Consider the following 60,948-nt stretch of genomic DNA (forward strand, 5'->3'; position numbering starts at 1 on the left):
AGAGCGCTTAGGACCTCAGACTGGGGCGAAGGTTCACCTTCCAACAGGACAACAACACTAAGCAGACAGCACAGACAATGGAGGAGTGGCTTCGGGACAAAACTCTGAATTTCCTTGAGTGGCCCAGCCAGAGCCCGGACTTGAACCCGATCAAACAACTCTGGAGAGACCTGAAAATAGCTGTGCATCAAACCTGACAGCGCTTGAGAGGATCTGCAGAGAAGACTGGGAGAAACTCCCCAAATACAGGTGTGCCACGCTTGTAGCGTCATACCCAAGACTCGGGGCTGTAATCACTGCCAAAGGTGCTTCAACAAAGTACTGAGTAAAGGGTCTGAATACTTATGTAAATGTGATATTTCAGTCTTTTAGCTTTGTCATTATGTGGTATTGTGTGTAGATTGATGAGGGGAAAAGACAATTTAATGAATTTTAGAATAAGGCTGTAAAGTAACAAAATGTGGAAAAAGTCAAGGGGTCTGAAAACTTTCCGAATGCACTGTTTGCTGATGCTTCAACCATATACACATCAGCAATCATAGCTAATGAAGTCACTGCAGTCGGTTTTGGAATGGGTGGCCTGTAATAAACTGGTCCTGAACATCTCTGAATTTGGTAATGAATGGTGTGGCTGTTTAACAAGTTGAGGTGACTAAATTACTTGGTGTTACCTTAGATTGTAAACTGTGTGGCGGATGAATCAGAATTAGTTGGGTAACATAGATCATTAAGATGTTTTATTTGCATAATATGCTTATGTGAGATACTTGTCATTAGAATGTATCCTTTTGGACTATAGTGTTGGCAGTTGCACTTTTCCCTCAGCTAGGGCTCAGTCACTTGGGGCCCAGAGAGGGGAGAGGTCAGGCTTGTCTTTCACATGTCCCTGGTGCTATGCAGAATATCAGAAAGGGAAGAGGACAGAATGGAACATTGTCTTCATATGTGAATGTGTCTTTACCTATTCTTAAACCATTTGAAGGGATGGCGTGATTAATGGGAAACCAATTACTTGTCTCCACAATGTCTGTGCGCCAGTCACTCCCTCCTTTTCCCATTGGGGGGAGGTGTATGGCAGTGTCTGGAAACATTGTATGTCCTCTCTGATCTTACACTTATCCTGGGATAGTGTATGACCTAGAGGCTCACTCCCCTCAGTGAGCTTGTCCAGGAGTGGGGTCAAGAGGGGGTTTTACTTGAGATGGGTGTATCTAGAGTTGACAATTGATATATGCCATTGGATGAGTTGGTGTTTTTGTACTATGAAGTACCAGGAACGAGATTAGAACCTCGTCTGAGGGACCAAACTCAACGATAATTAATAGTGAATGTTATCTGGCTAAGGGATACTCCTTTCTTAAGAAAAAGTATTTCTTTGTGAACAGTTCCTAAGATCTTTGATTCGTCATGTAAGTTGAGAGGGGTGTATCTTGGCTATAAAAGATCTTTGTATTTTTCTGTAGCCAACGGTCCATTAGAAATAGTGAATTGTTGAAAGTCAAATGCTAAAGCTTATTATTATTATTAAAGATGTAGTTTAAGTGTAACTCTGAATGGTGTGTAGTTTGTACCTCTCCTCATTTGGTAAAGCAGAAATATGCCACCACAACTGTCATGGTAAAAACATATAGATTCAGTGGTTGTAAAGATGGGCAGAGGTCTGTCTGTAATAAAGATATGCTTTTTTTGACACCACACTCCACAAGTCCTGCCGGCTCTAGTTTTATCTTATCTTGATTATTGTCCACTCATATGGTCAAGTGCTGCAAAGAAAGACCTAGTTAAGCTGCAGCTGGCCCAGAACAGAGCGACACGTCTTGCTCTTCATTGTAATCAGGGGGCTAATATTAATACTATGCATGCCAGTCTCTCTTAGCTGAGAGTTGAGGAAAAACTGACTGCGTCAAATTGTTTGCATTGTAAACTTACACACACTTACCCCACCAGACCTGCCACCAGGGGTCTTTTCACAGTCCCTAGGTCACGGACAAATTCAAGGAAACATACACTATTATACAGAGCCATGAGGGCACAGAACTCCCTTCCATCTTATATAGTGCTAGTGAACAGAAAACCTGGTTTCAAAAAACAAATAAAGCAACACCTCATGGCACAATGTCTCTCCCCATGTGACCTAGTTGTTGTGTATATGTACTGACATGTATGTGGAACTGATTGGACACACCTACTAATTCCAGGGTTTTTCTTTATTTGTACTATTTTCTACATTGTAAAATAATAGTGAAGACATCAAAACTATGAAATAACACATATGGAATCATGTAGTAAACAGAAAAGGGTTAAACAAATCAAAATATATTTTATATTTGAGATTTTAGAGAAATACGTTTTTTGTGTGAATGTAACATTTCTGGGATCTTTTATTTCAGCTCATGAACACGGGACCAACACTTTACATGTTACTTTTCTATTTTTGTTCAGTGTATTTTCGCTGTTATTAAGATAACTAATGGTAAACCCATGCAGCCCTGTGACTTCAGAGCGCACACATTCACTACATGACAGGTACAAGCACTAAATGTCAGGTAGATTGTTTATTATGCATGTATGAGCCATACATTGACACGTCAAGTCCAAAACGGGAGGTTAAAAAAAAAAATGAGATCGTTTTCAAGCCTCTGGAATATCTCATTAAACAGTTTGCACTTACGACTCCACTGTATATAATTACTTCCCAAAAGGTTCAATTTCAAACAATATCATGAATGAGTACCATAGGGTCAAAATGGATGAAAAATACTCTTAGACAGAAGGATAGATTTTCTGGAAAGTATAAATGTTTTACCTTTTCACACCGGAGTTCCAAATGTCTGTTTTTATGCTTGTGATGTCAGAATGCGCTCTCTGTACCAAAATGTGATTGTTACACAACAGGACAGTTAACCCCTGCTGCCTTCAAAGCACAGCACACTGCGTGCTAATGATCTATAGGCTGTTTCAATTTGTCAATTTCAAATTATCTTCAAATGTCACTCTGAAATTAGGTGCATTCCGCCTCATTATTACACAGAAGTTGCTAGCCCATTTCACTGTCGCGGGAAATTTACATTTGAGACATGCTATGCTAAAGTTTAAATGAGCCAGACAACTTCTCTCTTGGATGAGAGCCCAAGCAGTCCCCCAGGGTTTGCCAAGGTCAAGAATGCAGACATTTGTGCATCTCCAGTCAGAACAAAACCTGCCCAAACGTTTTCCCCCTGGCAGGTTTTGCCGCTGGCACCCGCATTGCCTTCGATGTTGTTTTCTTTAATAATAATTACTTTGTACACGTGTGCGTTATTTACCTTAGCATAATAGTTTCTGTATTATCGTTTTAACTAATTTCAACTGTAGCACAAGATATGCATGTATGGAGCAATATGTATTCTGTCTATTCCTTTATAACTGCAGACATGCGAGGTACTAATTGCATAACCTTTATGGTGTTATACTGAATTGTGCTTATGTACATTCTTCCATTAGTTCTGTAAAAAACTGCTAATCATGTCAGAGAAGTATAAGCTTGTGTTGTATCCTTTTGAAGCTGCCCTCATGATCAAGCCTGTGTATTTATTTAGCCTGTTAAACATAGCTCTGCCCTGCCCCCTTGTGGAGCTATTCAGTTACTGGTGCATTTATACATGTCATGTTGTAAATGCAACTTAATATTCTTATAGCAGTGTAATGTTACTTCATTGTAATGTTGTTTTATTGCTAATTCCTGATATTCTATTGTAATTACTAATCACTCATCTATATTCTTTACTTTCAGAAACAAACAATATTGAACGTAATTTGCCAACATCATAACTGGAACTGGAGTTGCTGACATCTGTTTCCGAAGATTGAGGCCAGCTTTTGTATTCTAACAACATACTCTTTGAACGTACACTTCTTTACAGTTTTACTGGAGGAGTTTTTTTAAAGAAAAGACAATGACAACTGTCATTTCATTACAAACATGCCTAGCCCATATTTCAATATTCACGTAGCGGTTGAACAAAAACTGCATCCCCACCCCTAAAGTCATTGTATCATGGCAGGTCACCTTTCAATTCAGTCAGTCAGTAATTTCTGCAGATGTGCTCAATAGTGCTTGAGCGTATGGTACTCCCCAAAGCACGGCGCAACACACAGGGGTATGTCGCAAGGTACACACATGTACTTTGTCAACTTCCTCTGCTTCCTTCTCCTGGTGCTGGAAAGGCAGACTTTGCAGTGCCTCCGTGTGCGACTACCTTGTGCAGCAGTTTGAGGGACTTTTGAGGGAAAATGCCGTGCATTGAGGCGTAAGGGATTGTCCGCAGCAGGACGGCCCCCAGTGGGTGGACGCCGAGGGGTGTGGTGCTCCTCCAGCAGCTCTCTCATGAGGTTCTCTCTGTACTTTTGGTAGGTAATCACCTCACCTATGGGGGCGATAAAGAGGGAGAATGAAGGAGTGGGTAGGTGAGAGATATTGTCAATATAATTGCATAATGGAACAATGTGATTTGTATGTGAACTGTATGTAAAATTTCAAAAAACCTTGTTCATTAATTGTCTCACCTGATAGCTGGCGGTGAACTATGTGGCCATTGAGGACAGCAGTGTCGATCAGATGGAAAAATATCTTCTTATACCACTTGGTGGTTTTCCAGGCGCATGCCACAAAGCGGTTTATCATGTCTGCCTTATTCACTGCCCCCATTTTGCGGTTATAGTCAAGCACACAGTCTGGTTTGATCTTCCGCTCACCTGTCAGGTGGTCAACCTTCCCTGTGGGTGACATGGTTGCTGTATGGACAGTGGAAAGAACATGTACGTCTCGTTTGTCATGCCACTTTACTGCCAGCTGTTGACCGTTCTCCTTGAACTCCACCTCTCCCCTCTGCATCTTCCTGCTTCCAAATGACGGCATCCCCTTCCTGTTTGATTGGACTGTGCCACAGGCCCCTGTGCTGTTGGAGAACAGATGCTGGAAGAGTGTGGGACTGCTGTACCAATTGTCCACATACAAAGTGTGACCCCTCCCGAGATGAGGAGCCAGCATGGTCATCACCACGGACCCGGACACCCCAAGCCCTTCATAATGTTGGACGTCAGTGGTGGACCCTGTGTAAACTATAATGTCCTGGACAAATCCTGTCTTCACGTCGCACAAAAAAAAGAACTTCACCCCAAACCTGTGCCTTTTGGAGGGAATGTATTGACGGAATGCCAGCCTACCCTTCCATAACATCAAGTACTCGTCAATGCATAAGTCCTTGTATGGCATAAAGACCTGACCGAATGCTGATGTCAGGCTGGTAAGAACATTTCTTATTTTGTGTAAGGGGTCATTTAGGTTGGCAGTAGCATTGTTGACGAAATGCAGGCATCGCAGCAGGACTAGGAAGCGATCTTGGGAAAAGAGAGTGGCAAAGAATGGAGTTGCAAACATAGGGTCCGTGCTCCAGTATTCCCTTAGAGAGTTCTTCTTCACTATTCCCATGAGAAGGACTGTCACTAGGAAGGTATACATTTCACTGATTGTGGTTGTCACCCATTTAGCAAGCTTCCCCCTCACTCCTGGCTCTCTCCTCTCCAGCAGCTCCAAGGCATAGCGATTAGTCTCCTCCACTATGTCTCCCATCAGCTTCTCTGTCAGAAACAGCTTGAAGCACTCTGCTGCAGAGGGAGATGAAAAGGGGCTTTTTACTCCAGACTGGGACTCATCAAAGCCAACAGCAAGGCCAGGAGGGGTGAAATGGCTGGTGGCCTTCCAGCTACCGCAGACCTCCAGTACTTCACCCACTGTTGGTGTGCCTCCATCACCACCAGCATCTTCAGAGGGACCTGGGACTTTGTCGGTGGTCAAGGGGTCCTCAGATTCAGGGTTCTCAATGCCCATGAGGTTTGGCGGCAGCTCCTTACAGTCACTGTCAGAATCTGATTCCTCCGTTTCATACTCAGACTCATTGTCAGAATTGACAAAAATCTCCAGAATTTCCACATTTGTGAGTTGCTTGAGAGTGATGCTTTTACCGCAGTCAACACAGCTAAATGGTTTCTCTCCAGTGTGAATCCTCATGTGCCTGGACAGAAATTTTGTTTCTTTGAAGGTCTTGCCACAAACAGGGCAGGTGCAGGGTTTGCCACCTTGACAGAGTCGGACATGGGTCTTCAGTTCACAAGTGGAGTTGAAGCGTTTTTTGCAAAACTGACATTCGCTGAGTCTCTTCTTGGCGAGAGTCAAATGATTCTGCAAGTCAGGTTTCAGAGCAAACTTTTTACCACAGTCACGGCAGCGGTGAGTTTTTCTAGACATGTTGCTAAGTTTGGAATAATGTTCCCCCATTGACAGGTTTGGATCCAATAGTGGGCAAGGATGCAATTGTGGGCTGCTGTCAAGTCCTACTGGGTCGCTGTTTCCGGCTGAGCTGTGGCTGGAGGCATTGTTTTGATCATCTGGAGGGTCACAGGGAATTTTGAAATCCTTTATGTGAGTCACAGTTACAAAAGGTGTGAGATCCACTGATTTAGTGTCACTCTCTCTGTTTTCCACAGTCTGGGTTTGGGGAAGAGTCAAGCACTGAAGTGGATCCTCCTGATCACATTCACTTTTCACACAGGAAAGAGGGAATATGGAGTCTTCGGCATCAAAGAGCTGCTCTTTCTCCTGATTGGTCCCCAATTCCTCCTGTTCCTTTTTAATCTGTGTGGGCTCTGGGTCCTCCTGCTGCAGACTGGGGATCCACTGCTGCTCACAGCGCTGCTGCTCAGGGGGAACCTCATCTTCAGAGACAGCAAGAGAGAGCTTCAGGGAGTCTGGAGGAAAGGAGAGGAAGAGCAGAAGTTATCTATACCAAACAAAAATATAAAACGCAATATGCAACAACTTTTAATTTCTAAGAAATCAGTCAATTGAAATAAATAAATTAGGCCCTAATCTATGGATTTCACATGACTGGGAATAGAGATATGCATCTGTTGGTCACAGATACGCTATTTTTCAAAAGTAGGGGCGTGGATCAGAAAATCAGTAAGTATTTGGTGTGACCACCATTAGCCTCATGCAGCGTGAAACATTTCCTTTGCATACAGCTGGCCAGGCTGTTTATTGTGGTCTGTGGAATGTTGTCCCCCTCTTCAATAGCTTGGCGAAGTTGCTGTATATTGGCAATGCGCTGTTGTACACACAATCAATTGTTTCTAGATAGAGCGTTTCACACTTGACCAAATCACCATCCTCAGCTAGTCAAAAGGGACCTTTTTGGCTCCAATGTAGCATTTGAGTCTGGACGGCATCATAAGGACCAACTATCCGGAGAATCGCCAGAGGAAGTTCTAATAGAATATTATGCAACATTCGTCAAAAGAAAAAATGTGTGACACTGATGTCCAAACAAGAGAAAGTACTGGCACGTTCGTGCTACTTTTATCTATTCACGGTGAAAGTTAAAAAATAACTTCTTAAAAAGACCTGCCCAGAGGAAGTTGTAGGCACTATTTCAACGTAATTTCCTGTCCTAGAGAGAAGGATGGGTAGTTATACATATTCACAAATTGTGGTTGGGAATTTCCACGCAGAGTTGATAAACATCAACAAAAGGGCCAGCATCCCGGAGTCGCCTCTTCACTGTTGACGTTGAGACTGGTGTTATGCGGGTACTATTTAATGAAGCTGCCAGTTGAGGACTTGTGAGGCTTCTGTTTCTCAAACTAGACACTCAAATGTACTTGTCCTCTTGCTCAGTTGTGCACCGGGGCCTCCCACTCCTCTTTCTATTCTGGTTAGAGCCAGTTTGCGCTGTTCTGTGAAGGGAGTAGTACACAGCGTTGTACCAGATCTTCAGTTTCTTGGCAATTTATCGCATGGAATAGCCTTCATTTCTCAGAACAAGAATAGACTGACAAGTTTCAGAAGAAAGTTATTTGTTTCTGGCGATTTTGAGCCTGTAATCGAACCCACAAATGCTGATTCTCCAGATACTCAACTAGTCTAAAGAAGGCCAGTTTTATTGCTTCTTTAAATCAGAACAACAGTTTTCACATGTGCTAACATAATTGCAAATGGGTTTTCTAATGATCAATTAGCCTTTTAAAAATTATCAACTTGGATTAGCTAACGCAACGTGCCATTGGAACACAGGAGTGATGGTTGCTGATAATGGGCCTATGTACGACTATGTAGATATTCCATAAAAAATCTGCCATTTCCAGCTACAATAGTCATTTACAACATTAACAATGTCTACACTGTATTTCTGATCAATTTGATGTTATTTTAAATGGACCAATTTTTATTTTTTTGCTTATCTTTCAAAAACAAGGACATTTCTAAGTGACCCCAAACTTTTGAACGGTAGTGTATATATAGAACCAGTTAAAAGTTTGGACACCTACTCATTCAAGGGTTTTTCTTTATTTTTTTTTACTATTTTCTACATTGTAGAATAATAGTGAAGACAACAAAACTATGAAATAACATATGAAATCATGTAGTCACCAAAAAAGTGTTAAACAATCAAAATATATTTTATGTTGGAGATTCTTCAAAAGTAGCCACACTTTGCCTTGATGACAGCTTTGTACACTCTTGGCATTCTCAACCAGCTTCACCTGGAATACTTTTCCAACAGTCTTGAAGAAGTTCCCACATATGCTGAGCACTCGTTGGCTGCTTTTCCTTCACTCTACAGTCCAACTCATCCCAAACCATCTCAATTTGGATGAGGTTAGTTGATTGTGGAGGCCAGGTCATCTGATGTAGCACTCCATCACTCTCCTTCTTGGTCAAATAGCCCTTACACAGCCTGGAGGTGTGTTTTGGGTCATTGTCATGTTGAAAAACAAATGATAGTCCCACTAAGCGCAAACCAGATGGGATGGCGTAACGCTGCAGAATGCTGTGGTAGCCATGCTGGTTAAGTGCCTTGAATTCTAAATAAATCACAGACAGTGTCACCAGCAAAGCTCAATCATACCTCCTCCTCCATGCTTCACGGTGGGAACCACACATGCGGAGATCATCCGTTCACCTACTCTCCGTCTTACAAAGACTCGGCGGTTGGAGTCAAAAATCTCAAAAGGACAGATTTCCATCGGTCTAATGTTCATTGCTGGTGTTACTTGGCTCAAGCAAGTCTATTTGTATTATTGGTGTCCTTTAATAGTGGTTTCTTTGGAGCAATTCAACCGTGAAGGCCTGATTCAAGTACTCTCCTCTGAACAGTTGATGTTGAGATGTGTGTTACTTGAACGCCGAAGCATTTATTTGGGCTGCAATTTCTGGGGCTGGTAACTCTAATGAACTTATCCTCTGCAGCAGAGGTAACTCTGGGTCTTCCTTTGATGTGGCAGTCCTCATGAGAGCCAGTTTCATCATAGCACTTGATGGTTTTTGTGACTGCAGTTTTGACTGACCTTCATGTCTTAAAAGATAATGATGGACTGTCATTTCTCTTTGCTTATTTGACCTGTTCTTGCCATAATATGGACTTGGTCTTTTACCAAATGGGGCTACCCTCTGTATACCCCCCTACCTTGTTACAACACAACTGATTGGCTCAAACGCATTAAGAAGGAAAGAAATTCCACAAAGTAACTTTTAACAAGGCACAGCTGTTAATTGAAATGCATTCCAGGTGACTACCTCATGAAGCTGGTTGAGATAATGCCAAGTGTGTGCAAAGCTGTCATCAAGGCAAAGAGTGGCTACTTTGAAGAATCTAAAATATTAAATATATTTTGATTTGTTTAACACTTTTGGTGACTACATGATTCCATGTGTGTTATTTCATAGTTTTGATGTCTTCACTTATTCTACAATGTAAAAAAATAGTAAAATAAAGAAAAACTCTTGAATGAGTAAGTGTATCCAAACTTTTGACTGGTACTGTATATATAAAAATATCGATAACTATTGAAAGAAGCCGTTTTTCTACATTGTAATGGACACGGTGCAACCTTTGGTAGGTAGGCTACTGGCAGGCTTCGGCACAGCAAATCCAAGTCAACCTGTGCTCATGGTTCTCACAGGGGAAATGATGATATGATCATGAGCAAAGTCATTGTAGCCTGCATGCTGCAAATGACATGTAACTAAGTTCCTTGAAAGCTGTAGAACGTGTAGTGAAGCAAAACTTGAGTGGTCAAAAACATTCATCTTGGGGAGCATATAACACAATTATACCATTCATAAAATGAATCACATATTTATTTTTAATACAGACCAGCTAAAAAAATAATTGAAAATTTATCCAATCGATGATGATTTTTTTGGAGGTGCAAAAACATATCCTGCTGAAAAGAAGGTTGACGACATCCGCTCGTCATTCACTCAGCCTATTGAGTCCACTGGTCCCACTCACACAGAACTACACTATGCATTGACCTCTTTCTCACCTCCCTCTCCAAATAAAATCCTGCAAGTAGTGCGGTCTGACAGCCCGACAACCTGCCCACTCGACCCTGATGCCCCATCTCTGGAGACCTACTCCCATTCCTCAATTCCCTCATTCCTGACCACTGACCACCCCTCTGACTTCAAATCGCCTGAGTCCCTCCCCTCAAGAAACCAAAACTTGACTCATCTGACGTCAAAAACTAGAGACCTGTATCCCTCCTTTCTTTTCCAAAACACTTGAGCGTGATGTCTCTGATCAACTCTAGTTCTCTTTCATAACAATCTTCTTGACCATAACAAGTCAGGCTTCAAGACAGGTCACTCAACCGAGACCGCTCTTCTCTGTGTCAGAGGCTCTCCGCACTGCCAAAGCTGACTTTCTCTCCTCTGTTCTCAACCTCCTAGATCTATCCACTGCCTTCGACACCGTGAACCATCAGATCCTCCTCTCCACGCTGGGCGTCTCAGGCTCTTCACCCTCTCCTCTTCTCTCTATACACCAAGCCACTCAGCTCCGTCATATCCTCACATGGTCTCTCCTATCATTGCTATGCAAAGGACACTCAACTACTTTTCTCCTTCCCCCTTCTGACACCCAGGTGGTGAAACGCATCTCTGCATGCCTGGCAGATATCTCAGCTTGGATGTGGACTCCCCCCTTACTTACTATACCTGTGATATGTGGTTGTCCCACCTAGTCATCTTAAGACGCATGCTGTAACTGTAAGTCACTCTGGATAAGAGCGTCTGCTAAATGACTAAAATCGAAAAACCCAGTCCTGAAACGAAAAGTAGGCTGAAATGTTTTACATCATATCATAGGAAAAGACACTGCATTCACATGGATTTGCACAAAGAGGGTAGTTCGGATGTGACTTTAAACCCTAGTACAGTGCCTTCAGAAAGTATTCCTACCCGTTGACTTATTCCACATTTTGTTGTGTTACAGCCGGAATTGAAAATTGATTCAATGTATTTATTTTCTTCACCTCTAAACACACACAATACCCCATAATGACAAAGTGAAAACAAGTTGACATTTTTGCAAATGAGATACAGAAATCTCATTTAATAAGTATTCACGACAACCAGAGTCAATATATGTTAGAATCACCTTTGGCAACGATTACAGTGGTGAGTCTTTCTGAGTAAGTCTCAAAGTTTTGCACACCTGGATAGCCCATTATTCTTTGAAAAATTCTTCAAGCTCTGTCAAATTGATTGGTGATCACTGACATACAACCATTTTCAGGTCTTGCCATAGGTTTTCAAGCCGATTTAAGTCAAAACTAGGCCACTCAGGAACATTCAATGTCATCTTGGTAAGCAACCAGTGTATATTTGACATTGTGTTTTAGGTTATTGTCCTGCTGAAAGGTGAATTTGTCCCCAAGTGTCTGTTGGAAAGCAGACAACCAGGTTTTCCTCTAGGATTTTGCCAGGCTTAGCTCCCTAGTCCTTGCCGATGACAAGCATACCCATAACATGATGCAGCCACCATCATGCTTGAAAATATGAAGAGTGGTACTCAGTGATGTGTTGTGTTTTCCCTAAACATAATGCTTTTTATTTAGGACAAAGGTCATTTCTTTGCTCCATTTTTTGCAGTTTTACTTTAGTGCCTTATTGCAAACAGGATCCACGTTTTGGAATATTTTTTATTCTGTACAGGTTTCCTTCTTTTCGCTCTCATTTAGGCTAGTATTGTATAGTACCTACAATGTTGTTGATACATCCTCAGTTCTCCTATCACAGCCATTCAACTCTAACTGTTTAAAGTCACCATTGGCCTCATGGCGAAATACCTGAGCGGTTTCCTTCCTCTATGGCAACTGAGTTATGAAGGACACCTGTATCTTTGCAGTGACTGGGTGTATTAATACAACATCCAAAATGTAATTAATAACTTCACCATGCTCAAAGGGATATTCAATGTGTGTTTTTTTTACCCATCTACCAATAGGTGCTCTTCTTTGCGAGGCATTGGAAAACTTCCTTGGTCATTGTAGTGGAATCAGTGTCTGAAATTCACTGCTCGACTGAGGGACCTTACAGTTAATTGTATGTGTGGGGTACAGAGATGAGGTAGTGGATCGAAAATCATGTTAAAAAATATTATTGCACAAAGAGAGTCCATGCAACTTATGTGACTTGTTCAGTGTGGGATTTGTTTTATTTAGGCTTGCCATAAGGGGTTGAATACTTATTGACTCAAGACATTTCAGCTATTCATTTTTTATTAATTTGTAAAAATGTCTATACATAAATCCACTTTGACATTATGGGGTATTGTGTCAAGGCCAGTGACAATCTCAATTTAATCCATTTATAATTCAGGCTGTAACACAACAGCGTGGAAAAAGTAAAGGGGTGCGAATACTTTCTGAAGGCACTGTATATCATACCTTGACTCAAACGATGACTTATTGACTTAAATCGTTGCATAACATCATGGGTAAGCTTTGGCGATCGTCTTTCAGATTGAAAAAGTGGATTTCTACTGGTGTGGGTATTTAACATTTTTGAAATGGTGATCACTGAAAGCCTAAACAGTTTATCAATTAAGTAGAACTGTAGTTAGATATTAGTAGGTATATATACTTACCTATTCTACATAGTTTTATCTCCGGTGTGATTCGCAGCAGTCTCCGTAGACGATCATTCTCCTCCAGGTACTCCGCAATCATTTTCTCAAATGCTCTGAAAATCTCCACAGCAGCAGATGCCTTTAAACGCTCATTTAAAAACACACGAAACGACTCTAGTTTAGAAATTTTCAGTCGACTGAGAGTTGGGTATTCAGCTAGTATGGCTTTGTGAAGTGGTTCCTCCTGATCAAGTTCACTTTTCACATAAGGAGGAGTGAATATGGAATCTTTCGTATCAAAGAGCCCTTTAAGCTGCTCTTCCTCCTGACTGGTCCGGAGTTCCTCCTGTTCCTCTTTAATCTGTGTGTGCTCTGGATCCTGCTGCCCCTGACTGGGGCTCCACTCCTGCTCACAGTGCTGCTGCTCAGAGGGAACCTCCTCTTCAGAGACAGCAAGAGAGAGCTGCAGGTCTGGAGGGAAGGAGAGGGTGAGAAGAGGTTTAAGCTATATACCACAGAATTAAATAGAACAATTATACATGTGAATTATAGCGCTCTATGACCTATACAGCAAAGTGGCCTCGAACAAATCACAAATTGGACAAATCACTCGCTCAACCTCATTTAGATCTACTATTGAATAATATGGCGATTGAGCAACTTGAGGAGACTAAACTCCTGGGTGTAACCCTAGATAGCAAGCTACTCAAAACATAGACTCAATGGTTGCGAAAATGGGAAGAGGTCTGTCCATGATAGTGCGCTGCTCTGCCTTCTTGACATCTCAGTCAACCAGACAGGTCCTAAAGGCCCTAGATATCTCAGTCAACCAGACAGGTCCTAAAGGCCCTAGATTTGTCGCACCTGGACTACGTTTGTACTGAGCAACACGTTTCCCCAAAACGGTGAGCACCATTCTTTAACAACCTTTGAGGTATGTTTGCTTCCATGGGGCGGCAAGGTGTGGACTGATCAATATGGGTGTGACCATTTGAAATCTCAAAACTCGTGCAACACACCATACACAATCGCCCTCAGGGCCACTATAATCACAGTTCAACTCGGGTGTCATTACGCCAATTCTGTTGCAGAACGTTTCATAAACATGCCTGAATGCAACTGTACGTTATTTAAAATCAGCTTTTCGTGACAAAACAATGTAATAATGTATGGTAAAAGTTACAGTAGATAACTTCTTTAAAAATTGATGAAGTGGTGATCACCGTTTGCCTAAACAGTTTTATCAATTGAGTAGAACTATAGCTAGCCAGTAGCTCTACCGTATACTAACCTATTCTATATAGTTTTATCTCCGGTGTAATCCGCAGCAGTCTCCGTAGACGATCATTCTCCTCCTGGTACTCCACTACCGTTTTCTCAGCTGCCCCGAAAATCTCCACAGCAGCCACCGTTAAACGCTCATTTAAAAATACACGAAACGACTTTAGTTTATACATGTTTCAGTAGACTGAGAGTTAGGTCTTTTTCAACGAGTGTGGCTTAATCCACGAGGAAAGTGGCCATAAAAATCCGCGTCTCGTCGCCAACACTAAAGAAGTACTTCCGGGTCTAAATAAAAGTCCCTACGTAATAGTTGAAACTTGTTGAATAACCTATATTTATTTATTATATATGAAAAATATTTGTCTAAACAGTAACAATGATTCATTTAAGTAACATTTGCATTACATTTGAGGTTTAAAACATGTTTTAATGTCAAATAAATGCCCCAAATGTAAAACACTGAAATACATATTGGTTTATAGAGCATAAATTATTCTAGGTGGCGCAGTACACGTATTGTAGGCAATACTCAGTAGGCTTTGTAGAATGTATATATGGTGTCATTTCATGGGGCACTGAATAATACGGAGTCTTACTGGATTAATAAAGAGTGTTGCTGGCCTTTGAGTCCACCCATTCCATTGGCCACAATGTGAATCACTGTATGCGGAATACATTTTGGCTTACTTATGAAGCAAAAACTATTCTCAGACACCCAAGATATTGGGAATGAATACTACCACTTAGAGACAGAAAGTTGTGGTAGAGGTTAATCAGCTGAGGAAATAGTAAGCTCTATGAAAACTGAATCAAATGAGCAGCATGTAACTGGAGACGTCGAAATAAGCGAGGATACACAGAAATGTGTTTTGTCAGATGAGGCAAATTTTGGAGGGTTCAGGCATACCACTCCAAATAATGGTGTGGTTACATTGACTTGTGATGAATGGGAGAAGGACCATTCGGAGAGAAGTGGTAGGTATTTCAAAAAGTTCTTATGGTTAGGCCTAATTGCAGGAAACATTAAAGTGTCCAATTTACTGGAGGTTTTCAGCATTACACAAGTCAAACCCCCATGTACACATTTCTGTTGCCAAGAAAATAGGGAAGGTGTTGGCACGAGTACAGAAGGGGTTATGCAAGAACATGTATATCAGATTCATTGAGAATAATGGTGAACGCCATGAAAGAATGCTATAATTGTCAAAAGAAGATCAATCTGCAATGATGCAATGATGTGATGAAGTGGTGTAACTTGCATATGTACTATGGTTCTCAGATTATTTGGTGTATTTCAGGAGCTGATATCCTGAACCCTGATCTTGCATATAAGGCCATCCAGGACATACAGTACATACCAGGCTGTGTCTGAGGAAGGCCCGAAAAATGTCCAAAGATTCCAGCCACCCCAGCCGTGAACTGTTCTCCTGCAAGTGGTACCGGAGCATTGGGTCTCGGACCAACAGGCTTCTATCCCCTAGCTCTGAGACCTTTGAACAACCAAAGACTCCAGGCACTGAGACATTTAAACAGCTAGGCAATGGATGCCCACCCTAACCCATGGTCCATCTGCAATTACTAAATGAATATAGATTACTTTCTCGTGTTATTCTTATTTCCTGTGCATTTAAAAATAACAAATCTACTTTATACATTTTGATATTGAATACTGCATTGTTGGGAAAGAGCTAGCAAGTAAGCATTTCACTGTACTTGTGCATATGACAATAAAACTTGAAACAAATGTAAAACTTCTGTGTAACTGTTGATGATCAATATGAATAATTAACTTCATTGTGATATTTGTTATGAATAAAGTATGCTTTTTTGGACTAAATGTACTTACATCTTTCTTGACTTTTTGAATAAACATATTGTTGTTGTATTTTTTACAAAGTATCCACCAGAAGGAATTTTGTTATGACAATACAGTGCCTTCGGAAAGTATTCAGACGCCTTGACTTTTTACACATTTTGTTATGTTACAGCCTTATTCTAAAATGTATTAAATAAAACACTAAGCAATTTACACACAATACCCCACAATAACAAAAATAAAATCGTTTTTTATACATTTTTAGCAAATTTATAAAAAAACAAAAAACAGAAATACCTTATTTACATAAGTATTCAGACCCTTTGCTATGAAACTCAAAATTGAGCTCAGATGCATCCTGTTTCCATTGGCCATCCTTCAGATGTTTCTACAAAACTTGATTGGAGTCCATCTGTGGTAAATTCAATTGATTGGACATGATTTGGAAAGGCACACATCTGTCTATATAAGGTCCCACAGTTGACAGTGCATGTCAGAGCAAAAACCAAGCCTTGAGGTCAAATGAATTGTCCGTAGAGCTCTGAGATAGGATTATGTCGAGACACAGATCTGGGAAAGGCTACCAAATAAATTCTGCAGCATTGAAGGTCCCCAAGAACACAGATGCCTCAGTCATTCTTAAATGGAAGAAGTTTGGAACCACCAAGACTCTTCCTAGAGCTGGCCGCCTGGCCAAATCTGAACAATCAGGGAAGAAGGGCCTTGGTCATGGAGGTGACCAAGAACCCAATGGTCACTTTGACAGAGCTCTAGAGTTCCTCTGTGGAGATGGGAGAAACTTCCAGAAGGACAACCATCTCTGCAGCACTCCACCAATCAGGCCTTTCTGGTAGGATGGCCAGACAGAAGCAACTCCTCAGTAAAAGGCACATGACAGCCCGCTTGGAGTTTGCCAAAAGACACCTAAATACTCAGACCATGAGAAACAAGATTCTCTGGTCTGATGAAACCAAGATTGAACTCTTTGGCCTGAATGCCAAGCGTCACATCTGGAGGAAACCTGGCACCACCCCTACAGTGAAAGATGGTGGTGGCAGCATCATGCTTTGGAGATGTTTTTCAGTGGCAGGGAGACTAGTCAGGATCGAGGCAAAGATGAACGGAGCAAAGTACAGAGAGATCCTTTATGAAACCCTGCTCCAGAGTGCTCAGGACCTCAGACTAGGGCGAAGGTTCACCTTCCAACAGGACAACGACACTAAGCACACGGCCAAGACAATGCGGGAGTGGCTTTGGGACAAGTCTCTGAATATCCTTGAGTGGCCTAGCCAGAGCCTGGACTTGAACCTGATCGAACATCTCTGGAGAGACCTGAAAATACCTGTGCAGCAACACTCCCCATCCAACCTGACAGAACTTGAGAGGATCTGCAGAGAAGAATGCGAGAAACTCCCCAAATACAGTTGTGCCAAGCTTGTAGCGTCATACCCAAGAAGAATCGATGCTGTAATCACGTCCAAAGGTGCTTCAACAAAGTACTGAGTAAAGGGTCTGAATACTTATGTAAATTTTTTATTTCAGTTCTACATTTTTGTAGAAATTAGCAAACATTTCTAAAAACCTGTTTTTGCTTCGTCATTATGGGTAAAAAAATATTTAATACATTTTAGAATAAGGCTGTAATGTAACAAAATGTGGAAAAAGTCAAGCGGTCTGAATACTGTAATGACCTGACTAGATCATAAAAGAACAACTGTCCAGACAGAGGATTGAGTTTACGAATGGACGGTTTATTAAACCAACTTTACACAGGCTACTGTTTGGCCGTAGCCCACGCCAAATAAATGAAAGATAACCCACAAGCCAATCGTTACCTTCTCTTGTGAAGCCCAGACGTAAAAAAGAGAGAACAAAGGCTAAACCTGGTCTTAACTTCCAATGCTCCATCCCCCTGGACAACCCCCCTCCACGCCACTCCGCCAACCGCCAGGATGCCCGGCATCAGAACATTCCAGGCATTCCCGTGATTGGCAGATAGCAGGTTGATTGACATGTCGGACCCCGCGAACACTGGGTACTGGTAGGTACAACACAACCATCTACTAGCCTAACACATAACACACAGCTGTCTGTGCGGGTCGCTACAATACTTTCCGAAGGCACTGTATATGCGTCCTATGACACAGTGCTATATTTGAACCGTATAGTGTCCAGGCACCCAATTTTAAGCTTTTTGACCACAGTAAAAGTTCAGCAACACTTCCTGTGATTTAGCTTTTTGTTCAAACTCACCCTACTTTGTCTTTTCAACCCTAGTTTAGCTAAAACAGGTAGTAGACAGTCCAAAACAGTGTATTGTATTGGGGGCTATGGAGGGAGTGGAGTAAAAATCCAGCAACAGTCCGTATGACACAGTCCCCCTCCAAAACGAAACATATTTGGTTACTAGAGACCCTACTAAGTCTTTTCCACCTCACTTCAGTTGAGACAGGTAGCAACATTTTCCTCTACAGTCCAATATGTATTCCATATGCAGTTAACTGCATTGGCGGCTATTATCCAGGAATACATCTCAAGCAAAGTGGAAATACATTTAAACCGTCATAGCATCTGTAAGAACCAAGAAACACTTCTAAACATAGCACCAGTCATTTACATAACATACAATGGCATATTCAAAACATAGCCATTTCTTAATGGGCTCCACCTTATTATATTACTTATCTAATTGTGTAATACAATTTTAACATTATGCACTATGACTATGCAAAGCTGCTAAACATTTGATTATATAATATTGATTTCGTATCATACACATAGCATTTTACCCCAGACCTTTATTGTGAAGGCAAAATCGGAAAACCGGAAGTCTTAATGCTGCTGCCGGGACGCTAATAAAACAAACCCGCTCGCAAATTCACTTCCGCATTGTCTTCTTCTTGTATTTTATTAGCGGGTGGGGAGCCCATAAACACAACACAGCGGCCCAATGTGTATGGGTTTTTACTACAAGGTACGGACCAGAGATACTGTAACTAAACTGGGGCTGCGTTCAGTACATAAAAACATAACGTTCAATTGAACAAACTGCTGTACTGAATGACCAGTTGAAAACACTGAGGGGTTGGGTTGTGGGTTAAAAATACACCCATCGCTTCAAGCCACACCCTGGCACACCCACCAAACATAGGTACCATTAAAGTCTGTTCAAGAACGTTTTGGGAAAATGTGTCGTTCAGTACAAACCATTTGGCAATGTAGCAAATGTTCAAGTGAACTGAACTCACTGCAGAGAACGCAGTAATCTTGCCTAAACATCAGTGTTACCATGGTTACCCCATGGACATTCAGTTTTAAAGAAGTTCCTAAAAAAGATGCAAGAGTCTCTACAAGCCAGAATATTGAATAAAATTAAATGTACACTTACTTTGCTGGTTGTTCGGGCTGTTGGTCCTTTTGACAGTAGGAAATGGAGATAAAATATCTACAGGAAAGTATTGTTTACCTGACTTTTTACGGTGCAGGCAGGTTCTGTCGCTTGTATTTTCAATCTCCTGATGCATTGCAGATGATGCACAATATATAAACAATAGCCGAATGTAACCAAACACGTTCCCTTGCAATCAACTAAAAGGATGTGAAATTTGCCAGCTGATTGCATGGAACAACATTCGGTCTGTGGTTCCGGATCGGTTAAGTTTGGCCATTGTTTACATATTGTGCAAGTGTTTGTGTTGTGCGAATTGTGTCAGTATTGAAAATACAAAACCGGAAATACAAATTGGTATACAGACCAGCATACTGAAAGTCGGGTTAATAACACTTTCCTGTGGTACCAGGCGGTAAATAATTGGAAATGAATTATTTAATTCAATGCAATTCCCACCTCCAATTCCCTCCTCAACTTTTTGGTCTCTGAATATACCAATATTCTCAACTCCAGAGCATTTAAAAAACTCACATATGTTTATTTCCCGTGGGATCATAGCAGTTGCTTTCTCTTTAAAATGTAATGTTTTGATTGACTTCCCATGAATCCATGGGTGTTGTCATGACGCTGGCCTGGGGGTAGGTTTATGACAGTCATAAATACCTCTCCCCCTTTTTTCCTCTCTTACCCTACTGATGTGACTATTGAAAATCCCTTGGTTAACAAAGAGATTCTAGGAACATCAGAAGGTGGGGGGAAATTAACCATATTTTGGTAATCCAACCAGTTGAACATATGCGTTCGTACTTAATGAATATGATGTCAGTTCGGTTGTCATCTGAGACATTCTCATCAATGATAGGATGACATAAACGGTACAGTGGAAAGTCTACACATTATAGTTATCAGATTCACATGGAATTGTTGTGCAATTCAAATGTTTAAATATAAAATTATTGGTGAAAAGATTAAATGTAATTTTAGCTTCCAAATGAGAGATTTGGGTTTTCATAAGTTTAGGGCTCTGCTCAATCAGTGGCCCGCCCCTGTAAAGAGACATGGGTTATAAAACTATGAAAACACACCCTTCTCCCTCCACTATATAAGCCCTTGACGAAAATGTAACCTTCTCTTCCGGGTACATTAGGATGACGATCCGATGTCAGAAGGGTTCAGATAATAACTACAGAACGAAGCCAACCTCAGGGTGAGCTTTGGTTGCAAATGGTATGAACTTTGAACTCTTATTCGCTACAGAAGTGATACCTCCTAGCCGTTGATGTAACGGTCGTCTTGTGGTGAATGATCGGACCAAGGCGCAGCGGGTGATGAAGACATAATGAATATTTATTAACAGAACGACGAAACACGAAAACTCTTAAACAAACTACAAAACAAATAAACGACGTAGACTGACCTAAAACATGAGAACTTACAAATACACGAAGAACGCACGAACAGGTACAGACTACAAACAAACGCTACAGTCCCGTGTGGTACGAACATACATACAGACACGGAAGACAATCACCCACAAACAAACAGTGAGAACAGCCTACCTTAATATGGTTCTCAATCAGAGGAAACGTCAAACACCTGCCTCTAATTGAGAACCATATCAGGCAACACATTAAACCCAACATAGAAACACAATACATAGAATGCCCACCCCAACTCACGCCCTGACCAACTAAACACATACAAAAACAAGAGAAAACAGGTCAGGAACGTGACATAACCCCCCCCCCCCCCCCTCAACGTGCGAACTCCGGGCGCACCACCAAAAGTCTAGGGGAGGGTCTGGGTGGGCATCTGTCCACGGTGGCGGCTCAGGCTCTGGGCGTGGTCCCCATCCCACCATAGTCAATCCCCGCTTTTGTAGCCTCCTCCCAATGACCACCCTCCAAATTAACCCCACTGGACTAAGGGGCAGCACCGGACTAAGGGGCAGCACCGGAATGAGGGGAAGCTCCGGACTAAGGGGCGGCAGCTCCGGACTGAGGGACGGCAGCTCCGGACTGAGGGACGGCAGCTCCGGACTGAGGGACGGCAGCTCCGGACTGAGGGACGGCAGCTCCGGACTGAGGGACGGCAGCTCCGGACTGAGGGACGGCAGCTCCGGACTGAGGGACGGCAGCTCCGGACTGAGGGACGGCTCTGGCTGGTCATGGCTGGCTGACGGCTCTGGCTGGTCATGGCTGGCTGGCGGCTCTGGCTGGTCATGGCTGGCTGACGGCTCTGGCTGGTCATGGCTGGCTGACGGCTCTGGCTGGTCATGGCTGGCTGACGGCTCTGGCTGGTCATGGCTGGCTGACGGCTCTGGCTGGTCATGGCTGGCTGACGGCTCTGGCTGGTCATGGCTGGCTGACGGCTCTGGCTGGTCATGGCTGGCTGGCGGCTCTGGCTGCTCCTGTCTGGCGGACGGCTCTGGCTGCTCCTGTATGGCGGACGGCTCTGGCTGCTCCTGTCTGGCGGACGGCTCTAGCGGCTCCTGTCTGGCGGACGGCTCTAGCGGCTCCTGTCTGGCGGACGGCTCTAGCGGCTCCTGTCTGGCGGACGGCTCTAGCGGCTCCTGTCTGGCGGACGGCTCTAGCGGCTCCTGTCTGGCGGACGGCTCTGAAGGCTCATGGCAGACGGGCGGCTTTGCAGGCTCAGTACAGACGGGCGGCTTTGAAGGCTCAGTACAGACGGGCGGCTTTGAAGGCTCAGTACAGACGGGCGGCTTTGAAGGCTCAGTACAGACGGGCGGCTTTGAAGGCTCAGTACAGACGGGCAGTTCATGCGGCGCTTGGCAGACGGAAAGTTCAGACGGCGTTGGGCAGACGGGCAGTTCAGGCGCCGTTGGGCAGACAGCAGACTCTGGCCGGCTGAGGCGCACTGTAGGCCTGGTGCATGGTACCGGAACTGGAGGTACCGGCCTAAGGACACGCACCTTAAGGCTAGTGCGGGGAGCAGCAACAGGACGCACAGGACTCTGGAGGCGCACAGGAGGCTTGGTGCGTGGTACCGGAACTGGAGGTACTGGGCTGGAGACACGCATCACAGGGCTAGTGCGTGGAGGAGGAACAGGGCTCTGGAGACGCACAGGAGGCTTGGTGCGTGGTGCCGGAACTGGTGGTACCGGGCTGAAGACACGCACCATAGGGCTAGTGCGTGGAGGAGGAACAGGGCTCTGGAGACGCACAGGAAGCCTGGTGCGTGGTGTAGGCACTGGTGGTACTGGGCTGGGGCGGGGAGGTGGCGCCGGAAATACCGGAAATACCGGACCGTGCAGGCGTACTGGCTCCCTTGAGCACTGAGCCTGCCCAACCTTACCTGGTTGTATGCTCCCCGTAGCCCGACCAGTGCGGGGAGGTGGAATAACCCGCACTGGGCTATGTAGGCGAACCGGGGACACCATGTGTAAGGCTGGTGCCATGTATGCCGGCCCGAGGAGACGCACTGGTGGCCAGATGCATTGGGCCGGCTTCATGACATCCGGCTCAATACTCAATCTAGCCCTGCCAGTGCGGGGAGGTGGAATAACCCGCACCGGGCTAAGCACACGTACAGGAGACACCGTGCGCTTTACCGCATAACACGGTGTCTGCCCGTACTCTCGCTCTCCACGGTAAGCTCGGGGAGTTGGCGCAGGTCTCCTACCTGACTTCGCCACACTCCCTTGTAGCCCCCCCCCAATAAATTTTTGGCCTTGACTCACAGGCTTCCGTGCTAGTCGCGTACCCTCATAACGCCGGTTCCTCTCTCCGGTTGCCTCTGCTCTCCTAATCGCCTCCAGCTGTTCCCATGGGAGGCAATCCCTTCCAGCCAGGATCTCCTCCCATGTGTAGCAACCCTTGCCGTCCAAAACATCCTCCCATGTCCATTCCTCCTTCGTGCGCTGTTGCTTTCTCCCGTTACACCGCTGCTTGATCCTTTGTTGGTGGGTGATTCTGTAACGGTCGTCTTGTGGTGAATGATCGGACCAAGGCGCAGCGGGTGATGAAGACATAATGAATATTTATTAACAGAACGACGAAACACGAAAACTCTTAAACAAACTACAAAACAAATAAACGACGTAGACTGACCTAAAACATGAGAACTTACAAATACACGAAGAACGCACGAACAGGTACAGACTACAAACAAACGCTACAGTCCCGTGTGGTACGAACATACATACAGACACGGAAGACAATCACCCACAAACAAACAGTGAGAACAGCCTACCTTAATATGGTTCTCAATCAGAGGAAACGTCAAACACCTGCCTCTAATTGAGAACCATATCAGGCAACACATTAAACCCAACATAGAAACACAATACATAGAATGCCCACCCCAACTCACGCCCTGACCATACTAAAACAAAGAAAAAACAAAAGAACTATGGTCAGAACGTGACAGGATTTTATAGAATAGCATGTCATATCACTTAATCCGGCATAGCCAAAGACACGACAGTGTAATCATTACTCCAAACGTTTTGCAACAAAACTAGCGAATGCTGTCTAGGGATAGATTTGGATAAGTCCTCAAGTTTGAAGTGGAAGGAGTACAGGGCTTAGCACGAGGACGTTAAAAAGAGATTTTGACTTGGAAAATAATATTTTCAGGATTCGGGTAATTGGTTAATAAGGGAGGAGGATTTGAGGGAAAGAGAGAGGTTGAAAAGACTGAGGGAGGCAGAGTATGGGCTTGAATCTGTTGAGGTTAGCAATAACAAGGGAAAGGGTATGTTGAGGAAGATTGGTGCCAAATTCAAACAGAATGAGCCGGATGCTAGTTCGAGTTCTGAAGGTGAAATGAAAGGAGTGGAACCAGGCCTTTTGGCTGATCCATGGGTGGTTTCAGGTTGGGTGGAAAAGATGGTGGGTGCTGTTGAGTCGTGAAGGTAAACCGAAGTCGACTTCTGATGTTTCTTTGTGTTTCTTTAGATCGGACGGAGCAGGCGATGTAACTTGGGGAAAGGCCTGTATCTTACTTTGAGCTTAGGTACAAGTCATCATTGAAAGGAGTGATTTCTGGGGTAGCAAAAAGTGTGGAGGTGGAGCAATTTAAGTTGAAGATTCCTTGTGTTTGCGATGCCTGCCGTTTGGTGCGACGCAGACCTGGTGGGTAGCGTGGTGAAACAGAGGTGACACAGTCTGTTCTTTGAGCTCTGATTCAGTCTTTACCTGACAAAGTAATGTTAGGATATATGAGTTATGTTGTTAGAGCTTTTGTGCCAAATACACTGCAGTGTTCTAGGTGTCACGTTTATGTTCATGTTGCAGCAGTGTGTAGGAGGGAGAATCCAAGATGTGGGGACTGTGCAGAAAAACATGGGGCATAGGAATGTGTAGTTTCGGTGGGAAAAGTTGTGTGTGTCAACTGTAGGGGTGCCCATGTTGCTGGGGATCGGAGGTGTCCGGTGCGAGAGAGGCAGGTTGAGGTGGCCAGGGTCAGAGTAGAGCAGAAGATGTCATATGCTGAGGCAGTAAAGAAAGTAGAGGCGGGTGGATCAAGGGTGAGAGATTCTGAGAGGATCCCTGTGAATAGTAGATCTCTGCCAGAACAGAGGGATAGGCCAATGAGTGATATACTGTATGTTTCAGTAAGGTTGGCTTCTTAGCGTTCACAGCAATGGTTATCAATTGTACTGCAGATATGGAACATAAGTCACAGAAAATAGATGTTGTGGCGGCAACTGCAGAGAAGTACTTCAGGGGACGAGATTTGACTTCAGAAGAGTTACAGGGTGTGTAGTAGTGACCCGTCCTCTCAGGTCATTGGCTTGGGGTAGGATCAGATGGGTTTAAAGTAGTGGAATAAGGTGGTGGGTTTTTAATGAGTGTAGGTTTAGTTGGTAGGCTTATTAAAATATATTAGTTTTTTTATTTTCCCATTTCCTATCACAAAGTGCAATGGATTTATACTATAGTTCAGTTGGGGGCAGTAATGCAACATATTGGATGCCAACCGCCATTAAACCTCACCGAAGAAGAATTTGTATATATTTTTTTTAATTGAACCTTTATTTAACTAGGCAAGTCAGTTAAGAACAAATTCTTATTTGCAATGAAGGCCTACACCGGCCAAACCCGGACGACTCTGGGCCAATTGTGCGCCACCCTATGGGACTCCCAGTCACGGCCGGTTGTGATACAGCCTGGATGTTGTGGCTCTGTGCGATATAACTGTGCGATGCCTGCCGTTTGGTGCGACGCAGACCTGGTGGGGAGCGTGGTGAAACATAAACTGGTGTTTCTATTGGACAGGTTCAGCAAACAGGGAGGAATCTACCTGAATCTGTCCAATAGAAACACTTGTTTTCAATGCAAAACAGAACATTTTGGAGTAATGTTTACACACCATGTAATCCATATAAAAACAGTAGCCTATAGGAGGGAACCAGGCAATAGAAAACATGAGGATAATGTTATTGTCAGAGCTATTGAGATGGTATATTTCAAGAAATAAGCCGTTTCATTTTACAAGTGCAAGCAGGAATGCACGATAAAGATATTTTGATGTGCAACACAAATCAGTGATTGGAACGAATGTTGGGTTGACAATTAGGCTATTGTTCCTATAAATAGGGCTCAGAATTTAAAATATCATTCAAAACCCAATAGCTAGATCTCTATGTACTGCCAGTTTGCTGTGTAATTAATCTAACAGTAAATAAAAAATAATACAAAACTTTGCAGCATACTACTCAATGATGTTGCCTTTATATAGACTAGGTTATAGGCATATCTTAGAGATACTCCAGTATGTTTGATATGTTTGTTGCCTATGTTTTAGGCCTATTGCTTGTTTGACTCATTGGGAAGCCTGCTTTATTTTACACCTTTATTTGAAAGGATTTGAGGGTTAGTTTGAGTTGGGGAAAACAGGGCAGCAGGTCATGAGATCTGCCTGTGCAGATTTTACACACTGGCCCATAGGCTGCTAAAAGCGCAGCAGTGCAGTTGATAGGATACTGTCCCTTCTACACCGTGGATTGCGGCATCTTGCATATGAATATATGAATAATAATAATAATAATACAATTATGCATTATGTGATGCATAATAATACCATGGCAATTTGGAATGTCCAGTCAATGAGCATTATGGCTAACTTTTGATTACTATGTATGGTGCTATACTGTTTACTACAGTATGTTAATTTATGCTGTTAGATTACATCACTTTCTCACTAGCTTATTATAGGGATAGGCATGAGTAATCAAGTACTTGAGTACTCGAACGGACGTCAAAGCTCAATCATTAACCAGAGCTAAAAATAAATAAAAATACTGGAAAACTATTTGGTGGAATGTACAGTCGTGACAAAAGTTTTGAGAATGACACATATATTCATTTTCACAAAGTCTGCTGCCTCAGTTTGTATGATGGCAATTTGCATATACTCCAGAATGTTATGAAGAGTGATCAGATGAATTGCAATTAATTGCAAAGTCCCTCTTTGCCATGCAAATGAACTGAATCCCCCCAAAACATTTCCACTGCATTTCAGCCCTGCCACAAAAGGACCAACTGACATCATGTCTGTGATTCTCTCGTTAACACAGGTGTGAGTGTTGACGAGGACAAGGCTGGAGATCACTCTGTCATGCTGATTGAGTTCGAAACACAGACTGGAAGCTTCAAAAGGAGGGTGGTGCTTGGAATCATTGTTCTTCCTCTTTCAAACATGGTTACCTGCAAGGAAACACGTGCCGTCATCATTGCTTTGCACAAAAAGGGCTTCACATGCAAGGATATTGCTGCCAGTAAGATTGCACGTAAATCAACCATTTATCGGATCATCAAGAACTTCAAGGAGAGCGGTTCAATTATTGTGAAGAAGGCTTCAGGGCGCCCAAGAAAGTCCAGCAAGCGCCAGGACCGTCTCCTAAAGTTGATTCAACTGCGGGATCAGGGCACCATCAGTAGAGAGCTTGCTCAGGAATGGCAGCAGGCAGGTGTGAGTGCATCTGCACGCACAGTGAGGCAAATACTTTTGGAGGATTGCCTGGTGTCAAGAAGGGCAGCAAAGAAGCCACTTCTCTCCAGGAAAAACATCAGGGACAGACTGATATTCTGCAAAAGGTACAGGGATTGGACTGCTGAGGACTGGGGTAAAGTCATTTTCTCTGATGAATCCCCTTTCCGATTGTTTGGTGCATCCGGAAAAAAGCATGTCCGGAGAAGACAAGGTGAGCGCTACCATCAGTCCTGTGTCATGCCAACAGTAAAGCATCCTGAGACCATTCATGTGTGGGGTTGCTTCTCAGCCAAGGGAGTGGGCTCACTCACAATTTTGCCTAAGAACACAGCATTGAATAAAGAATGGTACCAACACATCCTCAGAGAGCAATTTCTCCCAACCAACAGTTTGGTGACGAACAATGCCTTTTCCAGCATGATGGAGCACCTTTCCATAAGGCAAAAGTGATAACTAAGGGGCTCGGGGAACAAACATCAATATTTTGGGTCCATGGCCAGGAAACTCCCCAAATCTTAATCCCATTGAGAACTTGTGGTCAATCCTCAAGAGGCGGGTGGACAAACAAAAACACACAAATTCTGACAAACTCCAAGCATTGATTATGCAAGAATGGGTTGCCATCAGTCAGGATGTGGCCCAGAAGTTAATTGACAGTATGCCAGGGCGGATTGCAAAGGTCTTGAAAAAGAAGGGTCAACACCTCAAATATTGACTCTGCATTAACTTAATGTAATTGTCAATAAAAGCCATTGACACTTATGAAATGTTTGTAATTATACTTCAGTATTCCATAGTAACATAAAGACACTGAAGCAGCAAACTTTGTGAAAATTTATATTTGTGTCATTCTCAAAACTTTTGGCCACGACTGACTGTATGTAAAAATTTGTCACGAAGACATTTTCAATTTTGCCTTGAAGACAACTTTCATTTGCTTTGACTCTAGTTTTCCATTTGTACATGTGAATTTTGGGGCCACAACAAAAAAGAAACCAAGCCAAGCATTACACAATTCTTCTCCCTAAATGTCTCATTCACTCAATTGCGATCTGACCACTCAATACACGCAAGCTCTCTTTAGGCTTACAGAAATAAATGCCTATAAAAACAGATCTAACTGATGGGATACACAAGCTATATTTCTTGGTAAATGACAACAGTTTTATCACAACTTCTAAATGGACTGGTTGATTGAAGTAGGAAAATATTTGTTCTAACAAAGAGCTGCAGTTTTGGAATAATTGTGTCCCATCTATTTTCTGCTTAGGCTACTTTGTGAACAGCTAGTGCTATTTAGAATTGGTTAGCATAGGCTATAACCCCTCCAAACATAGACAGGTTCCACACTGAAAATACGCAAAAAGATTAGTACCCTTGTAAAGACAAAGACCGTATTTTCATCAGAATCATTAAGCCTAGGCCTACTCACCAAACAGATGTCATGGCCGTAATTCATTACCATGCAGTGTTAAATGTGGAATTATTCATCCATTTGGAAATTTCCAAATAACAGGCAGAATAAATTAAATTATAAAGTGGGTGGTTCAAGCCCTGAATGCTGATTGGCTGACAGCCATCGTATATCAGACTGTATACCAAAGGTATGACAGAGGATTTATTTTTACTGCTCTAATTACGTTGGTAACCAGTTTATAATAGCAATAAGGCACCTCTGGGTATTGTGGTATATGGCCAATATACCACGGCTAAGGGCTGTATCCAGGCACTCCGCGTTGGTCATATACCACACCTCCTCGGGTTTTATTGCTTAATCTAACGTCTGTATATAGAAAATAAGACAGATTTTATTTTGTAACCCTGAATGTTTTTTTATTTCAACTCGCCAAATTAAGCCGTTTCAAATGATCACTCTTTAGCTGTGTTCGAATACCCATACCAACATACTGTGTACAATATACTTAATGCATACTGTAAATTAATGGTATCCTTTCAGTTGAGCGTACTAGCTCTTCACTTGTCTACCGGAAGTTGATGCTGTTGCTATGCAACCTCTTGTTAGCATAACAAATTACTAGCTAGGCATTTTACGACTTCGGGTGTGTTCTTAAATTCAATCTGGATGTCACGCCCTGACCATAGTTTGCTTTGTATGTTTCTATGTTTTGTTTGGTCAGGGTGTGATCTGAGTGGGCATTCTATGTTGTCTAGTTTGTCTGTTTCTGTGTTTGGCCTGATATGGTTCTCAATCAGAGGCAGGTGTTAGTCGTTGTCTCTGATTGGGAACCATAGCCTGTTTTGTCATTGTGGGTTGTGGGTGATTGTCTATGTTAGTTGCTTGTGTCAGCACATTTCTTATATAGCTTCACGTTCGTTGTTCGTATAGTTTGTTCAGTGTTCTCTGTTTATTAAATTCATGATGAACACATACCACGCTGCATTTTGGTCCTCCGATCCTTCCAACTACTCCTCCTCAGACAAGGAGGACGACGAGCGTGACACTGGAGAGCCAGATAACATGAAAACAGCCTAACCAGCTCTGCTAGGGCGAGTAAAATGGTCAGAGTGAGATGTTCTCTCATTTCTGTCTGGAAGTAGCTATCAAGCTGGCTAACTTTAGCCAGTTAGCTTTGGTGCTTGATGGCCGTTATGAGGTCAGAACGCTCGGCTCAACCCTACTCCATGTTATGATTTATTGGTTATGTTAACATGGATTTGTGGATCAACAGAACTGCTGTATTAATGTGGGGAATCTGTAAGTATCCTATCAAATCATGTTGGTGAGGCAAGGTAGGTTTATGGAGTCCAGGTGAGTAGGGTATACAATTTATTTAAACATGTCAGCATCACATGTATTTCTTTAGTGTTATTGTTTTTCTGGGTGAATAAGGTTTGTAAAATATCCTTGTCGTTGGGGGCAATGCCTAAAGTATGGTAAGTTTAAGTGGTCTCATCTCATTGGGAACAATAGCAAGGTAAGTTTATGATGTAACGTGCATGTGTTTTGATTAAGTTGATCACATAGTCCTCAGTCACACAATTGTTAATAATGGGATTTTCTCTGAATGTCTTTTTTTGTAACATACATTCTATCACAGGTGCAGAATGCAGTGTCCAGTGGGCTAACTGGCATAGCCTGCACAGATGAGCAGTGACAATGGAATGCAGGGACTTGGGAGGAACCTTGAGTCAAAGTGGTTAAACAGCATTGACTTCACATACCATAAGGCCAGTGACCAATATGCAGAAAAGCATCCAGAATGTCCACCCCTGCCTCCCACTCACATGAGAAATTGAATAGGAGCCTGAGACACCTGAATCTGCCTGTGGGGAGTCTGCTCTATAAGTGTGTTAATGCTGAACTGACAATAATATCACAGCCAGTAGCATCCCAGGTAAAATTGGACTGAAAGGAATATTTATTTGTATTTATTTGTATAATGTATTTGAACTGATGTGTATCTCTTCTGCTCAATGCTTTCTAACTCCATATAATAACTTAATATAGATTCTCTACTCTTTCAGAGCCACATGGAGAGCATGTCAATTACAACTGCCAGAAGTGCCTGTCCTTCTACAATGAATTTGTGAAACTTGACCCAACCCAGTCGACTGCTTAGGAACAGATCACAAAGGAGCACAGTGCCTCACACTTGTGGCATGACTCAAGGAAGCTTTGAGTTACTGCAAGCTCAGCCAAAGAAGGTCCGTCAGGGAATCCACTAACCCTGGTAAGTTTCTCCAGGAGCATCTGCATCCCAGGTTCCAAGGGAATGCAGCAACATGCTACGGGAAAGATAATGTGCTGATGGCCTCCCAGTGGCTGGAAGACTGTGGATACTCTGTGGACCAGTTGTCAGTGTTGAAGAGCCATGGCTACCAGCAAGCCCTGATGGAGTGCTGAACTCCAAGGAGCTGTTAGAGATCAAGTGTCCGGTCATGGGGAAGGGCTTTGATTCTCTGGATGATGTCTTCAATGGGAACGCCTGTGATGTGACGGTGGTGGAGGGCACACCCCAACTGCAACCACATGGGCCACGTGGCTACTACATGCAGGTGCACAAATTGGTATGTTTAGCACAGGACTGAGAGAAAGTAAGGTGTTCATCTGGACTCCGTCCCAGCAAGTTGTCATCCCTGTTCCCTATGATGCACAGTCCTGTGCAGAGGCTGTCCTGAGGTTGAAGGCATTCTACTCAACACACATGCTGCCATTTATTGTTGAGCATCATCAGGCAGGCAGATTGTCACCGAGTGACAAATATATGCAGCTCTGTAGAAGTATGTAGTCAGATGTCTTTCCTGTTTGCAGTTACTACACATTGTTTTTCAATTAAAAAGCCTGACTTAATGCATCAACAGTCACAGTACTGTGGAAACGTTTTTTTATTAATATGAATCAGTATGTAAAACAAATAATTAAGTTGAGTTGTTATAGAATGAATTGAAATGAAACTTCATGTAACTTTTGACAGATAACTTTAATTCATATTTGGAAATCGACCCTGTGAATGGCATTTGACTGGTCAGTTGATTCAGCATCTTCATGAATGATATCGCCACGCAGGTTACACAGGGCAGCACAGATTCAAAGTATTTTGTCCATTTTAGATGAAAGGTTGATTGGCACTGTCTGTGAGATGATTCTAAACCATTTGAGCCTTTGAATTACGCATTCCACATGAACCCTCACGTTAGCTATCCGTCTTGTACATGTGGTGTCCTCCTCTGACAGCTGTGCGCCTCTTTTTGTGAAGGATGGAATTGTTAATTTGACCTTCCTCTCGTGTAGCAGATCACAGATTGTGAAGCCCCGGTCAGCCATGACCTCATCACCTGGACAGAGGTACTCCAGGAACCCAGGATCCGATGTTATACATTTGTTGCTACATCTACCTCCATATGCTGAGGAGATAAACATCACTAGACCACAAGGTACAATGGACACCAGGTGCTTGATAGTGTTCTGGGCGTAGTAATGGCTGAATGACTCCCCCTTTGAATTCAGATTCTTGCACTTCTATAAAACAGTTTCTGAGCAGTCAATAATGCAGGTTGTTCCTGGGTAGTGGTCCTTAAAACATTGTGGCATTGTAGCACGGATGGTCTCCCTTGGCAGCCGTGGAATGCACTCCCTCAGATTCTCTTCCATCATGTCGACCCAATAACTAAATCACTCAACTGACAATACTCTGGGAAACACCAAACCTTTCTGCTAGGTACTGTTGCAGCAAGTTGAGCTTCAGCTTCATCAGTGTCATCAGGAGTTAGTATGTCAGGTCTAACTGAAAGCTGCCTTTGTAGAGGGGTAGAAGATGTTCCGCCAGGGTAGAAAAGGCAGCAAGACAAGCCTGTATGCAGTCGACAGAGTGCTTTGTTCCTCAGCACGGTTTTGTAGAGAGGTCCTGCTGGGCACTGTGTCCCTGCCTCACGGGTAGTGGGCTTTACATGATCACCTGAGCTGTGATCACTTAGAGATGGGTCTTCCCATTGTGTTTGGGCATCCTTCTCTGAAGTCATATCCATTCCTTCTATCTGTGTTTGTCAATCCCCATTTTCAATTTGGTGAACACGTGAGCCTGTTGTGTCATCAGTTAAGAAATCAGTATGGCTTGTTAAACAAGTCAATGGACAATTAATAACAAAACTGTACAATAAAACACCATACTGCATGGATGCTCCTAATAATATTTAATAATCATAATAATTAAGTATATATAACATTTTATTGAGTTGTAGAGGAAATAAATTGTGCTATTATAAGACTGTGCTTAGATACAAGAGCAAGACAAAATGAGAGCAGGTAAACTGCTCAAGTGTTTGGCTTACCTGTCACTGATGAATGCCTGACCAACACCTGACACTTCTTCACGAATGGAGCATCGTAGCCAAGCCATTTATCTGGGTAAGAATGCTCCATTGTAGGCTTCTGGTCAAATAAGTGGTAGGAGCACACAAAGGGACGTTTAGGTGGTTTCTTTAGGTTCAACGCTTTGAGCCAGAGCCACAAATACTCTGCATATTTAGGAGGTGGATGCAGGTCGTATGGGGCTCTACAGGTACATTCAGATCAACGTAGAGGTTGGTGTTCAAAACATTGCTGTTGAAAAAACTGCCTCCTCTTCATCCAATTATTGTGCCAGCCTCATACAGAACATATAATGCTTGTCATGTTGATCGATTTTAGGACTTTATGCAGTTCTGTCAGTGTAAAACTATCAACCTCTCAACTAAATGTACCACTTTTTGTAACGGCTGTCGTCGGAAGAAGGTGAAGACCAAAACGCAGCGTGGTAAGTGTTCGTCATATTTAATAGAAACTGAACACTAAAAAGCAAGGCTACCTAAGTATGGCTCCCAATCAGAGACAACGATAGACAGCTGCCTCTGATTGGGAACCACACCAGGCCAAACACATAGAAAACCAACAACATAGAAAAAAGAACATAGACTGCCCACCCTAGTCACACCCTGGCCTAACCAAAATAGAGAATAAAAAACCTCTCTATAGCCAGGGCGTGACAGTACCCCCCCTAAAGGTGCGGACTCCGGCCGCAAAACCTGACTCTAAAGGGGAGGGTCCGGGTGGGCCTTCCTTACGGCGGCGGCTCGGGTGCGGGACGTGGACCCCGCTCCACCTCAGTCTTGGCCCACTTAGGTGGCGCCTCTGGAGCGGAGACCCTCGCAGCGGGCCCCGGACTGAAGACCCTCGTAGAGGGCACCACTGGACTGAGGGGCGCCTCTGGCATGCTCCGGACTGACGGGCGGCTCTGGCAGCTCCGGACTGACGGGCGGCTCTGGCAGCTCCGGACTGGCGGGAGACTCTGGCAGCGCCGGACAGACGGGCGGCTCTGGCAGCTCCGGACAGGAGAGAGAACCTGGAGGGAGGAGACGGAGAGACAGCCTGGTGCGTGGGGCTGCCACAGGACCCACCAGGCTGGGGAGACCTACAGGAGGCCTGGTGTGTGGAGGAGGCACCGGATGGACTGGGCTGTGGGGGAGCACTGGAGCTCTGGTGCGCAGCCTTGGCACCACTTCTCCAGGCTGGATGACCACTTTAGCCCGGACCCTCCAGAGTGCAGGCACAGGTTGAACCGGGCTGTGGGGGAGCACTGGAGATCTGGTGCATACTACTCGCACCTCTCCCTTAGGCTCAATGCCCACATTCGCCCGGCACGGGCGGAGCGCAGGCATAGGACGCACTGCACCCTCCCAGCGCTCCGGAGACACAGCACGCAGAGCCGGCGCAAGATACTCTGGGCCTAAACGGCATACCGGAGACCAGACACGCTGAGCCGGCACAACATGCCCTGGCTGGATGCCCACTCTCGCATGACACTTGCGGGGGGCTGGCCTATAGCGCTCTGGGCTATGAGCGCATACTGGCGACACCGTGCGCTTGACCGCATAACACGGTGCCTGACCAGTACTGCGCTTCTTCCGGTAAGCACGGGGAGTTGGCTCAGGTCTATCGCCTGACTCCGCCAATCTCCCCGTGTGGGGGGCTGCCTCTCGTGCCTGTCGCGCTGCCGTGCTAACTCCTCATATCGCCGCCGCTCAGCTTTAGCTGCCTCCAGTTCTTCCTTGGGGCGGCGATATTCCCCAGCCTGTGCCCAGGGTCCCTTACCATCCATGTCCATGAGTCCAGATAACGCTGCTGCTCGATACCACGCTGCTTGGTCCTTGGTTGGTGGGTGATTCTGTAACGGCGGTCGTCGGAAGAAGGTGAAGACCAAAACGCAGCGTGGTAAGTGTTTGTCATATTTAATAGAAACTGAACACTAAAAAGCAAAAACAACAAAGTGACAACCGAAACAGCTCCGTCAGGTGCAACACACACTAAACAGAAATTAATCACTCACAACACAAAATGGGAAAACAGGCTACCTAAGTATGGCTCCCAATCAGAGACAACGATAGACAGCTGCCTCTGATTGGGAACCACACCAGGCCAAACACATAGAAAACCAACAACATAGAAAAAAGAATATAGACTGCCCACCCTAGTCACACCCTGGCTTAACCAAAATAGAGAATAAAAACCTCTCTATAGCCAGGGCGTGACACTTTTGCCGCTTTCGCTTTTTTTTCCCATTTAGAAAAATATTCTGTTCTCTTTTATTCTGCTATATTACATATTCAGTGTTACTCACTGACATAGGCTATAGATGGAGGCCACTTTGGGAGGCCACTTTGGGTTGAGACAATCACTTAGAGGGCCGCACAGATCTTTAATTTGTTGTACTTTTTCTTCCAATACTTTCAATTATCAATTTAGCGCAAATTCAGAGCAATAGAGCACATGCAATTGATTTGATGGACAGCACATCACAAATATAGACATACAGACATCAAATAGGCTACATCACATGTATAAGACCCATATTAAGGGTTACCTCAGTAGTTGGATGAACGAAAATGTCACTTATGCTCCTTGACTGAATTCATTCTAAATTTATAGTCTGTTGTTGCTATCCTTGTGAGGCAATCCAGGTGTGCATTGGTCAGTCTGTTTCTCTGTTTTTGTTTCACAATGTTCATTGTTGAGTCCCTTCTCCTTCCCTCGCATGTTTGGGGCGCCGATAGTGGACACAGATGCCAGATTTGACCAGTCAATATTATGTAACAAGGGCTTTCAGAATATCCCATCCTCCTGTTTGTCCCTGAAGGGGCAGTAAACACAAACGTTCCTCTCTGAACGACTCGTTTTGAGGGAAGCGAACATCAGCGCTTTCATCAAGCACAATACTAAAACACTGCGACACTGATATGTGTTGTCTTCTATGCGTCTTGTTATGGTCGAGTCTGAGAGTTGCAGTCCCTTAATTTGCTTTAAAATAGATTCCTTGTTTGTGAAATCAGCATACAACATTTCGGCTGAGGCCAAAAACATCTCCGCATCTGTGAAGGCCTTCTTGTTTCTAGTGAGTATCCCAAGCAATCTCATATGTTGTCTCTGTCATTTTCTCTGCAACAGTGCTAGATCTGTCCATCATTTGTTGTTGTCCTTTTAGCTGTCCTTTGAGTTGCGCTATTTTGTTGTTTCTGAGGTTGCTTTGTGGCGGATATGTTTTGTCAAAGTGTGCATGATGTGACTGGAAATGTCGCTCTAAATTAGCTTTTTTTAAACAATTGACTGCCTTCTGGCAAATAAGACAAGGCGAGCTAGTCCCATTATGCAGTACAAAAAAATACTTGTCTGTCCATTTCTCTTGGAACTTTCTGCATTCTTCTTGAATCGACCTTATTCTTCTCTTAGCCACCGGAGTCACGTTAGCTAGCCGCATTTCCCTGCCGCCATCTTCCTGATTTTCCTGGTTCTCCGATGGTTGCTCGTTCATAGCGGACACGTTGTTCGCCAGTTCTTCCCCCTAATTTTCATTGTCAATAGATTTACGTTTCTTTTTTTTCTTTTTTTATTACAATAAATCGATCCATGTCTACCAGACTGCAAAATTAGCTAGTAGCAAACTGATGTGTTGGTCGATGTAACTGAGCAGTTGCGTTCTATTTCGGCAAACTTTCTGTTTAACAGCTGCGCTATACTGCCATCTATCTGCTGTCCAGGGAGCAATAGACATAGCCAATGAAGTGATTCAGGCCTGCATTAAAGACAATGAATTTAAATTGTATAATTTATGTATTGTGGATGGAAACTAGGAAAATTACCGAGAGCCGCAAATGAAGGGCTGCCGAGCCGCAATGAGTACCACTGGCCTATGTTATTACAATGCTATTCAATTGTAGCGATTATTCCATTAGCACTATTGTCATTGTTATCCTTACATGCTCTCCTAGTACAGTTGCTACATTCTATAGCTCAGTGGTCACCAACCGGTGAAAGCATTCCTAGTCGATCACCAAACATTTTTGTAGAAAAGCCAACAATAAAGACTTGCGCTCCTTTTTAAAAATGGATGTCACGCAGTTGATGGTAGGTGCACCTGATTCAGAAGCCCTGCGTAGATAAAGTGTTCCCATTTTGAACCTTTTAATTTGTCTGAAAAACCAAACTAACTAACTACCAGGCGGACCAGGATATCTGTGGCTAAATCGAGTGTCTACTTACTGGCCAATCGGATAGCTCAAATCCACGTGCCTACAGCTTCCAGTGTAGTTTGATATTAGCCTACATGAGATTTCATAACTTTTAAAAACCATGACCAGAGAGACTGTCAAATAATACCGCAAGGAGCTGGTATTTTTACGAGTGATTTCATGTTTAAGTTTTTATTCAGCACTGCCAACACTGTTTTAATTCAACACTATTACAAAACAGAAAACGCGTTTCTCCATACTACCACTTGCGCTGCAGCTGAAATTAATTAGTAGCCAAGTGTATCAATGGCCCTGCGTTTTTATTATTAGTAGCTCGTTGTGTGTATTTTAAAATCGAGGAATATTTCACTTTCTCTGGTCATAGGAACAACATGAATTTGTGCATGACTCAGCATGAGGCAGATGCGGTGCGACTGGAGTTTCGCCATCAGTTGGAAGACGTTGTCCCCTCTCTCGTCAGTCTCACTGGAGGAAAGGAAGGTGAGAGGCGGACCCTCTGCTGCTCTCTCCCTCCCTCAGCTCCCTCTCTCCGACTTCAGTGTATTCAAGACAACTGGGAACTCGGGAAAAAAAAACTAGATCCGACTGACAAAAATATTTTTGAACGGTCATCCAACTCGGAATTCCAAGTAGAAAACTCGGGCATCTTTCTGGAGCTCCCATTTTCCGATCTGAGGATCACTGACGTCATGATTTTACCTCCCTTTTCCCCGTTCCCAGTTGTCTTGAAAGAACCATGACCATCAGATGCAGGTACCGTCAGTACAGTAAAATAAAAACGCAAATGATTTCAATTTATGCTCAGCTGTGCTTCGCAAGTGCTACACCAACTGATCTATTTTGTTAAAAAAGCTCCAGTTTTGAAATATAATATGGTCTGAGAAAAACAATATTGTCAGGCCAGGCATATAGCCAACATGCTGTGATAATGTAGGGTACTAGGGCTACTGCACAAATCTCATTCACGGAACTGTTTTTATTAGGTTAAAGTTACATTTTTTAAGTAATGTTAAAAAAAACATCTGAGCGGTAGATCTCGGCTTGCTTTTTGACTGCGAAAGTGATCTTGACTCAGAAAATGTTGGTGACCACTGCATAGCTGTACCATTGTGTAATATATTCCCATTAATCTCTTCTCTCGTAGATACCACACATCTGACATGTATCACTATCACTCCTATTCTCTTGTAATGCTGGTGTGTGTTGAAGCTGGCAATAAACCTGTGTTTTTACCCATCTCCTACTGAGTCATCATCTCTCTAACGGGGGACCTAGGTCAGTTGTTCCATCTACCTTTTACTAGCAACTCTATGGGTCCACCTCTTACTGTGTGGCGCTCACTTTCACAACTTTTCCACATTTGTTGTTGTCGGAGTGAGGGAAATTCTGTAAATTACGAGGACTCTATGTATTTTGAAAAGATGAGACGTCGATGATTATAATAAATACCGCTTTGATGTCATACAAGCAAGCCAAACACCCATGAGTACAAATGTGCACTTCACATTTCCATATCATAAAACTCATGTAATATACAGTGTAAACGTCTCTGATCACTATGTTTGATGTACAGTTACAAGATGACATGGCGTTATACCCTGGGTTGTCCTGAACTGAATGAGCTAGAGGTTGACCGATTAATCGGAATGGCCATTTAATTAGGGCCGATTTCAAGTTTTCATAACAATCGGAAATCGGTAATTTTGGACGCCAATTATTTTTTTTATTTTTTTACACCTTTATTTAACTAGGCAAGTCAGTTAAGAACACATTCTTATTTTCAATGACGGCCTAGGAATGGTGGGTTAACTGCTTTGTTCAGGGGCAGAACGACAGATTTTTACCTTGTCAGCTCAGGGATTCAATCTTGCAACCTTACGGTTAACTAGTCCAACGCTCTAACCACCTGCCTAACGAGGAGCCCGCCTGTTACGCGAATGCAGTAAGAAGCCAAGGTAAGTTGCTAGCTACCATTAAACTTATCTTATAAAAAACAAAATCAATCAATCATAATCACTGATTATAACTACACATGGTTGATGATATTACTAGTTTATCTAGCGTGTCTTGCGTTGCATATAATCGATGCAGTGCTCCAACGTGTACCTAACCATAAACATCAATGCCTTTATTAAAATCAATACACAGAAGTATATATTTTTAAACCTGCATATTTAGCTAAAAGAAATCCAGGTTAGCAGGCAATATTAACCAGGTGAAATTGTGTCACTTCTCTTGCGTTCATTGCACATTGCACGCAGAGTCAGGGTATATGCAACAGTTTGGGCCGCCTGTCTCATTGCGAACTAATTTGCCAGAATTTTACGTAATTATGACATAACATTGAAGGTTGTGCAATGTAACAGGAATATTTAGACTTATGGATGCCACCCGTTAGATAAAATACGGAACGGTTCCGTATTTCACTGAAAGAATAAACGTTTTGTTTTCGAGATGATAGTTTCCGGATTCGACCATATTAATGACCTAAGGCTCGTATTTCTGTGTGTTATTATATTATAATTAAGTCTATGATTTGATAGAGCAGTCTGACTGAGCGGTGGTAGGCAGCAGCAGGCTCGTAAGCATTCATTCAAACAGCACTTTCGTGCGTTCTGCCAGCAGCTCTTCGCAATGCTTCAAGCATTGCGCTGTTTATGACTTCAAGCCTATCAACTCCCGAGATTAGGCTGGTGTAACCGATGTGAAATGGCTAGCTAGTTAGCGGGGTGCGCGCTAATAGCGTTTATCAAACGTCACTCGCTCTGAGACTTGGAGTAGTTGTTCCCCTTGCTCTGCATGGGTAACGCTGCTTCGAGGGTGGCTGTTGTCGATGTGTTCCTGGTTCGAGCCCAGGTAGCGGCGAGGAGAGGGATGGAAGCTATACTGTTACACTGGCAATACTAAAGTGCCTATAAGAACATCCAATAGTCAAAGGTATATGAAATACAAATGGTATAGAGAGAAATAGTCCTATAATAACTACAACCTAAAACTTCTTACCTGGGAATATTGAAGACTCATGTTAAAAGGAACCACCAGCTTTCATATGTTCTCATGTTCTGAGCAAGGAACTTAAATGTTAGCTTTTTTACATGGCACATATTGCACTCTTACTTTCTTCTCCAACACTTTGTTTTTGCATTATTTAAACCAAATTGAACAGGTGTCATTATTTATTTGAGGCTAAATTGATTTTATTGATGTATTATATTAAGTTAAAATAAAAGTGTTCATTCAGTATTGTTGTAATTGTCATTAATACAAATACATTTATTTATTATTATTATTATTATTTTTATGTTTTTTAATCGGCCGATTAATCGGCATTGGCTATTTTTTGTCGTCCAATAATCGGTATCGGCGTTGAAAAATCATAGTCGGTCGACCTCTAGAATGAGCCCATTTGTTGTATTGCGAAGAACGTTTGCTGTGGACCAAGCATCTGAATGCACTCATGACTCCATTCTAGCGCACCAAAATTACAATCTGCTTCTCTGAATTGCCTTGTGAAAGCCTAACACTAAGGTCATATTTTATCATTTAGATAGTTTTTAAAATCGCCAGCTTCCTTAAGCTGATTCTAGCCATCCTTTCTGGTTAGTTCTAGTCGGGCAGCTTAGTCTCCCATTTAGAGGACCCACACTTTTGTTAGTGTCTTATTGGTCTAGATCACGTCAAATTATTATTATCATATCTCCTTCAGCCTATCAGTGGCCTTGATTCCCGGGACTTCAGTTTCAGTTAGTCTATGACCCCAGCACGCTGTGTGGTCCGAAACGTGGTTTCCCCAGCCTGATGAGCACTTCCAGTTTCCCTCCTGCTGAACTTTTGCTCCTGTGGACTGAATCCCTGTATGTCTGATGTTTAGTTGTGCGTGCATCTAATCGTAAGTGCCTTGAGATTTGTGTCATTATATGGAGCTAAGTTTTGTGGCCTGTTGGGATCTGCCTAGTCCTACCTTTGTTGTCCAGCCTAGTGCTGTCCAAAGACATCTCCCTGCTCCTCCCTGGGAGCCCCATCCAGTCTCTGCTGCAGTGGCTCTGTCCACTGTCCAGGCCCTGTGAGTCCCTGCCTGGTGGAACCTGCCGGTCTCAGCCCTGGGGTTCTTGCTAGCCCCTCCAAACTGTTTCCCGCTAGTTCCAGCCTTGGGAGACCCTCCTGACGTTCCCGCAGGGGATCCTCCTGACCAAGATGTTCAGTGTCCTGTCGTAGGAGACACCTCACCTTCTGCCCTACTAGGTCCTCAGTCTATAGCCCCAGTAGGTCCAGAGTATCTTGATTTCCTGATCACCTAGTGGCTTCACAGTTTCCTATCCCAGATCTAGATCTAACATCCCCTAGCTCACAGTCTGTAGCCCAGTCAGGCCCCAAGTCACTAGCTCTGGGCACTCAGTTTCTCCTGGACCCAAGGTCCAACTCTTTCCTGCCTTTGGGTATTTTTATCCCTATCTTTCAGGTGTGCGGCGGTCTCCTCTCCTGAGATCTTCGCCTGTTGCTGTTGTGGGGATTCAGCTGATCTCAGCTCCGGTCCCAGAGTCCTCTCCTTTCACTGATGTGGTGGTCCGGCCGTCTATTGTTCTGAGATCTCCACCCATCGCTGCTGTGGAGATCCAGCCAACCCCAACTCCTGTCCCTGGGGCCTCTCCTGTTGCCAATGGGGCGGCTTTGCCATCTGCAGTCCGGAGACCCTCATCGAGCTCAGCTGCTGCGGACCTGTGGTCTCAAGTCCTGAGAGCTTCGTCGAGACCTGTGGCTGAACCTCCGCCTTCTGCCATGCTGAGACCATCATCAAGCTCTGCTGCTGCGGCCCGACCTTTTATTTATTTTTTATTTCACCTTTATTTAACCAGGTAGGCCAGTTGAGAACAAGTTCTCATTTACAACTGCGACCTGGCCAAGATAAAGCATAGCAGTGCGACAAAAACAACAACACAGAGTTACATATGGGATAAACAAACGTACAGTCAGTAGCACAATAGAAAAATTAATGTACAGTGTGTGCAAATGTAGAAGATTAGGGAGGTAAGGCAATAAATAGGCCATAGAGGCAAAACAATTACAATTTAGCATTAACACTGGAGTGATAGATGTGCAGATGATGATGTGCAAGTAGAGATACTGGGGTGTAAAAGAGCAAAAATATAAATAACAATATGAGGATGAGGTAGTTGGGTGTGCTATTTACAGATGGGCTGTGTACAGGTACAGTGATCGGTAAGCTGCTCTAACAGCTGATGCTTAAAGTTAGAGAGGGAGATATGTCTTCAGCTTCAGTGATTTTTGCAATTCGTTCCAGTCATTGGCAGCAGAGAACTGTAAGGAAAGATGGCCAAAGTAAGTGTTGGCTTTCGGGATGACCAGTGAAATATACCTGCTGGAGCGCGTGCTATTGCCTTACCACCCCTATTTTTCACTTTTATTTTTACCGTTATTTAACTAGGCAAGTCAGTTAAGAACAAATTCTTATTTTCAATGATGGCCTAGAAACAGTGGGTTAATTGCCTTGTTCATGGGCAGAACAACAGATTTTTACCTTGTCAGCTCGGGGAGTTGATCTTGCAACCTTTCGGTTACTAGTCCAACGCTCTAACCACTAGCCTACCTGCCACTAGTCATGTTGCCAATAGAACAAGCTTTCACCTGACCCAAATTGTGATTTATAAATGGACCATTTTTGAAGATTGCATACACAGCAACAGTAATTGTGTAAAGGCGTTGATTCAGCGCTGTGTTGCAAACAAAACAAATAAAGGTGTGCTTGCTCTAATTCCTCAACGGCACAGGTAAGAGAGCTCGAAAAAGCACCTTATAGCCAAATACTCTTCTTTGAGTCATTAAAGTGCATTGAAATTACTTAGGAACTGTGCACACTTTGGAAAGGTGTGTGGTCACTTGGAAACACTACTTAGACCTCTCACTATTTTTTTTGTCTTACGTTGCACCTACCCCAAATTTCCCAAGAATATTCTTATTATATTACTGGATGTATCCAGAGTTACTTTGCGAAAAGTACAGAAAATGTTAAATGCAGATAAAATCAAGTGTAATGTTTGGAATCAGTTGTGTCAGATTAACTGTTGTGTCCTCACCTTTAGTCTAATCATCATGCCTTTCACAGGTCGGAGTGTGAATTGCACATTTTGTCACAAAAAAGGGAAAAAAATAATTTGCACTACCATCTAACCCTACACATATACACCATACCCATAAAACTCACCATCCCTATCCTACTACTTTACCCTACCAGCCTGGGAGGATGGAATCCCTGCTCTTAAAACCCCTTGTAAATCTTCTGCGCTAAAATCTCTTACACCCCAACATTTCGCTGCCACTACCACATCTATTTTTTGGGGATTCATTCTCCATCAGTGCAGTACAATAACCATAGCAATAAAACACAAGAAATCCTAACGCTTACCCTCTCTGGATCTCTCTCTCTCTTCAGGTCTATTCACCCTCTCTGGGCTCCCAGTCAAATCACTCACCCTTGGGCTATCCTCTACACTCTTCCCTGCCTCAGCATAAGAAACGTTCTGCCTCACTCGAACTCTGGCAATCTCAACCCCTTCTCTCTCACAGGGCACTTCGGATCCCCAGCTGCCTGGGTACACCTACAGTTGGCACACTGCTTTCTCGATCCCAACTTTACACTCCCTCGGATTATGCCCCCCTGCACATTTATCACATTGTGGGATCTCCCTTCTAGACAATGCTGCAACATGTCTGAATCATTGGCACCTAAAGCACCCTAGCTCAGGGTGCTAAGAGCTCAGGCTGTTCTGGAGGCAAAGGGGGGTCTGAACCGGTACTAGATGGGCGTACCTAATAAACCGGCTGGTGAGTTGTAGATGTTGTTGAATTGGGACAGGAAAAACACTGTAGTACACTTAAAACAGAGTTTGCACTTATACAAACTGCACTCGTGAGGAGTCGACTGTATATCATTACATTTCAAACCAATATCATGATTGAGCTGCATTATGTCAAAACTGCATGAAAAACTCTCTTGGATTGAAGGAGATATTATCAGGAAAGTATACATTTTTATAAATCAATAACATTAGTCAGACCATTTTCTCATCACCCTGAGAGACATTCCAAAACAAACCAGAAATTCTTATTTCTAATGACGTGAAAACATCAACCGACTTTGAACAGCAGATCTGTGATATTCCCATAATACATGCACTACTGTTTGTTAATATCCTCATTATTTAAATCAAACTTTATTTACATAGAGCATTTTACAAAAGTAAATCCATCATGTATCTATTTCTCTGAAACCCAGTGCATGAATGATTGTTTCTTTTCTAAGAGTTGTCCACAACCTGCCTTTTTATACCCATCTGCTGACAGAAGATATATTTCTCCTGATTATCTTTATGTTTTCATCCTGTTTTCTTTCTTTGTGGATGTTTTTTTACGTGTCGGAAGATTATTCTTGAATCTTTTACCACAGTGATTTACCCATGTGATTTCTCTCCTGTGTGAATCAGTTTATTCTCGGTTAGGTCCACCTTCTTATTGAAGCTTTTCCCACAGCTAAATAGTTTCTCTCCTGTCTGAGTCCATATATGGTCAGTTAGGTTAGTCTTCTGAGTGAAGCTTTCCCCGCAGTCATCACAGCTAAATTATATCTCCCCTGTGTGAGTCCGTATATACATATTCAGCTTCCCCTTATGATTTACGCTTTTCCCAGTCACCACAGATAAATGATTACTCTGCTGTGTGAATCCGTATATGTGCAGTTAAGTGCTCCTTGCGTATGAAGCCTTTACCGCATTCACCACAGCTAAATGGTTTCTCTCCTGTGTGAGTCAGTATATGCCTCCTTAGGTCCCCCTTCTGATTGAAGCACTTACAGCAAAAATTACAGCTAAATGGTTTCTCTCCTGTGTGAGTCAGTATATGTCTTCTTAGGTCTCCCTTGTGATTGAAGCTTTTCCCACAGTAACCACAGCTAAATGGTTTCTCTCCTGTGTGAATCCTCATGTGCATGGACAGATTTCCTTTTTGTTTGAAGGTCTTGCCACAAAAGGGGCAGGTGCAGGGTTTCCCACTGTGACAGAGTCGGACATGGGCCTTCAGTTTACAGGTGGAAATGTACTGTTTTTTGCAGAAGTGACATTCGCTGAGTCTCTTCTTGGCGAGAGTCACATGCCTCTGCAGGTCAGCTGTGAGAGGAAACATTTTGCCACAGTCACAGCAGCGATGAGTTTTTATAGATGTGGTGCTGGGTTTGGAACAGTGTTCCTCCATTGGTGGGTTTGGATCCAATGGTTGGCTTCTGTCAAGTCCTACTGGGTTGCTGCTTAAGGCTGAGCTGTGGCTGTAGACAATGTTTTGATTATCTGTAGGGTCACAGAGCATTTCATAACCCTTTAGGTGGGTCACAGTGCCAAAAGGTTTAGGATCCACTAGTTTAGAGTCACACTCTCTGTTCTCCACTGTTTGGGACAGAGTCAAGGACCAAAGTGGGTCTTCCTGATCACGTTCCCTTTTCACACAGGAAGGAGTGAATTTGAACTCTATGATATCAGGCTCCAGCCCTTGAAGCTGCTCTTCCTCCTGACTGGTCCTGAGTTCCTCATTTCTCTCTTTAATCTGTGTGGGCTCTAGATCCTCCTGCCCCAGACTGTGGCTCCACTCCTGCTCACAGTGCTGCTGCTCAGAGGGAACCTCCTCTTCAGAGACAGCGAGAGAGAGCTGCAGGGAGTCTGGAGGGAAGGAGAGGAGGAGCAGAGGTTATCTATATACCACAAAATTAATATAGAACACTTGAATCATAAAGGTGAATTATAGACTTCTATGATCTATACAGCCTTTAGATGTGCCCGAGTGCAGATAGCTAGGCTCAGCTTCTAGACCGAGATTGTATCTAGCAGTAGGCTATAACACGGCCAACCGTGCAACTTATTTAACAACCTGTGCCTGTGCCGGTTTGGCGACGCTTTTAAGAGGGTATATCTGTCGTCGGTGGACGGTTCTGATAAGGAATGGGTCTTTTGCATCACAGAGTGGGTCACAGGAAATAATTAAATCCATATATTAGATGCTACAATCCCCGTACAAATCAAAACCAAACATGGATCGTATGTTGTTATCGCTTTGCACACACACACCTGTCTGTTTCACACCTGTCTGTCCTAGCTAATCAGCCTCGCAATACAGGCATCATGTTGCTGCAGTCAGGAAGTAGACCGAAGCATGTGCGAGCAAACATTGACATCCATGTTTGGTTTTGAATTGGAGGGGGAGTGGTAACAATTAGATTTAATTATTTCCTGGGCACCATTTGGTGATGCAAACTATGTATTATAAATCAGTCATTTTGACCCAGAATAATATTTCACAGTCCAAAAGGTGGTTTATTAAATTCTTCCAATTTATCATGACTTTGTCAATCAACTTGATGGTTGCTGATAATGGGCCTCTGTACGCCAATGTAGATATTCCATTAAAAATCAGCTGTTGCCAGCTACAATAGTCATTTACAACATTAACAATGTCTACACTGTATTTCTGATCAATTTGATGTTATTTTAAAATGGACCAAAAAAAGTGCTTTTCTTTCAAAAACATGGACATTTCTAAGTGACCCCAAACTTTTGAACAGTACTGTATGCGTGTGTATATTTACAGTACCAGTCAACATTTTGTACACACCTACTCAAGGGTCTTTGTTTATTTTTACAATTTTCTACATTGTAGAATAATAGTGAAGACATCAAAACTATGAAAACACACATATGGAATCATGTAGTAACCCCCAAAAAATTGTTAAACAAATCAAAATATATTTTCTATTTTATAAGTAGCCACCCTTTGCCTTGATGACAGCTTTGCACTCTCTTGGCATTCTCTCAACCAGCTTCATGAGGTAGTCACCTGGAATGCATTTCAATTAACATGTGTGCCTTGATAAAAGTTAAATAGTGGGATTTCTTTCCTTCTTAATGCGTTTGAGCCAATCAGTTGTGTTGTGACCAGGCAGGGCTGGTATACAGAAGATTGCCCTATTTGGTAAAAGACCCTGTTTATATTATGGCAAGAACAGCGGAATTAAGCAAAGAGAATCGACAGTCCTTTGATCTGATGAGTACAAATTTGAGATTTTTGGTTCCAACCGCCGTATCTTTGTGAGACGCAGAGTAGGTGAATGGATGATCTCCACATGTGTGGTTCCCACCGTGAAGCATGGAGGAGGTGTGATGGTTCTTTGCTGGTGACACTGTCTGATTTATTTAGAATTCAAGGCACACTTAACCAGCATGGCTACCACAGCATTTTGCAGCGATACGCCATTCCATCTGGTTTGCACTTAGTGGGACTATAATTTGTTTTTCAACATGACAATGACCCAAAACACACCTCCAGGCTGTGTAAGGGCTATTTGACCAAGAAGGAGAGTGATGGAGTGGTGCATCAGATGACCTGGCCTCCACAATCACCTGACCTCAACCCAATTGAGATGGTTTGGGATGAATTGGACCGCAGAGTGCAGGAAAAGCAGCCAACAAGTGCTCAGCATATGTGGGAACTCCTTCAAGACTGTTGGAAAAGCATTCCTCATGAAACTGGTTGAGAAAATGTCAAGAGTGTGCACAGCTGTCATCAAGGCAAAGGGTGGCTACTTTGAAGAATCTCAAATAAAAAATACACTTTTTTGGTTACTACATGATTCCATGTGTGTTATTTCACCGTTTTGATGTCATCAAATGTATTTATTTATTTATATAGCCCTTCTTACATCCGCTGATATATCAAAGTGCTGTGCAGAAACCCAGCCTAAAACCCCAAACAGCAAGCAATGCAGGTGTAGAAGCACGGTGGCTCTTCACTATTATCCTACAATGTAGAAAATAGTTAAAATAAAAACCCTGGAATGAGTAGGTGTCCACACTTATATATACACAGAGTTTCTTCAGAAAGTATTCACACCCCTTGACTTTATCCACATTTTGTTGTGTTACAGCCAGAATTTAAAATGTATGAAATTGAGATTGTCACTGGCCTACACCTGAGTTAAATGCAGCCTAGAGTTTAAGAGCTACCATAGCAGCTACAGCTAATAGATGAATCACTTTTTGTAAATAAAATGAAGTATAACTTTAAATGGCAATTGTTTACAACAAATATTTATATTTATTTCAACATTGTGAAAACTAGATGATACTTTAATCAAATAATGGTAAATCAGCTTTTTAGTACTAAATGTGGATTGTAGCTGCTTTAGCATTTTAGCAACTACTTAGCATGTTAGCTAACCCTTCCCCTAACCTAACTCCTAACCTAACTCCTAACCTTAACCCCTAGTGCTAGCTAACGTTAGCAAAAACACATTGGATTTCATAACATACAATATCATACGTTTAGCAAATTAGCAAAATATTGTACGTTTTGCAATTTCATATTGTAGGAATTGCAATTCAGAACATATTGTACGAATAGCAATTTGTAGCATATCATAGGAATTGTAAATTGTAACATACAGCATCATACGAAATGGATGCTGGAGATCCACAACTGAATACACACCATTCGAAAGGTATACTAATTCCACAGTCTCGGATTTACATTCAGAAAAAAAGGAGGTTGGTCGCACCTTAATTGAGGAGGACGGGCTTATGGTAATGGCTGGGGCGGAATAGGTTGATTAGTTGGCCATAAAGGAAACATTTATCTTTTCGTTTTACAGAATATGCTAAAATTAGTCTTATCGTCAACTTTTCTTTCAGATAATAGTAAATAGTACATGTAAGAAATAAGTTGATATTTTGCTAATGTAGCAGGCGCACAAAGCAGGTTGGCGCTTCCAGGCAGCTGCTCGAGAGTAACGTGTTACAATGTTTGAAATTCTTTTTTTTGTCGCGCTGCATACTTTTCCCTGCTCTTTTAATGGAGTAAGCATGGCTTTGACAACGATGGATTGTACAAACGTTGTGGAATACTCCACACATTTTTTACGGATTTACAAAAAACATGCATCTCCACTGGCACCGCATATCCAAGATAAACTTCAGTGCTCGGGATAATGCGCACAAGAAGCCGGGTGAGAGGGAATACAGCTGGTAAGGGCAGATTGAGGAAAATACTGACAGGTAACAAATCTAAAATATATCAACAACACAATCACTCACTTGAATGCAGAGTTCTAAATGTATTATGCAATGTCGCAAATATGTCCAAAAATGCCCCAGAGACTCCGAATGTGGTTGTTTGTAATTCAAGATCATTGATAAACAAAGTGGATGAATTTGAACTGCTTCTTCAATCAGTAAATGCAGACATTGGATGTGTCACTGAAACTTGGGCCCACGAAAATATCATAGATGAATCTCTTTTCATACAAGACTATCAGCTGTTCAGAAATGACAGGTCCAGAGAGGGGATGAGAGGACGGGGCGTGGCTATGTATGTGAATCACAGTATGCAGGCAAAGAGAAGAACTGACCTAGAGAAATAGGAATTTGAGTGTATGTGGCTTCAACTCCGTCCTAAACGAGTCTGCAGCTCAGTTTCAACTCTGAAAGTGGTAGTACTCTACCATCCACCATGGGCAAATGAGAAAATCCACAGTGTTCTGCTGAAGTGTTATCTCATAAACACTGTCGATGTGATCAGGATGTCTTCTCCCCAAATGGGTCTCATCCTGTGTGGAGACTTTAATCACCTGCCTATCAAGATGCTGACAAACTCCCATCCAGACATGAAACAAATGGTCAAAGACAAGACCAGAGGGGACACCATCCTAGATCTGATCCTTACAAATATGAAGAATCACTGCAACACCCCCACTGTACTTGCTCCTCTCGGATCCAGTGATCACAAATGTCTGCTGTTCTCCCCAAACACAACATCAGGAGGGAGAAGCGAGGTGCAGCGGGAAAAAAGGATGTCTGGTAACACAGAACAGACAGGAGGCCTTGGCACGATGTATGGCCAGTACTGACTGGTCTGCCATATATGAGGTGGAGAGCATCGATGCAAAGGTGGAGATGTTCAACTCCTGCATTCAAACTGCACTTGATGTATGCATGCCAATAAGAAACACTGGACAAGCCCTGGATGACTGAACGAATAAAGGCTGCCATCAGGAAAAGACACATTTTCAAAAGATGGGGAAAAACAATGAAATTGAGAAAATACAGAAACACAGCACAAATGCTTATCAAGGAAGCAAAGACAAACTACTACAAAATTGAAATACAGGACATAAATAAGTAAAACCCTAAGGAATGATGGGACTTCATTAACAAAGGACTGGGATGAAAAACAACAGCAGGAGGGAGAATACAGGTCGGGGGAATTGAAGACGACGGCGTGGCTGATGTTTTTAATGTTTTTTTTTTTTGCTAAGGCATGGACAAGCACCACACCTCTTGGCATTATCCCCCTGTCCATGCCTACAAGGCAGGTTGCGCTGTGCAGCATTGGCCAGATTGAGAAAGCTCTGACCAGACTCAGCCCACATAAAGCGTGTGGTCCTGATGGCATTCCAGCCTGGCTACTAAAAGAGCAGAAAATCTAGCCCCTGTCATCACACACATAGTTAACACCTCCTATTGGCAGGGGACTATTCCTGCTGCCTGGAAGATTGCCAATGTATGTCCCATATCTAAAGTGTCAAACCCATGTACAATGAGTGACTGGAGGCTCATCTCTCTAACTTCATGCCTTGGAAAACTCTAGGAGAGACTCATCATAAAAAAACAACTAATGCCAACAGTTTTATAGGAGTGCATGAATCAGTATGCCTACCTATCAAGTCTAGCACTACTACCGCCCTTGTGAAAGCCACACACTCCTGGCTGACAGCTACAGACTCCAGAAAACCAACAATGGTGAGGATGTAACTTGCTGACATGTCCAAAGCCTTTGATCAAGATGATCACGCAAAGCTCCTGTGTCCAAGGTTACTATCCTGGCTCCACATCTACACCACCGGAAGAAGGCAAAGGGTGGTGGCCTGCTGAATGACCTGCTCCCTCCAAAAGGTAACTCCGCCACCAGGCTCCTGAGAAACAGCCACGAACTGTCCTGTATAACTGTCCTGTATAACTGCCCTGTATAACTGCCCTGTATAACTGCCCTGTATAACTGCCCGTACGAACCGCCTGCGAAATGCCACTCTACCCACTGCTATCAGACTGTTTAATAACTATAGCTCTTAAATGGTTTTCCCAAAACTATGTTTTAAAAATCACATTAATATTTCAATTTCCATCATGAAAAATGTCCTGTTAATGTTTCAAGTGTTCAGTATTCTATTTGTCACGTATTATGTGTTATTGTATTTTAAATGAGTGTTTTGCAATTATTAGTAATGTAAATTCTGCATTTCTTCAGTTTTATCTGTGAGCAAGATTAAATAAACTCAAACTATGATTGTTGCTTTTTCCAATAAGTTTCTTCTTGGGGTCAAAAATATGTTGGTAACTGTTTAGGGTAGGCAACCCTGTTCCTGGAGTGCCGCAGGATTTTGTTCCAACTAGCCACCACACCTGACCAACTGAACTAATTGATCAGTTCAATGATTGCCTAAATTCAAAACGTCTGGTCTTCCAGGTCGGTTAGATCAAAAACATGAAGTGCCTACGGCACTCCAGGACCAGGGTTGCCTAGGGGTTAAAAATCTATGAACATGTTTGATTCCTGTTAGTTTAAACAGTTAATTCGGTAGAACTATAGCTAGCTATCAGTGAATCTACATAGCTAAATTACATACGAACCTTTTCTGCATAGTGTTATCTCCGGTGTAACCCGCAGAAGTCTCCGTAGCCGATCATTCTCCTCCTCGTACTCCACTACCGTTTTCTCAACTGCCCCGAAAATCTCCACAGCAGCCGCCATTAAACGCTCATTTAAAAATACACGCAACATTTGTAGTTGAGACATTTCGGTCGATTGAGAGTTCGGTAACCTATTCGTTCAGTCAGTAGTGTGTCTTTGTTTACTCCACCCAACGGTCGCGAGACTTGCGAAACAGACCAAGCCGTGGTTTGACAAGTCAATGACAGAAGGGTAAAAATGATTCCTTGGTTGAATAAAATTCTCGAAATCTAGAGGTACAACCTAGTTTCGAGTCAATGTTTTAAGCAGTTGAACATGTAATTACTTCAACCTCGTGAAAGTGACACGTTTTCATTTAGGTCAAAAACAACTTAATATCGAAGGATTGCCTTTGATTTAAAGCTTGCGCATGCGCAGTTCGGCAAGAGCGACTCGATGACGTAAATCTACGCATGACCTTAGCTTGCCATCGTCGCCAACAAATGTGATCGGGGATTTCTCTTAATGAAGACAGGCTAAAACTGGTTCTCTATGTACTGGTTTGTCTTAACAAAGTCGTCTCCAATCCTACTTCCGTGTTCTAGTCAAGGAATTTGATAACGTTCCTTTTTTCTAGTGGGTGGCGAGCCCCGAAATGTACAACAGCCCCGCCATCCGGATGGGAGGTTTACTACGCTACAAGGCAGCCTACAGACCAGTAGTAAAGGGAAACGATTACTTCATGTAGACAACCAGTGGTTATCATAAGTATAGGATGATCTGGGAGAATTAATTCTTCATCAGGAGTCGACTGTATGTCATTACTCTATACAAGATTCAAACAATATCATGAATGAGCAGCATTTGGTCAGAATGTATGAGAAATACATTTAGACACTTGTAAGGAGATACAGCAGTATCACTAGCTGGATCCTATCAACATGAAAACTTTCGGCTTTCGGACTGTAAAAAAAAAAAGAAGTCAAATCAAAGTTTATTGGTTGCTTACACAGATTTGCAGATGTTATCGCAGGTCTCTAGCTCCAACAGTGCAGAAGAGTGTTGGGCCAGTAACCGAAAGGTTTCTGGATCTAATCCCCAAGCTGACAAGGTAAAAAAAAACTGTCGTTCTGCCCCTGAGCAAGGCAGCTAACCCACTGTTCCCCGGGCGCCGAAGACATGGATGTCGATTAAGGCACACCCCCGCACCTCTCTGATTCAGAAGATGCGGAAGACACATTTCAGTTGAAGGCATTCAGTTGTACAACTGACTAGGTATCCCCCTTTCACTTTTCCAGTAATACCTAGCAATAAAAAAAATCATTACACCCATAATCCAGAAAAAATATATAAAGAAATAAAAAAATATCAGAATGAGCAATGTCAAAGCCCGGAATATAAGAATATATACAGATAATGTATAGGTGTACATATACATATAATGGTGTGTATCGACAGTATGGAAAGTATATGAATAGAAAAGGTGTGTACAGCAGTAGTTATATAGGATGATCTATGACAAGAATACAGTATATACATATAAAGTGGGTGAAATAGTATGTAAAAATTATTAAAGTGACCAGTGTCCAATGACTATGTACATAGGGCAGCAGTCTCTAAGGTAGAGTACTGGGTGGTAGCCGGCTAGAACTGACTAAGGCTAGTGGTGACTGTTTGACAGTCTGATGGCCTGGAGATAGAGGCTGTTTCTCATTCTTGGTCCCAGCTTTGATGCAACTGTATTGTCTCCACATTCTAACGGCATGAACAGGCCATGGCTCGTGTGGCTGAGGTTCTTTATGATCTTCTTCGCTTTCCTGTGACAATGGGTGCTGTAGATGTCCTGGAGGGCAGGCAATGTGCCCCCAGTGATGCGTTGGGCGTGCTCGCTCTGTTGTCCCCTGCAGCCCACGATTAGCTCCTTCGTTTTGTTGACGTTGAGGGAGAGGATATTTTCCTAGCACCACTCCGCCACGGTTCTCATCTCCTCGTTTAGCCTCTGATTGCCTTACGGAGGTCATAGCTGGTCTGTTTGTACTCGCCCATGTTCCCAGTCACCTTGCCATGGTTAAATGTGGTTTATATTTTCAGTTTTGCTCGAATGCTGCCATCTGTCCATGGGTTTTGGTTTGGATAAGTGCTAATCATCACAGTGGTAACAACATCCTCTATGCACTTCCTGATTAACCCAGTCACAGAGTCAGTGTATAATTCAATACTATTCTCAGAGGCAACCCGGAACATTTCCCAGTCCGTGTGATCAAAACAATCTTGATGCATGGATTACATGGCAGTGATGATGAAAATTATCTTGGAAAGAAAATTATCTTGGGGGGTAATGAGGTTGGCATTTGATGGTAAAGTATTCCAGATTGGGAAAACAAAAAGACTTGAGTTCCTGTACGTTACCACGATCACACCATGAGTTGTTAATCATGAAACAAACCCTTCTGCCTTTCTTTTTCCCAGATAGTTCTTTCTTCCTGTCCACGCGATTGACGGAGAACCCGCTGGCTGAATTGACAGGGACAATATATCCAGAGACAGCCATGCTTCTGTAACGGATGTGAAATGGCTAGCTAGTTAGCGGTGGTGCGCGCTAATAGCCTTTCAATCGTGACGTCACTTGCTCTCAGACCTTGAAGTAGTGGTTCCCCTTGCTCTGCAAGGGCCGCGGCCTTTGTGGAGCGATGGGTAACGATGCTTCGTGGGTGACTGTTGTCTGTGTGCAGAGGGTCCCTGGTTCGCGCCCGGGTCGGGGCGAGGGGACGGACTAAAGTTAAACAGTTACATTGATGCTGTTGACCCGGATCACTGGTTGCTGCGGAAAAGGATGAGGTCGAATGGGGGGTGAGTGTAACGGATGTGAAATGGCTAGCTAGTTAGCGGTGGTGCACGCTAATAGCCTTTCAATCGGTGACGTCACTTGCTCTGAGACCTTGAAGTAGTGGTTCCCCTTGCTCTGCAAGGGCCGCGGCCTTTGTGGAGCGATGGGTAACGATGCTTCGTGGGTGACTGTTGTTGATGTGTGCAGAGGGTCCCTGGTTCGCGAGGGGACGGACTAAAGTTATACTGTTACACTTCTGTAAAACAGAGTACGTTACATTCCCTGATTTCTCTCTGGAGGGAGAGTACAGTCAATAACACAATAGAAAAATCTATGTACAGTGTGTGCAAATGTAGGGAGGTAAGGCAATAAATGGGCCATAGAGGCGAAATAATTACAATTTAGCATTAACACTGGAGTGATAGATGTGCAGATGATGATGTGCAAGTAGAGATACTGGGGTGCAAAAGAGCAAGAGGATGAATGACAATATGGGAATGAGGTAGTTGGGTGTGCTATTTACAGATTGGCTGTGTACAGGTACAGGTACAGTAAGCTTGTCTGACAGCTGATGCTTAAAGTTAGAGAGGGAGATATAAGACTCCAGCTTTAATGATTTATGCAATTCATTCCAGTCATTGGCAGCAGAGAACTGGAAAGAAAGGCGGCCAAAGGAGGTGTTGGCTTTGGGGATGACCAGTGAAATATACCTGCTGGAGCGCGTGCTACGCGTGGGTGTTGCTATGGTGACCAGTGAGCTGAGATAAGGCGGAGCTTTATATAGCATAGACTTATAGATGACCTGGAGCCAGTGGGTTTGACGACGAATATGTAGTGAGGGCCAGACAACGAGAGCATACAAGTCGCAGTGGTGGATAGTATATGGGGCTTTGGTTACAAAACGGATGGCACTGTGATAGACTACATCCAGTTTGTTGAGTAGAGTGTTGGAGGCTATTTTGTAAATGAGTTCGTCGAGGATCAGTAGGATGGTCAGTTTTACGAGGGTATGTTTGGCAGAATGAGTGAAGGAGGCTTTGTTGCGAAATAGGAAGCCGATTCTAGATCTAATTTTGGATTGGAGATGCTTAATGTGAGCCTTGAAGGAGAGTTTACAGTCTAACCAGACACCTAGGTACTTGTAGATGTCCACAAATTCTAAGTCAGAACCACCCAGAGTAGTGATGCTAGTCAGGTGGGAGGGTGAGGGCAGCAATCGGTTGAAGAGCATGCATTTAGTTTTACTTGCATTTAAGAGCAGTTGGAGGCCACGGAAGGAGAGTTGTATGGCATTGAAGCTTGTCTGGAGGTTAGTTAACACAGTGTCCAACGAAGAGCCAGATGTATACAGAATGGTGTCGTCTGCGCAGAGGTGGATCAGAGAATCACCAGCAGCAAGAGCGACATCATTGATGTATACAGAGAAGAGAGCCGGCCCAAGAATTGTACCATGTGGCACCCCTATAGAGACTGCCAGAGGTCCGGACAACAGGCCCTCCGATTTGACACACTGGATTCTATCAGAGAAGTAGTTAGTGAACCAGGCGAGGCAATCATTTGAGAAACCAAGGCTGTTGAGTCTGCCGATAAGAATGTGGTGATTGACAGAGTGTAAAGCCTTTTCCAGGTCGATGAATACGGCTGCACAGTACTGTCTCTTATCGATGGCGGTTATGATATCGTTTAGGACCTTGAGCGTGGCTGAGGTGCACTCATGACCAGCTCTGAAACCAGATTGCATAGCTGAGAAGGTACGGTGGATTCGAAATGGTCGGTAATTTGTTTGTTAACTTGGTTTTCGAAGACCTTAGAAAGGCAGGGTAGGATAGATATAGGTCTGTAGCAGTTTGGCTCTAGAGTGTCTCCCCCTTTTAAGAGGGGGATGACCGCGGCAGCTTTCCAATCTTTGGGAATCTCAGACGATATGAAGAGAGGTTGAACAGGCTAGTAATAGGGGTTGCAACAATTTCAGCAGATAATTTTAGAAAGATTTTTAGAAAAGAGCGGGTCCAGATTGTCTAGCCCGGCTGATTTGTAGGGATCCAGATTTTGCAGCTCTTTCAGAACATCAGCTCTCTGAATTTGGGTGAAGGAGAAATGGGGAGCCTTGCGCGAGTTGCCTTGGGGGGTGCAGGGCTGTTGATCGCGGTAGGGGTAGCCAGGTGGAAAGCATGGTCAGCTGTAGAAAAATGCTTATTGAAATTCTCAATTATTATGGATTTATCGGTAGTCACTAGAGGTCGACCGATTAATCGGAATGGCCGATTAATTAGGGCCGATTTCAAGTTTTCATAACAATCCGAAATCGGTATTTTCTTGAATTTTTTTTTTTTACACCTTTATTTAACTAGGCAAGTCAGTTAAGAACACATTCTTATTTTCAATGACGTCCTAGGAACGGTGGGTTAACTGCCTCGTTCAGGGGCAGAACGACAGATTTTTACCTTGTCAGCTCAGGGGATTCAATCTTGCAACCTTACAGTTAACTAGTCCAACGCTCTAACCACCTGATTACATTGCACTCCACGAGGAGCCTGCCTGTTACGCGAATGCAGTAGAATCTAAGGTAAGTTGCTAGCTAGCATTAAACTTAACTTATAAAAAACAATCAATCAATCAATCATAATCACTAGTTAACTACACATGGTTGATGATATTACTAGTTTATCTAGCGTTTCCTGCGTTGCATATAATCGATGCAGTGCGTATCGTTGCTCCAATGTGTACCTAACCATAAACATCAATGCCTTTCTTAAAATCAATACACAGAAGTATATATTTTTAAACCTGCATATTTAGCTAAAAGAAATCCAGGTTAGCAGGCAATATTAACCAGGAAAATTGTGTCACTTCTCTTGCGTTCATTGCACGCAGAGTCAGTGTATATGAAACAGTTTGGGCCGCCTAATTTGCCGGAATTTTACGTAATTATGACATAACATTGAAGGTTGTGCAATGTAACAGGAATATTTAGACTTATGGATGCCACCCGTTAGATAAAATACGGAACGGTTCCATATTTCACTGAAAGAATAAACGTTTTGTTTTCGAGATGATAGTTTCCGGATTCGACCATATTAATGACCTAAGGCTAGTATTTCTGTGTGTTATTATGTTATAACTAAGTCTATGATTTGATAGAGCAGTCTGACTGAGCGGTGGTAGGCAGCAGCAGGCTCGTAAGCATTCATTCAAACAGCACTTTCCGGGGTTTTGCCAGAAGCTCTTCGCTGTGCTTCAAGCCTGTCAACTCCCGAGATTAGGCTGGTGTAACTGATGTGAAATGGCTAGCTAGTTAGCGGGGTGCGCGCTAATAGCGTTTCAAACGTCACTCGCTCAGAGACTTGGAGTAGTTATTCCCCTTGCTCTGCATGGGTAACGCTGCTTCGAGGGTGGCTGTTGTCGTTGTGTTCCTGGTTCGAGGCCAGGTAGGAGCGAGGAGAGGGATGGAAGCTATACTGTTACACTGGCAATACTAAAGTGCCTATAAGAACATCCAATAGTCAAAGGTTAATGAAATACAAATGGTATAGAGAGAAATAGTCCTATAATTCCTATAATAACTACAACCTAAAACTTATTACCTGGGAATATTGAAGACTCATGTTAAAAGGAACCACCAGCTTTCATATGTTCTCATGTTCTGAGCAAGGAACTTAAACGTTAGCTTTCTTACATGGCACATATTGCACTTTTACTTTCTTCTCCAACACTTTGTTTTTGCATTATTTAAATGTTTCATTATTTATTTGAGGCTACATTGATTTTATTGATGTATTATATTAAGTTAAAATAAGTGTTCATTCAGTATTGTTGTAATTGTCATTATTACAAATACATTTAAAAAATCGTCCGATTAATCGGTATCGGCTTTTTTTGGTCCTCCAATAATCGGTATCGGTATCGGCGTTGAAAAATCATAATCGGTCGACCTCTAGTAGTGACAGTGTTTCCTAGCCTCAGTGCAGTGGGCAGCTTGGAGGAGGTGCTCTTATTCTCCATGGACTTTACAGTGTCCCACTACTTTTTTGAGTTTGTGCTACAGGATGAAAATTTATGCTTGAAAAAGCTAGCCTTAGCTTTCCTAACTGCCTGTGTATATTGTTTCCTAACTTCCCTGAAAAGTTGCATATCACGGGGGCTATTCGATGCTAATGCAGAACGCCACAGGATGTTTTTGTGCTGGTCAAGGGCAGTCAGGTCTGGACAGAACAAAGGGCTATATCTGTTCCTGGTAAAAAAAAAATTGAATGGGGCATTTTTATTTAAGATTGTGAGGAAGGCACTTTTAACCTCTCTAGGGTACGTGGGACGGTAGCGTCCCACTTCGCCAACAGCCAGTGAAACTGCAGGGCGCTATTCGATGCTAATGCAGAACGCCACAGGATGTTTTTGTGCTGGTCAAGGGCAGTCAGGTCTGGACAGAACAAAGGGCTATATCTGTTCCTGGTAAAAAAAAAATTGAATGGGGCATTTTTATTTAAGATTGTGAGGAAGGCACTTTTAACCTCTCTAGGGTACGTGGGACGGTAGCGTCCCACTTCGCCAACAGCCAGTGAAACTGCAGGGCGCCAAATTCAAAACAACAGAAATCCCATAATTAAAATTCCTCAAACATACAGGTATTTTACACCATTTTAAAGATACACTTTATTGTTGTAAATCCAGCCACAGTGTCCGTTTTCAAAAAGGCTTTACGACGAAAGCAAACCAAACGATTATGTTAGGTCAGAGCCAAGTCACAGAAAAACACAGCCATTTTTCCAGCCAAAGAGAGGAGTCACAAAAAGCAGAAATAGAGATAAAATGAATCACTAACCTTTGATGATCTTCATCAGATGACACTCATAGGACTTCATGTTACACAATACATGTATGTTTTGTTCGGTAAAGTTCATATTTATATCCAAAAATCTGAGTTTACATCTGCGTGTTATGTTCAGTAGTTCCAAAACATCTGGTGATTTTGCAGAGAGCCACATCAATTTACAGAAATACTCATAATAAACATTGATAAAAGATACAACTGTTGTGCATGGAATTTTAGATCCACTTCTCCTTAATGCAACCGCTGTGTCAGATTTTTTTTTTTAAATACGGAAAAAGCACACCATGCAATAATCTGAGTACGGGGGATTCCCAGGAATCCCAGTTCCCCCATAAATGTTTGTTTTGTTCGATAAAGTTCATAATTTGTGTTTATAAGAAGTGTTTCCATAATCCTATTAGTAAAATAAAGTGGCGACAATCTGTATGCCCTGCTCACCTACATTATCTGTTTCATGTTTCAGGTAGCCGGCTTGAATTGAATGCAAGAATTGACGATTTGCCATATTCTAAAAATTGTCATGTGCCTACTTATCGCAATGGTCCGTGACGTGAAATTTGCACTCTTGTAAGCAATACTGAACAAAAATATGAACACAACATGTAAAGTGTTGGTACCATGTTTCATGAGGTGAATGAAATAAAGGATCCCAGAAATATTCCTTTTGCACAAACACAATGTCTCAAGTTTTGAGTTAGCGTGCAATTGGTATGCTGACTCCAGGAATGTCCACCAGAGCTTTTGCCAGAGAACTGACTGTTCATTTCTCTCCCATAAGCTGCCTCCAACGTCGTTTTAGAGATTTGGCATCCAACCGGCCTTACAACCACAAAATAAAAATCCACCCGTCGAACGGATAAAATGTTTGTCGATCTTTTGAACATTTCTCCTACATCTGCCGTTTTCGTTACACATGTCACAATGATTTTTTTGTTGTAACATTGCTTTTGTGGATTAAACCTGGGTCAAATTTGTATATTTATTTCAAATCCAAGATGGCAGCGAAGTAGTGTATGTCTTATAATCTTATCCCATGTAAATAGCAGGTCTTTTTCGTATATATCTTAATCTCTCTATCTACGAACTAAATATACT

General features: G+C 43.0%; 2 protein-coding genes across 2 annotated transcripts; both read right to left on the bottom strand.

Annotated features, from left to right (window-relative positions):
- Positions 1-2,540: 2,540 nt before the first annotated feature.
- LOC120023720 lies at positions 2,541-14,485 on the bottom strand. The gene is made up of 4 exons (XM_038967788.1): positions 14,245-14,485; positions 12,972-13,424; positions 4,546-6,786; positions 2,541-4,406 (listed from the first exon to the last, which is right to left on the bottom strand). Exons 1-4 carry the CDS (start codon positions 14,408-14,410, stop codon positions 4,087-4,089), a joined length of 3,180 nt encoding a protein of 1,059 aa, XP_038823716.1. The 5' UTR covers positions 14,411-14,485; the 3' UTR covers positions 2,541-4,086.
- A 29,977-nt stretch (positions 14,486-44,462) lies between these two features.
- LOC120023493 (zinc finger protein OZF-like) lies at positions 44,463-52,738 on the bottom strand. Its single transcript, XM_038967522.1, has 2 exons — positions 52,159-52,738; positions 44,463-46,143 (listed from the first exon to the last, which is right to left on the bottom strand). The coding sequence occupies exons 1-2, from the start codon at positions 52,322-52,324 to the stop codon at positions 45,143-45,145; spliced, it is 1,167 nt and encodes a 388-aa protein (XP_038823450.1). The 5' UTR covers positions 52,325-52,738; the 3' UTR covers positions 44,463-45,142.
- Between the last annotated feature and the right edge of the window lie 8,210 nt (positions 52,739-60,948).

This window comes from Salvelinus namaycush, chromosome 28 (assembly GCF_016432855.1).
Source record: "Salvelinus namaycush isolate Seneca chromosome 28, SaNama_1.0, whole genome shotgun sequence".
In the NCBI taxonomy this organism is placed as follows: Eukaryota; Metazoa; Chordata; class Actinopteri; order Salmoniformes; family Salmonidae; genus Salvelinus; species Salvelinus namaycush.

What these genes read in the sequence shown, in the direction of transcription:
- LOC120023720 (XM_038967788.1), bottom strand. Translation starts at nt 14,410, where the DNA reads ATGTATAAACTAAAGTCGTTTCGTGTATTTTTAAATGAGCGTTTAACG. An exon ending in GATAAAACTATGTAGAATAG is followed by an intron (nt 6,787 to 12,971) that starts GTAAGTATATAT and finishes CCTTTCCTCCAG; the next exon opens with ACTCCCTGAAGCTCTCTCTT. An exon ending in AGTTCACCGCCAGCTATCAG is followed by an intron (nt 4,407 to 4,545) that starts GTGAGACAATTA and finishes TCGCCCCCATAG; the next exon opens with GTGAGGTGATTACCTACCAA.
- LOC120023493 (XM_038967522.1), bottom strand. Translation starts at nt 52,324, where the DNA reads ATGTCTCAACTACAAATGTTGCGTGTATTTTTAAATGAGCGTTTAATG. An exon ending in GATAACACTATGCAGAAAAG is followed by an intron (nt 46,144 to 52,158) that starts GTTCGTATGTAA and finishes CCTTCCCTCCAG; the next exon opens with ACTCCCTGCAGCTCTCTCTC.